This window comes from Muscardinus avellanarius (assembly GCF_963383645.1).
Source record: "Muscardinus avellanarius genome assembly, chromosome: 8".
NCBI lineage: Eukaryota > Metazoa > Chordata > Mammalia > Rodentia > Gliridae > Muscardinus > Muscardinus avellanarius.
In genome coordinates, this window is record NC_137794.1 from 111014261 (window position 1) to 111075208 (window position 60948).

At 47.0% G+C, this 60948-nt stretch overlaps 1 protein-coding gene across 1 annotated transcript; it reads right to left on the reverse strand.

Moving 5' to 3' along the window:
* Positions 1–22526: 22526 nt before the first annotated feature.
* SLC22A2 (solute carrier family 22 member 2) lies at positions 22527–54872 on the reverse strand (the record flags this gene model as incomplete). The annotated part of the gene is made up of 11 exons (XM_080700759.1): positions 22527–22593; positions 31336–31435; positions 35042–35154; positions 36296–36404; positions 37116–37330; positions 38987–39090; positions 40494–40608; positions 43771–43939; positions 45929–46083; positions 52493–52596; positions 54462–54872. 11 exons carry the CDS (start codon positions 54870–54872, stop codon positions 22527–22529), a joined length of 1662 nt encoding a protein of 553 aa, XP_080556885.1.
* Positions 54873–60948: the final 6076 nt, after the last annotated feature.

The following is a 60948-nucleotide window of genomic DNA, read 5'->3' on the forward strand; positions in this document are numbered from 1 at the left end:
TTAGGGACCTTTCTGTCCCCCTAGTATATCTAGGAGATTTGTCTTAGAGTGAGGCTGGGTCCTTGCTCTGTCTTGCTCCGGTCTGCTGACATTAAGTTCCAGGGGGATTGTGAGTGCATTTGCTTCTGGCTCCTTAACCTTCAGCTGCTGGGGCAGAATGAGACCCAGATTCCTCAACCCCAAGCCCGGACAGTGGGTGTGCTAGCCTTTTTTTTTTTTTTTCCTGCCTCTAACATAAACAGTTGCTCAGAGCCTCAGACCTGCTCAGAAGTTTAAAAATTTCAACCTCCCAGCAAAAGGCTAAAAGAAAAGCAGTCATACAGAGAAATTGTTTGGGAATTAATTGTACTTAATCAAGAAAAAAAAAGAGTGAATGGAATTATTCTGTGCCAGAATATTTCCATCTTATTGTGAACAAGAGAGTCAAGAGGTTCTCTGGCCCAGATATGGCTGGCAAAGGAAAACTACAGCAAACCTCAACTTTTCTGTTTTCCATGGATCTGTGCCCAGGAGGCTAACGCGGGCCCATGTGTGTGAATGTATGGTTGTAGCCCCCGTGAGCCTTGGACAGAGCCCTTATGCATCATCAAGAAACTACTTCAGAAAGCCATCATTCAGTAATTCTCAAAGAGATGTAGACTTCAGTGACAAAACAAACATGAGCAAACAAAAAAAAAATAAAAACGAAGCAGAGAAAAGATAATCAAGCATCAATACCATTTTAGGAGTTTAAGACAGAGGGAAAATTTTCATAGCTAATGTTTCCTTCTCAAAGAGCTCCCTTCACCCAAAGAAAGAAAGCCTTAGAAAATCCTCTAATTTTTATTCTCTCCAAGATTTGAGAAGACAATGAAGTCATGAAAAGGGATGAATTTGTTGATAACTATATTGCTTTTTTGAGGAGAAAAATCTGGAAAGGCGATGCAGAATTGATTGAATGTTACAGAACCCAAATTAGGGAGTTTGAAGATAGGCATGGGAAATTCTGCTAGAGTGTAGAGGAAAGAGGCCAAGATGATGCGAGAGAGGCCAGGGGAGAGTGGGCACCGCAGACACAGCGTGCCTGGGTGGAGGAGCGACCTGGAATTGAAGTTCCAGTTGTTTTCCTTCTGTGCCCCAGGCTCACCACGAGTCCCACAGAAGCTGACCAGAGCTGTACCAGGGGTAGAATCCCAGGGAAGCCGAGTGTGTGGGTCAAGGGAAAGAGCTGAGCCCACACGAGGTTGCCCCAGTCTGGTGACCTCTAGAGATATTCAACCAAGACCAATGGCCATCTACTTTAATCATACCAAAGTTATCCCACAAGCTTGGGAGCATCCTTGGATAATCCCCTAGAAACTAGAATATTCCATTAGTACCCTCTAGTTGACATAAAAATACCTTCTGGTTGAATTATTTCAATATGAAAAGTAAAACCACGTGGAACACTAGAATACCAAATAGGTCAATATTTATATCATTAGGTTTGGTCGAAACTTTAAGAAACCATAAAGGAAAACAAGTATGCATTCATTTACTTCAAAATAATGTAAATTTCTGTCTATAAAAAACTTAATAAAAATGGGGCTAATGACCAACTTCAAAAGAATGTGCTGATGCAAGGGCTAATGTTTTTAATATATAAGACTTTTAATTATTAATAAAGAAAATGCAATATCACACAAGAAAATGGGCAAAAGATAAAACTAGTCACTAAGTAATAGAAAGAAAATTAGCTATAGATATGAAAATGTATTCAACCTCCCTAAGAGAGAAATAGAGAAAAGACAACTGTGAAATATTGTATGTGTGTGGGGGGGGCGGGAGAGAGAGGAGATAGGAGAGAAAACAGAAGAGAGAAGAGAAAAAGGAGAGAGAAAAGAGAGGAGAGAGAAGAGAGGAGAAGAGAAGAGAAGAGGAAAGAACAGAGAGCAGCAGAGGAGCGAGAGTGTACACTGTGCAGAAGAAGAGGCCATGGACAGCCACCTTCTCTGGCCGTGTGTTGGTGGGTGTCATGAGCAGGCTACACCATTGACATAGACCAAAAATGTTTGCGTCTTTCCACAATGTCAGAATTCATTGAAGAACAAGTTCAGATCTGCGTCACTTTCATTAGACGTGAGTCACCAAGTACGCATGTTTCACTTGGTATCCACAGACAGGGCAATCGCGGGTTCTTTATTTCATTCCAATCTTAATTACCAATATCTATAGCACTCAAGCTGCACAATGAAAGGTAGGTTGTGGGATGGCTAAGAGGGGTAAAGGAGGCCACAGAGTTTCAGAAAACCAATTGAAGAACAAAGGCAGAGATCAAAAACAAGTGCAGAGGAGTCACTGGAGTGGGGATCAGACAAGAGCTGGATCCGTTCATCCAAAGAACGTGCTCAGGGTGCGGAGCTGTGCAGGGAGTGGAGCTTGTTCAAGGTGAGGCTTGGGTCGCAGGCAGTTTCCGACTGGGCCTGGTCAGTAGGAAGCTCAGGCGGCTGAAGGCCAGGGCCCGGGTTGTAGCTTGTTGCCTGTTGATCTCATGCATTTGCTGTGTGGTCTGTGAGAGGACGGGGTGGTGCGTGCCAATGAGCCACCGTCCTAGGCGCCCCCTACTTTCACGTGTTTCTGTTTCTGCATCATTCAGTGGCTCGGTGTGTCCGATAAGCTTATAGGCCTGGTTTCCCTGACATGGGTTTAATGTGTTCCTGCATCCACGTGGCTTTGATTTAATTCAATAGCTTCACTGGTGGTCATTTTATTAGCACTATTAATTGACTTATCGGTTTGTGCCTCGTGAGTACGCTGCACAGCTGGGATTTACTGTCTGGCAAGTTCTGTTATCCAACATCTGGTGGTTACGTGCCTGCCCCGACAATGCACCAAGTCATTCTGCCTTAGCACTTGCATTCAGAATAGAGTTCATGATGCACGGTTGCTTTATAAAATAGAGTAACAAGGCGGTACCATTTTATACAAGCTGGAGAAGTTCAGCCTGCTCTCCACAGTGGGATCAGTCAGTAACACACTTGAAGGATCATCTGATGCATGCAGCAGAAGTCTTGAAGCGTGCACAGCATAGCTAGAAAGAGAAAAGCCTCTCTGACGTGCACAGCACTCATATCCTGGATAGCTTCTCTCTACAAGTCAGCAATGGATTGCAACTGAAGACACAGAGTGCCTGAAGTGGGGGGGTGAGTGCCCTGCCCTCTCTCCTCTCCCCTCTCTCAGCTTCTCTTCTTTCCATCCCTTTCCTCATTCACACAGTACAGTGGTTTACCTTGTTTGTTCTGTTTAAGAACCCTGACTATTTGCTTACTGGGACCCCATTTAATTGGGGATACTTAGCTTTTATCAATCTCCCCTCTTCTGGGATGCTTTAGAAAGAAGCATTCCAGCCGGGTGTGGTGGCGCACGCTTGTAATCCCCGCGCTTGGGAGGCTGAGACAGGAGGATCGCACGGGTTCGAAGCCAACCTCAGCTGCTTAGTGAGGCTCTCAGCAACTTAGTGAGACCCTGTTTCCAAATAAAATATTTAAAAAAAGGTCTGGGAGTATAGAAAGCCTCTGGGTTCCACCCCCAGTACCACCAAAAAAAAAAAGAAAAAAAAAGAAAGAAGTGTTCCAGTAGTGAGAGTGGGCAGTGTTTCCTGGAGCCCAGTCTAAAGGAAGGGAGGGAAGAGTCTCTTCTTTGGAGTTAACTAGTCCCCTGGGTGTACTTCACTTTGAACATTGGTTCTCTTGTGCCTAGAATAGAGGAAATTTTTATTTAAAAATGTGTCTAAGCTGAGATTATGATGTGACAGTGTCTGACCTTGGGCATTTCCCAATTAGGAAAAACAGAAACAGCCATCCATGGCTTTGGGGCAACTCCCCGAAGGCGCAGTGGCCTGTCTCCTTTGAAGAGCCAGGCCTGGGCATTTCCCTGACCTCTCCTGCCTTATTCCCTCCAGCACTCTGACACTACACTACATCATGTTAATCTGAAAACAGCAGAAATGTGTTGTTCATAGCTCTGTAGGCTGGGAAGTCCAAGATCAAGTAGCCAGCAGATCTGGCTCCCAGCAGGCACGAGCTCTTTGGTGCATACATAGCTCCTTTGTTCTGTGTTTCCACAGGAGGGAAGGACACAAATGTTCTCTTTTACAAGGAATCTAATACCATTCATGAAGGCTCTCCCTCACTCTCAAAGGCCCACCATCTAGCACCACTGCCATCAAAGCTAGGTTTTAACACCTGAGTTTGAATGGTATACAGACATCCAGACCATAGCATCTTCTAACTCATCATGGCTGAAAGAGTACAGTTATCTCTTGCTGGTGATGAAACCCGTTTTAGTGCCTTTTGTATCTGTCCTTTGTAGTAAGGCCTCTAAGCAAAGAGCAATGGAGGTGGATAGTTTGCTGGAACACTGTCTTGCTTGGTTAAGTCTTCATGGGAAGACCCCACCCAGGGCATATGGGACATGTGGCTGTGGGGGACACTCTCCTGGTGGCAGTGACTTCTGAGACAAGCCGACAGCATGGTTATGTCCCATGGTTAGTGCTCAGAGACTAGATGTCTTTTGACATGAGTCATTGCAAAATGTATTTATACAAATCAATACTGTCAAACAAAATAAGAACAAGCATGTTTATGGCTTCTCTGAGACTGAATGGGAAACTGAAGAAAAAAATTGATGTATTAAAACATGTTTTGTTCATTGAAAGATGAATGAAAAAAGTATATCCTATCGATACAATGAAATATCATTCAGCCTCAAAAAATAGGGGAATTCTGACACATGCTATAGCATCAGTGAACCTCAAAGACATCATCTCATGAAATAAGCCAGCCACAAAACACTAATCCTTTGTATGTACACTTCTGCAAGGTCCCTACAGTGGTCAGAGTCACAGAGACACAGAGAGGGATGGTGCTTGCCAGAGACCAGGATTGGACAGGGAGAATGGAGAGCTGGTGTTTAGTGGGCACTGCCACGGCTTGTCTGGAATGTCCCCCAAAGCTAATGTGTTGAAAGCAGGATCCCCGACACAGCAAGGCTCAGAGGTGGAGGTGTTAGGAAAGATTAGAGTATAAAGGCTCTGATATCATCTCTCTGTCTCTCTCTCCCTCTCCCTCTCCCTGTTTCCTGGCTGTCATGAGCTGACCAGCTTTCCTCTTCTACATCCTTCCATGATGTTCTCTAGCTCCTCGGTCCCAGAACACTGGAGCCCCCAGTGAACCATGAATGGCGGTCTTTGAGACAGTGAGCCAGAATCAATCTTTTCTCCTTTACACTGTCTTTTCCAGGTATTTTGGCCACAGTGATGCAGTGCTGGCTAGTAGGCACAGAGTTTCAATACTACAAGATGAAGAGAGTTCTGGAGATGGATGAAAGGGGGTCATTGCACAACAGCGTGAATATGCTTGATAATACAAAACTACCCACTTAAAATGGCCAAGAGAGTCAATATTGGACTGCGTGTATTTTACATTTAGAAAAACGCGTGCGTTGAATTCACACTGTGTTCTGGTGAGTTTTCTCCATACAGGGTTCGGTAGTCTGAAATAACAAGCTGGGTTATATTTAACTTTGACCTGGTTAATTCCTGTCCCTCCTGCAGATCTCAGCAGAGACATTGTTACTCTAGGAAGTCCAGCGTGGCCCCTCCACCAGGTCAGACCTCTGTGACGTTTGCGCCTCCTCTGGGCTGCCATTGTTAATGCCTTCTCTGTGTCGATCCTTGCTCCAGGTGGGTGTGGTTGATCCACCGTTTTAAGCCAGAACCGTAAGTCATTGTTTAAAGTTTTCTTTCCTGCTGCAACTTGAATTGTATGATCCAGGAGCAGACTTCCTTGTAGCACAGTTTATTTTCATGCCCAGCACAGTGCTTGACATAATGGACACCTACTGAGCATCATAGATAAACACTGCTGCGAACATCGACGGAATGATTTGAATACTGTTTTCTTTCCCTTGAGCATAGTTATTGGCAGAGGTTTTTACAGAAGACCTAGTGATGGCACTGAGAGTAGCAGTTCTAAACACAAAAGCTCCTAAAGAGACGCATGATGGCTCCCATCAGCCTCCTTTGGTACCGCTTGACTCTCTAACCCATACTGCTAGTAGATTCTTATGTTCCGAGAGATTGGCCCTGCTCTGTTTCTTTTAGGTTTCCAAGGGCCTAAATACACAGGAAGTGGCCATTGATGTCCTTCCAGATATTTTCTTACAATATCCTTTCCTTTTCCAAGAAAGGAAAAGGCTCCAACCTTGGATTATGTGATAGCCACAGGTAGGTGGTCTTGATTTAGACTGATGTCTACCACATCTGGGGGTCGCCAAAGGTCTACTGGTCAAGGACGGCTTATGTTTTTTCTGCTGCCTCTTTCTTGCAACGGTTTCATCGTATCCTATTCTAATGGTGGCTTATCCCATGGCCAGACTAGCCCTGCAATCATCAAATATTTAATTTATCTTTTTGTAGCTTTAGTCCCAGAACCAGCTCTCAAAACACTTACTAGTTTAGCTCATCAAAGTTTGCCATTTAAAAGGTTGTTTGTGAATGCTTGCTTTTAAAGGGTCTCTAGGGTAGCAGAAATCGGCTTGCTGTCTTTTTTAATCCCAGTGACGTAGTTAGATTGCACATGTGGAAGCAATAGTTTCATTCCATTCTAAATACTAGAACTTGTCTTTTATCAAAATATATTGGAGATATACTATTCCAAGTCACATTTTTAAGCCAGCATTACCAGATTTTACTGTCATAATCTGGTTTGAATGAATAAAAACAAATAGTCCACATCATCAGCTTGCTTTCCAGTTTCTAAGAACTATTGGGTTATCGGGTCATCTGAATTAGCATAATTTCCTAACATGTCAAAAGAGCTTGACTCTAATAATCAAAGAAAACACAAGTAAACATCCATGTGTTTTCTTTTCCAGATAAAGATTTATGAAGTTACCAGGTTCATTTCTCTTCTTAAGTAAGAATTTGTAGAGTCTATCCTTGGTTACTAACTGGCTCATTTATGAAAACACTTTGTACTTTATTTTGTTTAGGAAAGTACATTTTCTTTCCACAAAATGGAATGGTAGCTACTTGTTACAATTATTGGACCAAATATGGTTAAAAAATACAATGACGTAGGTATTATAAAGTCTATTGCCTGAAAAATAAAACCCCAAGATTGAAAACCCTAAATGATGAATTATAAGGAAAAGAAAACTTTTTTTAAATTAATTAATTTATTTATTTTTATTCATTTATTTTTTTCCTTTTCTTTTTTTTATTAATTTATTTTTTAAATTGGTGCATTGTAGTCATATATCAATCACATTGGAGTACCAGACTTGAGAGGATATACAAGCACACATCATCCAATTAGCCCTCCTCCAGCCCCCATCCCATTCCCTCCCCCTCCCTCCATCCCACACTTCTTTGGTGATTTACTTTGATACATTTGTTTATGTACCTCCTGCGTTTTAAAGAGGCTCCGTCCTTCAGTATTACATACCCTCTGATTGGTCACATTAGTTGCTTCACTATAGGGCCCTTTCTATAGCTCAACCTCTTCCTGTTGCCCTTTTCCTCCTAGTTATTGCTGATTAAGAGAAGCGTCTGATTTATATTTTCTGCAATATTTCTCTGTGCATGCTGCGTTGCAAGTACCGATCCCACTCTTGATGGTCCCAGTAGTGGCCTGGCTACTCAGTGGACTGATCCACCCTCGCTGGCTCAAGCAGCGGCCTTGCCTCATGGGAGGCCCCAGTTCTGGTCTCGCTGGCCCCTGCACCGGTCTAACCCCTAAGCTGGCTTTGGTCCCAGCCTTGGAGGCCGCAGGAGTGAACTTGCCTCACGCCAGGCTCCAATGCTGGCCATTGGCCCCTGCACCGGTCTAACCACTTGGCAGGATTCCAATCCCGGCCTAGGAGGCCCCAGCACCGGCCTAGCCTCATGGCAGGCTCCAATGCCGGCCTCGTTGGCCCCAGCACCAGCCTAACCCCTCGGCAGGCTCCGATCCCGGCCTCGGAGGCCCCAGCATTGGTCATGCCTCAAGGCAGGCTCCGATGCCGGCCTCGCTGGCCCCAGCACCAGCCTAACCCCTCGGCAGGCTCTTATCCTGGCCTCAGAGGCCCCAGTACCGGCCTTGCCTCAAGGCAGGCTCCTATGCCGGCCTCACTGGCCCCAGCACCGGCCTAACCCCTCGGCAGGCTTCGATCCCGGCCTCGGAGGCCCCAGCACTGGTCATGCCTCATGGCAGGCTCCGATGCCGGCCTCGCTGGCCCCAGCACCGGCCTAACCCCTCGGCAGGCTCTTATCCTGGCCTCGGAGGCCCCAGTACCGGCCTTGCCTCAAGGCAGGTTCTGATGCCGGCCTCGCTGGCCCCAGCACCGGCCTAAACCCTCGGCAGGCTCCGATCCCAGATTTGGAGGCCCCAGGACTGGTCATACATCAAGGCAGGCTCCGATGCCGGCCTCGCTGGCTCTAGCACCGGCCTAACCCCTCGGCAGGCTCTTATCCTGGCCTCGGAGGCCCCAGCACTGGTCATGCCTCAAGGCAGGCTCCGATGCCGGCCTCGCTGGCCCCAGTACCGGCCTAACCCCTCGGCAGGCTCCGATCCCGGCCTCGGAGGCCCCAGCACTGGTCATGCCTCACGGCAGGCTCCGATGCCGGCCTCGCTGGCCCCAGCACCGGCCTAACCCCTCGGCAGGCTCTTATCCTGGCCTCGGGGGCCCCAGTACTGGCCTTGCCTCAAGGCAGGCTCCGATGCCGGCCTCACTGGCCCCAGCACCGGCCTAACTCCTCGGCAGGCTCTTATCCTGGCCTCGGAGGCCGCAGTACCGGCTTTGCCTCAAGGCAGGCTCCGATGCCGGCCTCACTGGCCCCAGCACTGGCCTAACCCCTCGGCAGGCTCTTATCCTGGCCTTGGAGGCCCCAGCACTGGTCATGCCTCAAGGCAGGCTCTGATGCCGGCCTCGCTGGCACCAGCACCGGCCTAACCCCTCGGCAGGCTCTTATCCTGGCCTCGGAGGCCCCAGTACCGGCCTTGCCTCAAGGCAGGCTCCGATGCCAGCCTCACTGGCCCCAGCACCGGCCTAACCCCTCGGCAGGCTCCAATCCCGGCCTCAGAGGCCCCAGCACTGGTCATGCCTCATGGCAGGCTCCGATGCCGGCCTCGCTGGCCCCAGCACCGGCCTAACCCCTCGGCAGGCTCTTATCCTGGCCTCGGAGGCCCCAGTACCGTCCTTGCCTCAAGGCAGGCTCCGATGCTGGCCTCACTGGCCCCAGCACCGGCCTAACCCCTCGGCAGGCTCTTATCCTGGCCTCAGAGGCCCCAGTACCGTCCTTGCCTCAAGGCAGGCTCCGATGCCGGCCTCACTGGCCCCAGCACCGGCCTAACCCCTCGGCAGGCTCCGATCCCGGCCTCGGAGGCCCCAGTACTGGTCATGCCTCAAGGCAGGCTCCGATGCCGGCCTCGCTGGCCCCAGCACCGGCCTAACCCCTCGGCAGGCTCTTATCCTGGCCTCGGAGGCCCCAGTACCGGCCTTGCCTCACGGCAGGCTCCGATGCCGGCCTCGCTGGCCCCAGCACCGGCCTAACCCCTCGGCAGGCTCTGATCCCGGCCTCGGAGGCCCCAGTACCGGCCTTGCCTCAAGGCAGGCTCCAATGCCGGCCTCACTGGCCCCAGCACCGGCCTAACCCCTCGGCAGGCTCTGATACCGGCCTCGGAGGCCCCAGCACTGGTCATGCCTCACGACAGGCTCTGATGCCGGCCTTGCTGGCCCCAGCACCGGCCTAACCCCTCGGCAGGCTCTTATCCAGGCCTCGGAGGCCCCAGTACCGGCCTTGCCTCACGGCAGGCTCCAATGCCGGCCTCACTGGCCCCAGCACCGGCCTAACCCCTCGGCAGGCTCTGATCCCGGCCTCGGAGGCCCCAGCACTGGTCATGCCTCAAGGCAGGCTCCGATGCCGGCCTCGCTGGCCCCAGCACCGGCCCAACCCCTCGGCAGGCTCTTATCCTGGCCTCGGAGGCCCCAGTACCGGCCTTGCCTCAAGGCAGGCTCCGATGCCGGCATCACTGGCCCCAGCACCGGCCTAACCCCTCGGCAGACTCCGATACCGGCCTCGGAGACCCCAGCACTGGTCATGCCTCACGGCAGGCTCCGATGCCGGCCTCGCTGGCCCCAGCACCGGCCTAACCCCTCGGCAGGCTCTTATCCTGGCCTTGGAGGCCCCAGTACCGGCCTTGCCTCACGGCAGGCTCCGATGCCGGCCTCACTGGCCCCAGCACCGGCCTAACCCCTCAGCAAGTTCCAGACCCGATCTCGGAGGCCCTAGCACAAGCCTTGCCTCATGGTAGGCTCCAATGCCGGCCTCGCTGGCCCCAGCATCGGTCTAACCCTCTGCAGGTTCCAATCCCGGCCACGGAGGCCTCAGTAGTGGCCTTGCCTCACAGCAAGCTCCGATGTTGGCCAATGGCCCTGGCGCCCGCCTAACCCCTCAGCAGGTTCCGATCACTGTCTCTGTGGTTATTATTTCAAAGGTTCCAGTTGTAATGTATCAGATCTCTGCCTCCCCCGAATATTGGCCACTTGCATTGCCACTGCCTCCACCGTTTCAAATCCTTACCAGGCTCTTTTTCCACTCTGAATGTTGTCCAGTGTTCCTAAGCATGCGTGATGGTAGCATTCGACATTTAGTGTAATTTCTCCAAAAAAATAAAGTTGGTAAGATCCGGTTTCTGCTCCTCCTGAATACAAGTCTCCACCACCATCGTGGAGAACTCTTTCAACACCGCATTTCTCCTTGGTCTCCGCTAAACTCTCTCCTTATATGTGATGTCTGAGATTCTTAACAATATAGAGAAATAGCAGTCCTCTTTCACGGCGAATTTTTCCATAAGTTCCAGTGCATTTAGATAAGTTTTGTCTGCATCTCCAGTGTCCTGGCATCCATAACGGCTTTCTTATCTTCTCTCCGATATTTTTCTTTATCTTTTTCTGTTCTGGGCCCGGTTTCTCCAGGGGTCTGGCGTGCTACTCGCAGTTCGGCCTGGGGCCCAGAGTCCCGTGACCCGGGCCCCATCTGGCGTGCCCCGCCCGCGACCCCCGCCCAGAACCCAGCGTCTTACTGGGCCCGGTTTCTCCAGGGGCCTGGCGTGCTACGCGCAGTTCGGCCGGAACAAAAGAAAACTTTTTTAAATGACGAAGATATTGCATTAAAAGCCAAGCCTTTTTCTTTTGTCTTGTGTTATATTTTTCTGAGCAGAGATATAAGACACACAAGAAGACTTCCGCTCCTGGAAGCATGGGACAGAGACATAGGAAAAGAACCATGAAATAAACTCTCAGCAAGAAAAAATAGAGTCAATGAGCAGAAAATAATGAGATCCGAAACAAAGAGAACGAGTATGAAGGAAGGCAAAAGTTGGCTCCCGGAAGAGATGAATAAAATAGGCAAATCCCCAGTGAGATTGAAAAAGAAGCAGAGAGAAGGCAGGATGAAGATCACAACTGAAAAGAAGGGCTGGGCGCTGCAGCAAACCCCTATAAGCCCATCACTTGGGTGGTTGAGACAGGAAGATCATAGATTCAAAGCCAGTGTGCAGTAACTTAGTGAAACCCCTTTTAAAATAAAAATAAAAATAAAATAAAATAAAGGAGGTAGAGAGAAGTAGAACAAGAAAGATGTAGAAAGCCCCCGTGTTCTGTCTCTAGTACTGCAACATGGCAACAATTATAATAACAAGTATTTTTTTTATATCACAGTCCAAATGGGGGCATAATTACAGATCTGAGTAAGGTTAAAAAATTAAGACTACACATAAGTTTATGCCAACACAGTAGGAAACTCAATGAAATGAACACATTCCTAGACAACTTAACTATCAAAAGTGGTTTAAGAAGTAGAAATTTTACTCAGCCATAAAGAAAAACACAATTATGTCATTTACAGGGAAATGAATGGAACTGGATGATATTATGCTAAGTGAGATTAGTCAGTCACAAAAAATAAGAAATCGGATGTTCTCCCTAATATGTGGAAGTTAGGGAGAAAATGGGTCATAGGAGGAACTCTGGACAAAGAAGAGGATACTGTTGATGAGCAAATAAGGCACCTAACTGAGGGGATGGGAGGGGGAAGGGAGAAATTCTCTAATGTACATGATGGACTTTAACAAACATAGAAATGTCAATCCCTAAGCCAAACATGAGGAGGGGGAGGGGATGGGGCGGGAATTGGGTAAGGGCTAACTGGGTGATGTGTGCATGTGTGTCTCCACCATCTTGTACCCCATTAAGATGCATGACTACAATGCACCAATAAAAAATTAAAAAGAAGAAATAGAAAGCCTAAAGCATGCTGTGGCAACGGAGTTAAATAAATGAGTGGATTTGTGTTTGGGAAAACCAGGAGCCAACACCAGTGCTATGAATTGGATATGACAAGCAGGTCCTCCAAAGGGTGCGGTGCTGTGCTTGGTCCCCAGCATGGTGATTTGCAGAGGTGGTACCTAGCAGAAGGGACCTAGTCGCTGCCCTCAGGAAGGTTACCCCGGTGTCATAGACGGAGTCAGTTCTCAAGAGCAGGTTGTTTTTCTGCATGGGCTGCTTCCCTTCTGCTTTTCCACTGTGTTGTGATGCGGCCTCCCTCTCTTGCCAGAACACTGATGTCCTGCTAGTTGGACCCTCCAGCCGTCAGCACTTAGAGCCAGATAAACCTCTTTACTTTGTACAGTTCCTGGTCTGAGGTATCTTATTAAAGCAAAATGGACTAAGACAACTATGTGAATGAATATGCAGGCAAGGTCACCAAACTTTGAGGAAGCTGAATTTTCAACCCTTTGCTAACATTTCCCTACAAAGCCTGCATTGTCTTACCTTTTTATCTGAGGCCTCTGAGAAGCCAATGCCAAGGTGAAATGAAAAGTGCCTGGGTTTTATTAGAGGAAACACCAATGACATAAAAAGGGGTGGAGCTGGGAAAGGCTGTCAGACAGTGGTGCCACAGGAGAGGTGGAAAAAAGCTGGGCAGCCCGGGCTTTCTAGGGGAGTTTGGCAAGAGCTTTGCAAGGTCAGCGGTCAGACGAATTGCTCAGGAATAGAGTGTCTGAGCATCCCTGCCAGCTTCGTCGTCGTCGTCCAGGAGCTGCTGTGGGAAGCGAGACCTTGGGCACACAGGACTGTGGGTCCCGGAGCCCAGCCACAGCCTTGGTCAGTGGCGTTCCTCATTGCTAAGAGCTGTGACGCCTCGGGGCAGCTGCGGCCCCAAACAGCTGTGGGCAGGGTGAGAAAGGGAACCTAGAAGTCATTTCCATTCATTAGCATATTGAAAAATTCTAAACAAATACTAGCAAACCAAAGTCGATGATCCATAAAAATGATAAAGGTGTAATCAAGTTAGCATCGCAGAAATTCAGGAGTAGAGTGACATTAGACCATCTATAAACGTAATTAGAGTAATCTAGCGTGGCATTAGACCATCTATAAACGTAATTAGAGTAATCTGCTCTTATCTGTGGGGGAAATCTTCTAGGGCCCCAGTGGATGCTTGAGTCAATGGATAGTTCCAAATCTCACATTTGTTTATTTTTTTTATGCATATATACTAATGCTAACTTTTAATATATAAATTAGGAACAATAAGAGGTTAACAATAAGTCGTAGCTCTTAGTATCTTCAGTATGGGATTTTTTTGAGAACTTTTATCTTTTCACTTAAAGGAAGTCTGTTATGGCTTCTGGTTGTCATGTCTGAATTTCTAGCCCAACTATTCTTGTGCTTTGGTGCTATTATTAATTAAATGAAGAGTCACCTGAATCCAAGCACTGTGATAATATAACATCTTGTCCGTAGCCTGCATGGCTACAAAGTCTAATAGACAGGTAGAGGAGATGATGTGGGTCAGTGGACAAGCTTACCTGCCTTGGCCCAGTTTTAAGCCCACCCACCAGAGGAGCACAGACTGCTTCGCTCTTGTTCCCCCCCCCCCCAAGTGCCCCATGCAAAGCCCCTTGTCTGTAAGGAAGGGGCTTCTGACTCTCATGGGCTCTTTCCCTGTTCAGTTCTCCACCCCAGGCTTTACTTCAAATAAAGCCTGTCCTGGTCTACCGAGCTATGTGTCTCTTTAAATCTATATTTTCTAGCGGGTGGGAGGGTGGGAAGTTTCAGCAACTGACTTAGAATGTCATACAGCTTTAAGTTTATAAGTTGCTTATTTCTGGAATTTTCCATCTAATATTTCCAGACTATGGTTTACCATAGGTGACTGGAACTGCAGATAAGGAGAATGACTGTAACCACATTAAGAGATCAAGTGAGGGAAACTCTTGGCAAATGAGGGGAAGATGGAATGTCTCAGCCTGACAGAGGGAATTGGTCAACACTCTATTGCAATTATTATTAGGGGAAGTGTCACAACTTTGGAATCAGGGATAAGGAGACAATGCTACTGGCCCTACAGCAGTGCCGATCTGCTGAAGGTCCTGGCCAGTGCAGAGGGAGAGAGATGGCATAACCTGGGGAAATCAGAAACGACACTATCATTATTCATAGATAACATGGTATGCTACTTTGAAAGTAAGAAAAATTCTACAAAATAGTAGAAATAATAAGACAAATACAACAAAGTCAAATGTATTTCTATGTACCTGTAACACCACCAACAAAGACAACATAATTTACAAGCATACCATTGAAAAGAGTAACAACAAAAATACCTAAAGATAAATCTAGGTGCCTAAAACAGATAATTTGCAACCTATAAAGAAAACCTATAATTTGCAACAATTATGAAGAAAATGATAGAATTTTACTAAATGATACTGGAGAGGATTAAATTCATGAATAGGAGTTCTGATATTCTAGGGCAGAAGTGAATGGGTGCCCTTCCTCTGGAAGAGAGAGATTTAGCCATGCCTCTGTCCTTAGCTCTGTCCAGCCCCTCAGCTGCTCCAGGGCTGGCCGCCCACCCTAGGTGAGGGTGGGTCTTTTTACTCAGCCTATTAGTTCAAATACCAGTCTCCTCTGGAAACACCTTCATACACATGTCCAGAGACAATACTTTGTCGGCTAAGTGTGCCTTAACTCAGCCAACACCTAAAATTAGCTATCACTTACTTAAATAAAACTGTCTTAAAATTAAATGAAACTACCTAGTTGTAGTGGAACACACCTGTAAAGCTGAGACAGAAGGATCCCAGGTTTGAGGTCAGTCTCAGTAACTTAGCAATACTTGTTTGTGTTTTTTTAAAGGCAGGGTAGGGGGAAGGGTGTATCTCAGAGGTAAAATGCCCCTAGCTTTAATGCCCAGTATTAAAACTATAGTACATTTCATTTAGAATACATACATATATACACATGCATGTTTGTGTGTGTATGATAATAAAAAGCAGTGATGTGCCGGGCGTGGTGGGCACGCTTGTAATCCTCACGTTTGGGAGGCAGAGACAGGAGGATCGCGCAGGTTCGAAGCCAGCCACGTGTGCTGGCTTCAGAGACCCTGTTTCCAAATAAAAAAGTATAAAAAAATAGGTCTGGGAGTGTAGCCCGGAGGTAGAAGGGCTTCCAGGAACCCCAGGACCACAAAAAAAAAAAAAAAAAAAGCAAGGATGTGATATAGACAAAGTCTGGGATCATTGTCTTTGGAGCGGTTAGAGATGTGGATTAAGTACAAACTAAGGAAAAAAATATTTAATGGTACCCAAGTGTCACATTCAGCTCTCTGTCTCTGTCTCTGTCTATTTTGTGGTGCTGGGGATTGAAATCAGGGCCTCACACATACTAGGTAATCATCCTCACTCTGAGCTGTATCCCTCACCTCTGATTCCTAAATACATTAAAAAAAAATATATATATATGCATTACAGAAAATTGAGATGATACTGAAATTATAAAGGAGAAAATGAAAAATTACCCCTACCTATGATTATTTATTCTATTTATTTTATAGCCATTTTGGATGAAAATGTTCCTGAAACATTTTTCCTGCTTTCTGAAAAGTCCTTTTAATGTACTCCCACCTTTTTTTGTGGTTTTCAGTTATTTTATGTACAAACGTTGCTCTATCATGCCAAGGTCCTGATGAGCCTGAGGCCTGTGGAGTTACCTCTGGTTCTTCCCCTCTAAGTGCCACACGCTGCTGAGCATATCTGCTTAGTTTCTGGTTTGTTTTCTGATACTGTTATGGAGTAATTCTCCCGGCCATTCCCATCTTGAGTTCCTCTCACCTCTTGACCCCTGCTAATCGTCATTTTTTCCTCCCTAGATCTCTTCTTATCTGCCACTTCTCCCCAGCACCACCTACTGGCCCTCCTTCACATCCTTGCCAGGCAAACCCTGCTGATTTTAGCATCCTATCTAAATGTCAGCGCCCCGGGCAGGACTCAGCGAGGACTCTGTGCGCCCCGGACTCACTTTTCTCTTCCCGGGGAGCTTTGATCGCAGTGCACACTCCATCACTCAGTCCCCTGCCTCTACCCATATCCAAATTCTCCATCTCAGCCTGCGTGCCTAGCACCATCCTGGTGTTATTATTCAGCTGCCGATGTTTACCAAGGAGGAAGATCAAGCCCAAGCCCGCCTGGTGCTGCCCAGCCCAGCCCACACACGGAGGCTGCAGTTGCAGTGTTGCAGTGGGAGTGTGTTGGGCTGGGATCCTGGCTCCTTAGGCTGAGCTCAGTGAGCCCAAAGAGAAACAGTCCCTGAACATGTGTTTTCTCGGTAGCCACTGACCTTTCTGGGGATGAGAGATGGCTTCAGGCGCATGCCAGCAAAATAGGAATTTGCGCTTTCTCAGGATTCTTCTTTATGGGGTACAAAGCTGGTGAACATTTTCGTCATCAACAGTTAAATTTCAGTGAGAGAGGGTTTGCATAGAAACCCTCAGGACGTGTAAATGGTGAAGCCTGGCTTTTGGAAGGGGGTTCTGGGCCTGGGCCTCTCTTGTGGCATCATAGCAGGTGCCTGGTACTGAGAGCTGCTACCTTTTAGGATCCTCGAGGCACACGAGTGCATCAGCTAACTGAAGCCACGGGGCTGCGGTGGTGACAACCAGTTTCCACAACACAGCTGGACTGGTTTACAAGATTAGTGTCCTAGGTCCCCCAAGTCACCTGGGACAGTCTCTAGATTCTAGGTCAAGAGACGATGAGAGGCAGGGGTGGGGAGAGGGGGGAGAATGGCTGGTGTCACGGGAATGGCTGGGCCTGGGAAGGGGGAGGGGAACCTGGGCAACCCCTCAGTTTTGCCAGGGCCCATCCTTGCAGGAGGGAAACGCTTTGGAAAAAGCTCTTGTTCTGGTTTGAAAGTAAACGTCCCTCTGACCTCATGGCCTGGAGGCAGCCATACTGGGGGCTGGTCCCCAGGGGTGTGGCCTGGGCACTATATATGTTCCCTGTCCCCACCTCTGTGATGTAGGGCAGCATCCCTACCCGCACCCAGCCTCTGAGTTCTCTGAAGATTTGAAATAAGGAAGTTTCCTATAATTGCCAAACTATTAAACCAGCTGAGATGCCCATCAACAGGTAAATGGATTACAAAAGTATGGTATACACACACACACACACACACACACACACACACACACACACACACACCAGAATTCTACTCAGCCATAAAGAAGAACACAGTTATGTCATTTGCTGGTAAATGGACAGAACTGGAGAACATTATGCAAAATGAGATTAGTCAGTCACAAAAAATGAAGGGAAGAAAACAGGAAAAAACCCGAGTTTAGAATGGTGGAGGCGCTGCCTTCTCTGTTTTTCTTCCTTCTTTATAGTCAGTGTTTCTTCCAGTCATGTTACTGGCTTGGAGGTTCCTGTGATCTCCGTCAGAAAAATCAGATAAAGACACGGCTGTCCAGAGAACAAGAGTTAGCCGGGCGTGGTGGCCCACGCTTGTCATCCCAGCACTCGGGAGGCGGAGACAGGAGGATTGCAGGTTGGAGGTCAGCCTCAGCTACTTAGTGAGGCCCTCTGCAACTTGGTGAGACCCTGTTTCAAAATAAAGAATAAAAAAAAAAAAAACAGGGCTGGGGGTGTAGCTCAGAGGTAGAAGGCCCCTAGGTTCCATCCCTAGTACTGCAGAGAGAGAGAGAGAGAGAGAGAGAGAGAGAGAGAGAGAGAGAGAGAGAGAGAAGAGTCTTTATTGGGACTTGGGACTTGTGCAGCAGAAAGGGGTTAAGAGCACTGATCTAGAGACCCTTAGACTGACTGTCTGAACAAAGAAGGGGGCTAGTTGTGTCCCCGTAAGGGCGGTGGGAGCGGACGGGGCTTAGGGATGCTGGATTCCAAAGGTGCTTTTCTGTTCCCTCCTTTATCCGGTTGTACAAGGACAGTCATGGCGACGGCATCTCGGCTTTAAGGGTACACATAGCCCTTCCTTCTTCCTTCCTTCCCTGTCCTTCCCTTTCTCCCTCCCTTCATTTCTTCCTCTCTCCATTTTCTTTCTTTCTTACCAGGAATTGAACCCAGGGGCATTCTGCCTTTGAGCTACAGCCCCAGCCCTTTTAATTTTGTTTTAAACAGGTTCTCTGTATGTTGCCGAGAGTCTCGCTAAGTTGGTGAGGCTGGCCTTGAACCTGTCTTGACCTCCCAAGTACTGACAGGTATTATAGGTGAACACTACCACATCGGGCTGGGGCACCTGGTTTCTGAGTCAATAAGGCTGTTTAAGAGTAAGCGAAAGGGTTGGTAGAAGCAGAAACCATGCTCTTACAGATAATAAGCCATGGATTAAGGTACTTGGACTGCATTTGTCTTTTCTGAGGGATGGGGTGTGGGGTGCTACTGTCTCATTCCTCCGTCAGAATTTTCACTCCTTTCATCTTAAGGGGGCTGTTTTTTTTTCCCATGGGGATCCCTGACCGTCCCTGTCATAGAAACAGAATTCTACCCAGGGTTTCTCGAGGTTTTTCCATAAAGGAGCAGGCAGAAAATATTAGAAGGTTTGTGGGACAGAGTCTCTGAAGCAACTTCTCAACTCTGTCACTGTGGCTTAAAAGTAGCTACAAATTACATAGTCTGGGTAGGGCCATGTGCCAATAAAACTTTATTTGAAAAACAGGCAGTGGGCTTGACTTGGCTGTAGTTTGCTGTGTCAATAGCCAGAGTTCTTAGCTGAGTCAATGGAGTCTGCAAATATGTGTGCACATTTATCTACATTTCTCTGCGGAGAGGAACTATAGTTTTCTTCAGATTTCAAAGGCACCATGATGACATTTTTGAGATGCATTGCTGCAGAGAGATGGTCTTTTCTGTACCCCATGTGGCATTTAAGTTTTTAACATAATGTACTTACTTATAAACATCTATTTTTTAAATTGTTCTTTGTGGTATTGGGAATTGAGCCAAGGAATGGCAGGTTGGTTATGTTGGCCTCTGTCAATGGATCAGGGGTCTGGTATATTCTGAGAGCTGTGGATACAGCCACAGGTTTGGGTTTCGTCTACCCTGTAATGCAGGTCAACCTGTGACATACTGTAGCCACCCTTGAGCAGTTGTCAGCAGCCTGCGGTTGGTTGCCCTGGTTGTGGCAAGTGACTCATTTTATAGGATGACAGGTTCAGAACTGGGCTGAGGACAATGACATAGAGTGGCAGTTCCAAGTTCTATACTGGTCCCATGTAGCCAGAATGATTGAACATTTTAATGGACTCTTAAAAGAGAAGCTGAAGCCGTTACCTGCCCCCAGTTGGAAGAGGTGGCGAGCACAAGGGCCCATGACAGTGTGGCTTTTAAATGAGCAGCCTCGCCACCCTGGGCCTCACCTTGAAGGTAACAGGAAGCTGTCATGAACCCTGGTTACAACCAGAGGCTAGAGGAGACCTCTTATTCCCTTCACCTAAACTCTTGGCCCCAGAGCAGCAAGATGTCTGGGACTGGCCCTGCAGGTGCAGGTTCCTCAGGGGCCATGTTTGAACTCCTGAAGCCATGGGGCCTGGGACAGAAGGCCCAGTTACAACTGGACTCTCATATAGCTGCCTGGTCCTTTCCAGTATGGGTGGCTGCAGGTGGAAGGCACAACTTTGAAAGGTAAGCAGGTCAGAAGACTACAGCCCTTGTATTCTGCGGAAGATGTTCCCAACCCCTGGCCTCCTACCCAGGTCACTTTTCCTGAAACAGCCATTTTTCTGGCCACTGTTCTCTTGCAAGACAAGCATGCCACCTACATCCTCCTTGGAGGGAAGGACTTAACCTATGATGGTCTTTCCCTCTTCCCTGTTCTACCATCCAAGTTAATAGCAGAGAATAACCTGCTTTCCTGGGCACACAACTCTGCAAGATGGCACAGCAGCTCTCATTGCTGGGTCTATACAAAGTTACCAGTGAGCGCAGTTAAAGTTCTCCATGGTGAATTGCTCTCGCTACCACAGACAACTGGTCTACCTTACAAACCTGGCACTACGGCAACCCAGAATGGGATGAACAACAGCATTAATAGAAGATCTGTTGTGCTGAGACTGTAGCAACACTCTCCCCTTCTTGGGCTATGCTCTAGGAAATGGATGGGGCTGGTTAAAAGGGGAACATGTAGAGTTTGTAAGCATAGCATCTTTTTTGTATAGAACAAGTGAGCCAGTCTGTGACCAGTTGAATGCTGGCTGGTTGCCCCAAGAACTATGTTAGAATACAACTCATCTAACAAATAGCAACCAGTGGCAGAAACTAATAGGGTGGAAAGTAATAGGGATCAAGCCTACTGATTTTCTCCCAGATGGCTATCTCTGGAAAGGTTGAGCACCTCGGGGAACCTGTCTCATGGTTGCAGGAATCCTGTCTCTGAGTGGTGCTCTGCACACAGAGGACATTGGTGTACAACATCTTGTACTTGAATGCAGGTAAGAGGCAATCCCCGCCCTTGGGCTATGAGCCTCATAGTGAGGGTGCCTACGTGTCCTAGCTTCTTATGTAACCACAGTGCTACCAGTAAGGGCAGATGAGAGCCCAACCTTTTGCTAAAGCATTGGTAGCATCATTACCACGGGCTGTGAAACTATGCCCCAGAACATGATGTCTAGTAGCTCTTTCACCAAGGCCCCATTTCCACAGCTCCTCCCACATGTCCCTCCCCACAATGGGCAGTGCTCAGTCAACCAGTCTTGTGCTGCCCCTCAGAGCAGCCACAAGGTTAGCCCTCAGTAGACCGCCCAGCTGTGTGTACAGATATGCAAGGGTCCAGTCTCTCGTGAGAACTAAGCAGACTGCCCAGAGCTCAGCCCATTTGCTGGAGTGTCCATCACTGGTCTCATGCTGAAACATTTCTGTGGCATGTTTTAAAGCCACAGGCACGCATGGATGTGACCACCCATGACAGGAGCCATCAGTATACCACACTTCCTTGGGTATAGGGGCTCTCCCTTCTTTAGGGATTTGGGGAATCTTCCATTTCCCTGAGCTCCAAGGGGGGCTATTCCTTGGAATTGTCTGGCCCCAACAAAGTATATTGCTGCTCAGACTATGGCACCTAGAAGGCTGTGCTCATTGCTCTAGGTATACACCCCACTTTGTCAGGCGGGTGATTGGGCTATCCCTGTTCAGGGAGTCTGAATCCAGGACCACAGCCAACCTTCAGTAGGGTAGGTGGTCTGTACCATCACTGACCCCTTACCTATCATGGGTTCACAAGCTAAGAGGGCAGCATACACAGCCTCTGCCCCTTTCCATAGCTGTGACCAAAACCCAGTTGGGGTTCACTACAACCCCAAAAGGTCCAGCTACCTCTGTCACTGTTTGACCATTCCCAGTTGAGGATGGGCTTGTATCTTGTCTATCACGGCTTTAGGTATCACCTTTGTATTTAGCTTTTAAACAAGTCTCTACAATATTACTTTGGTAAATCATTAATATAATGTTAAGACCTATGAATTTTGAGAAAATGTTTTTACGAGGCTGAAAAATGATCATTTATGATTTTAATGGTGCCAACAATGTTATTTATTGAACTTTTCTCAAGATCGTTTTTAGAAAGCTCACATCTGCAGCTATCCAGCATAAATACAGAAGGACTTAGTGATACTGAAGCTGTGTTCTGATTCTTTATTTTGAGGTTCCCTTCATATCTAACCCAGATAAATAATCAATGCATTTAAATATAACTTTACCCATAATACTGAGCAGCCCCATGTAAAGCTTTTGATATACATGGTAGACAACTTGATATTGCTTTGGGTATTTTATTTCTGTGAGAAAATAGACTCTCTTTTCCCAACTTTATTGTTTTTCCAGATCTTTTCTATTTGGTTTCCCTGGCCCACAATGTATATTTTGGTTTCATGTCATTGTGGGGAATCAAATTTAAAAAAATACAAAGATGGGGGGGGGGATTCCAGTAAACCAATGGCCATTGTGTGGGAACGCTGAGACGTGAGGGAGTGGGTGGGTGGGGCTGGGGTCCAGCCTCTGGTCCCCAGGTCTGTTTTCACAACACAGTGCAACAAGCCTCGGCTGCAGGTCTGCGCTGACAGAGCTGAGAGGGGAGCACGGCTGAGCTTCCTGGGTCTTGTGATGAGAGAAGGAAGCTCTGCTTTGGGCCTGAAAGCAAGACCATAGCAGCAGTCATGGTCTCTCTCCTTAGTTCAGAGGAGCATCTGACTTCTTCACTTGGAGGTAAATCATGTTTTCTTTATTTTTTCTTGATCTGAAATATGAAACAAAATTGGAGACAGGGGAAAAGAAATGATAAGGGGCTGAAAACCAAAATATAGTGGGTAATGAATGAATGATACAACCCTTTGAGACTAGTCTTACAGCATTATCTGGGTGGGGATTTCTCAGAAAGGGAATGGACAGAGCTTGGTGAATAAAAAATAGAATGGGATGTTCCTAACACTCCTCTAGAAAGGGGGTTGAGTATGTTCTTCTTCTTTTTTTTTTTTTAGAGTGTTCCAGCCTTCTCTGTAGTACAGAACATAGGTAAAGACTAAATTTAACTTTAAATCAGTTAAAGATGACGATTATAAAATCTAGACTCTGTTATCAGTTCTCAATTAGAATTTGATAAATTACTTTTACAAAGTTCATTTACTTTTCAACAGTCTGATGTGGGAAGAATGCCACAAAAACACTGGCTCACAGAGCAAGCGTTCTCAGCCACCTGGTCTCTCTGAACGCCAGGGTGTCACTGATGCTTCTCAGAAGAATGCTGCTTTGCGTGTTGTGTTGTTCCGAACTGTGCTGCTTATGCATGCTCCTCTTTGTAGCAATATCGAGCCAGGTGTGGTCTGTTCCAGGCCCTCAGCCTCTTGCAGAATACCCCCACCAGGCCAGGGTTAGTCCTGCCTCAGTTTCTCAAACAGTCCAATCTGAGACAGGGTTAGCAGAGGCTCACCAAAGAACCCAGTGGTTCAGGAATCCCCTCAGGTTCCAGGTGGAGGAACAGACAAATTTGCGGAGATCCCATAGTCTCTATGCCGACCATAATAGCAGAAGCAGCAGCAACAGCAGAAACAATAGCATCCTCATCAACAACAGTGCCACCACCAGGAATGACAGCAACAACAGTAGCACCAACAAGAGCTTCAGCCACAGTAGAAGCAAACATAGTAGCAGCAGTCACAATAACAACAGTAGCCATAGTACAAGCAGCAACAAAAGCAGCAGCATCAACAACAGCAACAGCAATAGAAAGAATGACAGCTGCAGCCGCAACAACTGCAGCTGCAGCAACAGCAGCAAGAATAGGAGCAGCAATACCGGCAACAACAGTAGAAGTAGCCACAGTGGTAGCAACAAAGACAGCAGCAACAACAATAGCTACAACAGCAGCCACAGAAGCAACAACAGTAGTTATAACAGCAATGGTAGTAATAACAGAAATAGCAATACCACGACCAGAAGCAGCAACAGCAGCAGCAATAGCATATGCAGCAATTGCAGCAACAGTAGTAGCAGCCACAATAGCAACAACAGCAGCAACGACAGCAGCAGCAATAGTAGAAGCAGCAACAATAGCAACAGCAATAGTAATAGCAGCAGAAGCAGCAATAGTAACAATAACAGCAGCAGGAGGCACAGCAGCGACAGCCACAATAGCAGCAACATTAGTGATAACAGTGGCAGCAACAACTATAGCAATGGCCACATTAGCAGCAGCAACAGTGGCAGCAACAACAGCAGCAGTAGCAGAAGCAGCAACAATAGTAACAGCAATAATCATAGCAGCAGAAGCAGCAATAGTAGCAGTAATGGCAGCAGCAGGCAGCGCAACAGCAACAGCAATAGCAGCAACATTAGTGATAACAGTGACAACATCAGCAGCCACCTTAGCAGCAACAACAGTAGCTACAACAGCAGCCACAGCAGCAAAAACAGTAGTTATAGCAGCAATGGTACTAATAACAGAAACAGCAATACCACCACTACCAGAAGAGGCAATAATACCAGCAACAGCAGCAGCAGCAGCTGCTGCAGCAATAGCATAAGCAGCAATCGCAGCAACAGTAGTAGCAGCCACAATAGCAGCAACAACAACAACAATGACAGCAACAGCAATAGTAGAAGCAGTAACAATAGCAGCAGCAATAATAATAGCACCAGAAGCAGCAATAGTAGCAGTAACAGCAGCAGCAGGCCCAGGAACAACAGCAACATTAGTGATAACAGTGGCAGCAACAACTACAGCAATGGCCACATTAGCAGCAGCAACAGTGGCAACAGCAACAGTGGCAACAACAGCAGCAGCAGTAGCAGAAGCAGCAACAACAGCAAAAGAGCAAAAGCAATAATCATAACAGCAGAAGCAGCAATAGTAGCAGTAAGGGCAGCAGCAGGCAGCGCAACAGCAACAGCAATAGCAGCAACATTAGTGATAACAGTGACAACATCAGCAGCCACCTTAGCAGCAACAACAGTAGCTACAACAGCAGCCACAGCAGCAACAACAGTAGTTATAGCAGCAATGGTACTAATAACAGAAACAACAATACAACCACTACCAGAAGAGGCAACAATACCAGTAACAACAACAGCAGCAGTAGCAGCAATAGCGTAAGCAGCAATTACAGCAACAGTAGTAATAGCCACAATAGCAGCAACAGCAGCAAATATGACAGCAACAGCAATAGTAGAAGCAGCAACAATAGCAACAGCAAAAATAATAACCGCAGAAGCAGCAATAGCAGCAATAACAACAGCAGAAGCATCCACAGCAGCAGCACCAACAGTAGCACCAGTAACAATAACAGCAGCAGTAGTAACAACCACAGAAACAGCAACAGAAGCCACAACAACAACATCAACAGTAGAAGCAGCAGCAGTATCAACAACAGTAGCCCCAGCAACAGTAGCAGCAATAGCAGTAACAACAACTACAATAGTAGCAACAACCATAAAACCAACAACAGCAACCAAAACCACAGCAGCAACTGTAGAAACAGCCATCGTAGCACCACCAACAGCAGTAACAATAGCAGCATCAGCAGCAGAAGCAGCAAGACCACCAGCAACAACAGAAGCAGTGGTGGCAGCAGCCATAGTAGCAACAACAGCAGTAGCAGCCATAGTAGCAACAGGAGGACCAACAGCAATAACAACAAAAATAGCAACAATCACAGGAACAGCAGCAACCACAGTCACACCAGTAACAACAACAATAGCAGTGATAGCATCAACAGTAACCCCAACAACAGCAGCAGCTGTTGCAGCAACAACAGTGACACCAACAATTGTAGCAAAAACCATAGCAGCAACTGTAGAGTCACAGTAGCACAACCAACAGCAACAACAGCAGCAGTAACAGCAGAAGCAGCCAAAGCAACAGTAGCAATAACCATAATACCAACAATAGCAAGAAAAACAACAGCATCAGTAGAAGTAGCAATAGCAGTAGCAGTAACAGTAGCAATAGCTACAACAATAGCAGCAGTAACAACCATATGACCGCCAGCAACAGAAATGGTAGAAGTAGCCATAGTAGCAACAATAGCAGGTATAGCACCAGCAGCAACAATAACAAAAGTGGTAGCAGCAGCAGCAGCAAAGGCAACAGAATCTACATTCGCAGCAATAACAGCCACAGAAGCATCCACAGCAGCAGTGCCAACAGCAGCAGCAATAACAATGACAATAGCAGTATCAACAACCAGAGCAACAGCAGTAGAAACCACAGTAGCAGCAGCAACAGCATCATCAGTGACAGTAGTTCCAGCAACAGCAGCAGCAATGTTAGTAGCAATAACAACCATAACACCAGCAACAGCAGCAAAACCACAGAATCAACTGCAGAAACAGCCATAGTTGCTGTAACAATAGCAGCTACGGCAGTAATAGTAGCATCAGCAGCAACAATAGCAGTAACAATAGTAGAAGGAGCCATAGTGACAACAACAGAAGCAATAGCAGCAGTATCAACAATAGCTACAGTAGCAAACAACAGCAGTGGTATCAGTAGCACCAGCTTCAGTAGCAGCAACAACAGCCACTGAAGCAACTGCACTAGCAGCTACAACTGCAGCAGCAGCCAGTCAGAGCAGTAACAACAGCAATAGCAAAAGCAGCAGCAAAACCAGCAGAAGCAACAGCATTATCAATATCAGCAGCAACAACAATAGCACAACAGCAAAATAAACAACAGCAGTGGTAACCACAACAGCAACTATAGCAGTAGCAGCAGTGGCAGCAGCAGCAACAACAGCAAGATCAACAGCATCAACTGCAGCATCAATACCAACAGCAACAACAGTAAAAGTCATAGCATCAACAGTAGCCCCCATGACATCAGTATCAACGACAGCAGCAGTGGCAGCAGCAACAGAAGTAACAGCAACAGCAGCAATAACAACAGCAACAAGAACAGCAATAACTACAGTGGCATCAACAGTGACAAGAACTATAGTGGTAAGAACAGCAGCAGCAACAGCACATCAACAAGAGCAGCAGCAGCAATAGCACCACCAGCGGCAGCACAGGAGCAACAACAGCAGATGAAATCGCAATAGCAAGAGTAATAACAGCAGCAGCAATAGCATCAGCAGCATCAGGAACAGCAAAAACAGCAGCAGTGGTGACAAGAGCACCAACAGCACACAGTCACGGCCAACAGTAGTAAGAACAGCAGCAATGGCATCAACATTAGCAGCAGGAGTTAGCAACAAGAGCAGTAGTAATAATAGTAGCAAGGGCATTAGCATCAACAACAGCAGCAATAGTAGCAGCAGCAGCAGCATCTCCAACAGCAACACCTGGCTGCATCAACAGCTATAACAATAACAATAGCACCAGCAGCAGCTGCTGCAACATCATCAACAACAGCAACAGCAGCAAACGCAACAGCAGCAGCCACCATTGACTGACGACAAGATAAATCCCACCATCACGGCTCAGGTGCTTTTACCACCTGGTCCCATGTGTGAGCCCAGCGTTCTGAGGCTGGGGAGAGTGCACGGGCCTTGGAATTGGAACTTGTGGTCATTGTAACCTTAACTTTGCCTCTTACTGACTGCATCTCTGGGCAAGTCCTTTAATCTCTCCCTGTCTGGGTTGTGTTCAGTTTCTCAGGGGGCTACTGATAATGCCTATTTCAAGCATTATTGTGAGAAATGAGGGAATATTTTGGAAAGCACTAGTTCAGAGCCCTTAGTGAATTTTAGCTATTGCTCTCCTCACTTTACAGAAAAGAAATAGGCTTAGGAGGTGAGCAACGGTGCACGTTTGTAAGTCATTCAGGATGCATTTTGGCTAGGATGGGCTCAGTGCCCTTGGGAACTGTACCCCTTAGGTGGTGGGCAAGGGGCTCCTGCCCTGCCCTGTTCTCTGTGTCTGGGACACTGCCTACGGTCTGCTCTTGTGCCAACTGAGGTCTGCTTTCCTGCTGTTGGGCATCCTGCCCCTACCCTCCCTCAGGGTGGAAACTTCCCCAGCTGCCTCAGCCCTCACCAATCCTGCTCTCCCTCTACAGTCCTCTAAGGCTCACACAGGCCTGTCTTTTGTCTGTGACCAGCGAACTTGGTTACATAATACAGAAAAAAGTAACATGCAAAAGTAACATGCAAGTCTTCCTAGGAGTCTTTAAAGAGGGAGTCATGAGAAAGAGTGTGTCAGGAGTGGTCTTTGGAAATATCTATTTAACCTGTTTTTTTTTTTTTTAACCATCCTGGTAAAACTTGCAAACTCTGAGAAGTGTAGGAGCGTGCACATATCCTGGGCGGCATTTTTCCCTCCCCAAACAACTCAGGACACATTTTACAATGTGATTTCCAAGGAATGGTCTCAGTGTATTTTTTGTTGTTTTATAGAACTGCCATGGAAGTTTCTATGAATAGCAGCAGTGGCTTTGGACATTTATTAAGTCCCAGGCACTTTACATGCACTGTTTTGTTTAATGGTCACAAAAATCTAATGACTGGGCACTGTTGGCCCCATTTCCAGATGAAGAGACTGAGGCTTTGAGGCACTGAGCCCCACAGACAAGACACGGGCTGTGTTCCTCACTCTCGTGCATGCCTGTCTGACCAGGAGCTCGCTGAGAAAAGCCCAGAAGGACTTCAACTAGAAATTATGTCAAAGGACTTGGCATTTATTCCATGACTATTTGAACGTCCCCATGCTGCGTGTCCAGGTACCTGCTTGTCTCTAGGGGTAGGACAACACAGAACATCATCTCTGTCCTTACGAGGAGTTTTCATGTGCACGGGGAGATGCACTGTTATGGGGGGGGAGCTGGTCTCAAGTAAAGGCTTAAAACCCAGATATTCATGAGCCAGGCAGGTAATAGAGCATTCTGGGTATAGGACGATAGGGAATGGTAGGGACTGTGGCCTACCGCAGACAGCACGCCCTTCAAAGAGCGGCACCATCACCGGCTTCCTACAAACTGTTGACAAGAAGTGAGGCCTGCTCAGCGTTACCAACTCTGATTTTCTAACAGGCCCTGAAAGCTCAATTTATGTGGAATTTCCCTTTGCAAAAAATATCGTGTGGGCAAGCAAAGTATTTGAAAACTTGACGTCTGCCTTGTGGGCTGCCAGTGCGACCGCCTGCGGAATTCAAACTCCTTCAGCTCTAAGGTCAAGTTCTAGGAAAAGCCACAGGCCGCGGCGATTCAGCGACAGTTTGCTCAAGTACTGGACGAGTTCCACGGGGGGGTTTTGTAGAATGGATGGCATTTAGTTCAGCGCGTGGCACCAACAGGCCCAAGATGGAGGGGACAAAAGAAATAAAAATGTCTTAGCAAACATAGAAACTAACATATGGGGAGGGTGTCATATAGGTTTCTCTCTCTCTTTTTTTTTTTTTTAACTTACCTTTTTAGTGGGTATATATGGCTTAGAACTCAGAAGTTACAAAAAGATATACATTGAAAATCTCCCTTCTGTCTGTATCCCATGGGTACCAAATTCCAGACAACCAATGTTTGGGTTTTTTGTACATAATTCAAGAGATAAAAGTAAATACATACGTTTGTGTGTGTGTGTGTGTGTGTGTGTGTGTGTGTGTGTGTGTGAACAGAGAGTAGTCTATTCATCTTTAGGGATACATTCCAAGACCCCCACTGGATGCCTGAAACTGCAGAAAGTACTGAACCCCAGATGTGCCATTTACCTATACCTATGACAAAGTTTAACTTACAACTTATAAATTAGGCACAATAAGAAATTAATTCTTGCCACACCTTTTAACAGCATCAGCACGTTATTTCTCTCTTTCCTTACTAAATGGAAAATTTTTACTGTTTTATTTAAGGCATTTTACAATTTCTCTTTGGCACATCCAAATTGCCGGAGCCACTGCTCTTGTACTTTGTAGCCATTATTTAGAAAAATAAGGGTTATCTGAACACCAGCAGTGTGATGCCTTAACAGCCCATCTGGTAACCAATGGGCTGATACGACATGGACACTGTGGACCGAGGAACGATTCACATAATGGTGCGAGGGTTTACCGGGAGAGGCACATTGCAGACTTTCTTCATAATACTCAGAACTGCATGCAATGTAAAATGTATGGATTTTTCATTTATGTAATTTTCCATTTATTATTTTCACACTCCAAAGGATGGTGGGGAACCTCAGATAATTGAAAACATAGATAAGGGAGGCATACTACAAATATAGATATATTTTATATTTCTATACTTTTGACATTTAATTTTAGTAATTATTCTTTTATTTTTATTTTTATATATTTCCACAAATATATGCACTTTTGTATGTTTTCTTTTCCATTAACAATACATCTTGGATGACTTTTCTTATCAGTGTATATAAAGTTTTTTTCTAAGTGGCTATATAGTATTTATTGAATGGCATATTATAATTTATTTAACTGGTCTCCCAACTGCTGGGCATATAGTTTGCTTCCAATCCTTAGTTACACAAAATATTCTTTAATGATCAATCCTATACATGTGCCATCCTGCACATGTAACTTCCTAGAAGAGCAGAATTGCTGGGTAAATGACATGCACGTCTGTCTTCAGGATACCATCTTTTTATGGATCATGATGGAGGTGTCAGCAATGTGGGAGGCTGGCTCTTCCTCCATGTTCCTTCCCTATACAGTGTGTTACAGATAATTTCATCTTTGGAATCCAGGTGACTATCAGTGTAGTGTTAATTTGTGCTTCTCTGATTACGAAGGAAAGTGAGTTTTCATATATAAGAGCAATTTTAATTTCTTTTCACTGATTAGATGCTCAAGTTCTTTGCCTATTTTTTTCTAGTGCGTAGTTGCTCTTGTGGATTTGTTAGAGCTCTTTATATGCTCAGGAAAATAGTCCTTTATAGAGTCCTGGATACTTTCTCTAAGTTTGCCATTTTATTTTTAGCTCATGATAGTTTTTCACCTTGAAAGTTAAGAATTGTTTTGTGAATGCAAACAGATTGGCCTTTCTTTTATGGGTCCCTAGATTATTAATAATAATAATTATTATTATTATATTATTATATTATATTATTTTATTATATATTATATATAATATACATAAATTTATATATAATATATAATTATATCATATATTATATATTATATATATAATATAATATAATATAATATAATATGCAATACATATTAATATATAATATATCATTGTATATTATTATATATTATATATTATTATTAATTATATATTATTATTATATATTATAATAATCCCATCATCATTATTATTATTGGTCATATTTAGAAAGACTTTCCTCATTAAGAAGGTATTGAGGTGCCTTCTATAGTGTATTATATTACACTATATTTATTACTACACTATACTATGGTGTGTTATTTTACTATGCTTCCTATATCATCATTATTTTATCATTTCTTTTGGTTTAGCTTGAATTTATCTCAAAGAAAGATATGAGGAATGGATTCAACCTGATTTTTCTAAGTGGCTACAGAGTTCCCCCCATACATTGCTTGAACAGTCCACGTAGGACTCTCAGCTCCCTACCTCTGCATGTTCTCGACTTCCTCGATGGTCTCGGGCAAAACCTTCCCTTTGGTCTCTGGTAGCAACAACACCAGGCCTCCAGCGACCAGGCCAATCACAGCTGAAAGGCAAGCAGATGCAATTCTCATTAAGAACCAGGAATGGCAGGCTCTGTAATTAGAGCTCCCCTATTTTTCCCCCTCTTTCTCTTTGGTGTTTTCCTATACTTATTTATAGAGTCCTTCACCATCTCTGACCGCCTTATTTTCCATCATAAATATTATGCCGATTTCAAACGCCATTGGATTACAATTCCTTTTAGGGAAATAAAATACTTAACATTTTGAGTCAAGTTTATTCTAAGCTAGAGCACATTGCCACACGATTAAGATACTTTGGATTTAAAAAATAACCCTGAAAAAAAACCCAAGTATTTGAAAAAGAACATAACCCTGCCAATAGAAAGACCCTTAGTGATGAAAATAAGTCAGAACACTTGAACCATTACTAGCCAATAAAAGTAATATGTCATGTATTACTTCATGAGAGTGTTAAAAATAGAGTGAGGCCACTGAGATAAGAAGAGGTGTTTGCTAAATTTCTGTTGCTCTTCTTTTTCTCTAGTTATAATTTTTAACAACAACCATGTTGATATTTTTGTTTTTTAAAATTCTGATTAAGGTTTTGGTCTTTTAAAATTGTATTCTATATGTTTTTTTTTTCTGTATAGAATGTTGGGAAGTGGAATGTGGGTTCTTTACAAATTTGGAGGTTTTGAAGTGCTGGATGATGGACTCAAAGTTAGCCCTGAAAATGGTGAAAATGCCTTGGCCAGGCCACTCAAGCCTGTGCTCAGCACTGAGCACTGGGCACCAATTCCAACTCCCTCACTGCTCTGAGAGTGCTGGGAAGTCCTACGATTGCCCTGACCCTGATTCCCCTCTGTCAAGTGGGTAGAATACCTACCTCACAGGCTTGTTCTGAGGCTAAAATTAGTTCACATTTGCCAAGCACTCAGAATCATGCCTGGCTCCTGGTATAAAGTATGGGCTCGGCTACTAAATAATCCACCCCCTAAATCCCTCAAACCTCCCAGAGTTCACTTGATTATTCCATTGTAATGAATGCAACAAGAAGTGCATCCAGTTGGCGTCTGACTCTCCTCCCAAGAGAGTGGATTATGATTGTTATGGTTCGGATATAGTCTGTACCCTGGAAAAGTTCGTGTATTGGCAATGAAAAAAATGTTCAGAGGTAAAGTAACTGAATCATGAGGTCCTAATCTCATCAGTGAATAAGTTCATTGATGAATTAATAATTTCAGTGGGTTTATTGGGTGGTACTATGGGCAGGCAGGGTGTGGCTGGAGGAGTTGGGTCACTGTGGGTGTGGCCTTAGGAATTGGAGATGTCCCTTGCTCTGCTTCCCACCTCCATGCTCTGAGCTCCACAACTGTGACCTGGCCTGACCTGGACTGAAGTCTCTGTAACCTCCAGAACTGTGAGCCTTCCAGAATCTTTTTTTATTCCAAGTTGTGCTGTCAAGAATCTAGACACAATGGCTGTGTCTGAATGAGGATGCTGACTGAAACACTGATGAATGATAGAGTCGTCAAATGATCACCCATTTAGCACCTTATATTTGCAAAGGCAAGCCTAATTAACCAGACACTCCTTACCTATTTTAGACGACTGTTTTATAGCTCTCTCAAGTCCACAATTAGCACACTAGTACTGCGTGTAGAACGGAGGGAAAGAGGTTAAAATGAAAAACCACTACTTAGGCTTCGTAGTAGTTACCAGACTAAAAGCTGGTGAAGAAAAAAGATAAAACTACTAGGCAAAGTAAAATGGAGATTGTTTTTGAGTTAATGTTGAATGTCAAATGCAGTCATAGGGGCTGCAGGGTGTGGCACAGTGGTGGAGTGCTTGTCTATCCTGTGGGAGGCCCTGAGTTGGATACTCAACACTGCACGAATACATTAAAATTTAAAATGGAAGGAAGGAAACAAGGAAGAAAACAAAAGGAAGGAAGGAAGGAAGAAATAAAAAGAACAAAAGGGAGGAAGAAAAGAAAGAAGGAAAAAAGAAAGGAAGGAAGGAAGGGAGGGAGGGAGAGAGGTCCTTGGGAGGCTGAGGCAGGAGAATCACTTGAACCCAGGAGTGTTGGAGCCTAGACAACATGGTAAAAACTGTCAAAAAGAGAGAGAGGGAGGGAGAGAAAGAAAGAAATATAGTTAGAGTCCCAGAGTCCCGTCTCTTCTCCTGGGGAAGGTAGCGCAGAAGCAAGGGTCAACCACAGTTGCCCTGGGGCTGGGCTTTGCATTGCTCTGTTGAATAGTGGTTAGAGAAACACAGAGCATCTGTTTGTTCCCCAGAAATGTCCTGCTGACCCCAGCCACCGACTGTCCACCTAGGGGAGCAGCTGAGGTTGAGGCATCTCGAGCCCAACCCCCAGAAGGAAGGAATCCAGAGGCTGCAGTGGGTGCTTGCTCCAGAGGAAAAGGGGTCCTGGGACAGGTCCCTCAGCTGTGTCGGGGGAGGGAGGGATCTGGGGACGTATCAGCAGTGCCAGCAGTGCTGGGGCAAATGATGGTTGTCTCCAGACAAAGAGCCTGAGTTCTACCCACTTTGTCCATCTTGCCATTATGTTTGGACTGTGGAGACTGCTTCAAGGGCAAGCTCTATCAGGGGTGTGGAACTTTGCTGACAGATCCACAGTAGAGGAAAATCCCCTCCTCACATATCTCTTGAGAAGAAGGGAGAGATGAGCCAGGTAAGGTGGGGGCCAGGTGCTGCAGGGGGTGTGATCCTGTGTGCCTCCGAGGGAACCTGTCCTCTCCTCCCCCAAAGTATGACAGCCCTGCAGGCCCTTGAGAAAGGTGGATATTCAAGTTATGGCAGTTCAGAGTGGGTCTGAAAAGAGTCTGAAGTGGGTGCACTGAGGTGTTCCAGTTCACCTGAGCAGGTGACTGCGTGCACAAATCTAAAACCCGATTCGCAGCTCAGGTGGCTGGGGACAGGCAGGGGAGCATCTGTCTCAAAGTCTAAAGCTGTGGGAAAAGGCACCGGGCAGCCGATGAGTAGAGGTGCCCAGGCTCACGTCCCCTCTAGATTTCGTGTTCAGCATCTGAGAGACTTGTCTTTTGACCGTCTACCCTGCAGGCAGGAAGGGGAGGGAAGGCCCAGGAAGAGCTCAGTGCCTATACATTCACATAGGGAAGGACAAACACTGTGCCAGGCCCACTCCTGAAGCCTAATTGCCCCAAGGAGTGGGGAGAGGGGTGCAACACCAACACCCAGATCCATTAAGATGCTACATTTTCTTAATTATGGCTTTTTTTGGTCTGAATTTTGAAAATTGTCATTTTTAAATTGCAAATTTTTAACTACATTTAAGTAATGAAGTGAAGGGACTGTATTTAGGTCTTCTGGGCACAGAGGAAGGGAGAGTTCATTCTTTGATTGACACTGGAAGAGGGGTAGAAGGAGGTGGAGCGCATGTAAGAGGAGCTGCGAGGAAGCTACGTTCCTTCTCTCTCTTTTCTCCAATTTAATACCTCGGAGGCAAGTGTCCCATACTTGAGTATCAGTAGTGACTTTTGGTACGACTGATACAATTAGCACCAACATTACTATTACTAGTTAGTAGTTCCTAGTGGCTACACTGCCTGTTATGAGGTGGAGCAGTGCAGGTCCCTGGAAAGACATCGATGGTGGCTCCTCACCGAACACCACCAGCGGGAGCTCCAGCCAGACCTCTGTAAGGCGGTAGACGAGGAAAGGCGTGAAGATGCCACCGATGTCACACATGGAGGAACAGATCATGACACCGAGATTCCTGAAACACAGAGATTGATTAGCTTCTTGGCCTATCACAGGACAGCAAGCATCTCCACCCAATCCCCAAACAAGTACTTCCCAAGCACAGTGTCCAAGGACCGGAAGACTTTGCTCCTTTGCTACTCCCTCCCTTCCTCTCTCCCTCCCTTTCTTCTTTTCTTTCTTCCTTCCATCTTTCCTTCCTCTTTTCCCTCCCTCCTTTTTTTCTTTTTTTCTTTCCTTTTCTTTTTGTTTTGTTGTGGTACTAGGGACTGAGCCAGCTAGGTGAATGCTTTACCACTGAGCTATATTTCCAATCTTATTTATTTAATTAATTTTATTTATATTTTGAGACAGGGTCTTGCCAAGTTGCCCAAGCTGGCCTGGAACTTGTGATCCTCCTGCCTCTGCTCCCTAGTATCTGGGATCACAGGTATGAGCCGCCACACCCAACTGCATGTATTATTTTCAATGTACAAAAATGCTATACGCACACAATTCCATTCATAGTCTGTAGCTCTTGTTTTACACAAACTTGCAGGCTGGGTTGGGAGCCATTTTCCTTCTCTTTCCATCACCTTCCTCCCTGAGCTGTCTCTAGGGACTGGTCTGTGCTGCCCATACTCCCTCCCCATCCCCTGGTCACCCCTCCTGCCTTGGCATCTCCCATCCTCACCAGGGCTGGACTTTACCCAGCCTGCAGGCGTGGGTGTGAGCTGTGGGCCCTGGTGGGTACCTGTGTACTCCCCTTACCTCGCACTGTGCTTTGGAAAACAGGGTGTCTCTGCTGGGAACATGGGGGCAGAGAAATCACAGCCCGATGGCTGGGAACAGGCTTTATTTAGGAATAAAACCTGGAAGGAGGCCTCTGATTGGGGAGAGAGCCCATGAGAGTCAGAAGCCTGCCTCCTTACAGGCTAGGGGCTTTTTATGGGGCAGAAAGTGGTGGTGGGAGTACAGGAGTAGTTTTGTAAACTGCTGGTTGGGTCTCGCGCCCAGGTCATCTTGGGGCAAGACAATGGTTAGGGAATGTCTCTCTTTCTTTGCTCCCTTGTTTTCAGTCCTACTCCAGCATGACCTCATGGCCAGACCTCACGGTCTCTGCCTGCACTGTGGTGTTCTAGCCAAAAACAAGGGCTCCACCCCCACTTCACACTCACCTAATGAACGTGGGGTACAGCTCAGCATTGACCAGGCAGACCATTTCATAGGCCATTGTGATCCCCATCCTACCCAAACACGCCACGGTGACTTTGAGCCATTGTAGATCTGTAGGGAAAAAACAATTATACACTGCACATGACATCTCCACCGAGGACTGAACCTAGAGCTATCCCCCAAGCCCTTTTATTATTTTATCAGGGTCTCACTAAGTTGCTAAGAGTCTTGCTATATTTCTGAGGCTGATCGTGAACCTGTGATTCTTCTGCCTCAGCCCCCAAGTACTTGGATTACAGGTGTGTATCAGTTCTTCTCCTTTTCTTCTTCTTCTTCTTCTTCTTCTTCTTCTTCTTCTTCTTCTTCTTCTTCTTCTTCTTCTTCTTCTTCTCCTCCTCCTCCTCCTCCTCCTCCTCCTCCTCCTCCTCCTCCTCCTCCTCCTCCTCCTCCTCCTCCTCCTTCTTCTTGTGGTACTGGGGTTCCTGGAAGCCCTTCTACCTCCGGGCTACACTTCCAGACCTATTTTATATTTTTTTAATTTGGAAACAGGGTCTCTTAAGCCAGCGCGGCTGGCTTCGAACTTGTAAGATCCTTCTGTCTCCGCCTCCCAAGCGCGGGGATTACAAGCGTGTGCCACCACACCCGGCTGTACTTATTCTTAAGGGCAGGTTAGCTCTATAGGCTTGCTCAGAAAGGTCCCAGATATTACCATTATCTTTCCAAATAGATCCAGATGATAAATTCCATGGTTTTCCTACCACAGGGCCACACAGTCCTCTCATAAGACCTTGGGGAGAAGACCCCAGCTTGGTTTGAACTTACCATTAGGGATAAACACTGAAGCTAGACAGGCCAACCCTGCCACAATATTTGATGCAGCCCAAGGATAACGGCGACCAACACGGTCGATGCTGAGGATGATGATGAAGGCTGCTGGGAACTCAACCAGGGCCGAGTAGAAGAAATCCAGGTAGATGTTGTCGCCTGCGAGGCCCATGTGCATGATGAGGCCCTGGTAGAGAACAGAGCTCGTGAACCTGAGCAAAGAGGAGAGCCACGGTCAAGCTGAGTCCCAGACACATACCACTAGCAGGAGAGATAGGTGACCTTTCCCCTCTGTTCCATGGCTTATACATTAGCTGATCCACTCGGGTAGCTGGCTGGGGCCCTAGAACACCATGGACTCAGAAGCAATCAGGATAGCATTACCTGGCCAATTAAATTAAAAGCCTACTTTGCCAGGTGTGGTGATGCATGCCTATAATCTCAGTACTTGGGAGGCTGAGACAGGAGGATTGCAGATTCTAGGCTAGACTCAGCAACTTAACGAGACCTTGTTTCAAAATTAAAAATAAGTAGGGCTGGGGGTATCGTTTAGGTATTCTGGATTCAGACTCCATTGCAAAAAAAAAACACCCAAAAAACAATAATCCTAACAAAACAATTTACCTATTAAGACTATATCAAACCAGGCATGGTGGTGCACATGTACAATTCAAGTACTTGGGATAGTGAGAACATGTGGTCCTTGGGAGGATCACAGTTTTAAGGCCAGTCTCAGCAAACCCTGTTTCTTTCTTAATCCTCCCTCCCTCCCTCCTTCTTTCTCTCCCTTCCTTTCTTTTCTCTCTCTCCCTTTCTTTCTTTCTTTCTTTCTTTCTTTTTTTTCCTTTCTTTTCTTTCTTTCTTCTTTTACTTTTCTTTCTAGGTGGGGGTGCAGCTTAGAGGTAGAGTGCCCCTGAGTTCAGTAGCAGGGTAGGGGGAACAAAACCCAGTTATGTCAAGTTATTAGTACTTGTGACTCATTTCTCTTTGTTACATTCTAAAGCTGTTGGGATCTAAAGAACTGACTTCATAAGTGAGGGAGACGGGAAGGGCACAGCCTCCCATGCTGATGGCTTCCTTTCTGGCCTGATGCAAGCACTGTTGACACTGTTTCCACTTTTGTTGACCTAAAACACTCCTGAGACGTAATGGAAAATCCGAGGATGCTCAAAAAGAGTCACGATTATTTGAAAAAGGAAATAAGGAGAAAGAGGCCAAATCTCAAAGCTGCGTTTTCCATGTGATGGCTCTGCTCTCAGCACGGTGACAAATCTCCGGTGGCTGCCATGGGAAGCAGTGTTCACTGTGCAGAAGCAGGCCTCCCCGGACGGGGATGTGGGCGAGCCGCCGGCAGCTCTGAGGACGAGCTGTGTGGATGAGCAGCACTGTGGAGCCCAGGGTACTGGATTTGGAAGCAGCAGATTATTCTTGTGCGTAGTTTAGTTTTTTTCTTCAGGTACATAAGAAAAAGCAAAGGCTCTTTCCTTTCCAGCCCTGGACCGCTGTAGAGATAACCTTACTCTTAATCTGTGCCAGCAGTTCTCAAGTTGAGCTATATGTTGGAGAATTTAAAAAATCCTGGCCACTGGGCAGTGCCCTAGACCAGTTAACCTGGTTTCTGGAGTTGAGGGTCTGTCTGCCTTGGCGTTTTGTCACCTTCCTGGTGATTGGCGTGTGCAGCCAACGTGAGGCCCACTCTGCCCCCGCTGAGGGCCAAGGCGACTTCAGCATCTGTCAGGAAATGTCGTGGGGGAAACCTCACAGCCGTGAGCCCAGGTCACACCAACCTCCCTCCCTTAACGTGGGTGATAGTGATGGAGTAAGCCTGGAGGGGTTTTAAAGAAAACAACAAAAACAAAATGTCTTACCAGTTGTACATCAGGATCAGGGTATGTTTTCTTATCTGAGGGGTTCTGACCAAGTCAAGAAAGGAAGGACTGACCTCTCCAGCGCCCTCGTCTGCTCTCAGGCTCTAAGAAGAGAAGGACGAGGGCGGCTTTGTGTATGAAGTGGTGGCCTCCAACCCCCACGGGGATAACGGCACTTTAAACCCGTCAGGTGCCCTGTCCTGTGCTCAGCCCTTCCCACACTTCATCTATCAAAGGATCTACGTTTTCACCCCACTTCACAGAGGAGGGAGCTGGAGGACGGAGAACTTACATAGCTCATGGCATGTGTTTAAAGTAACTTTTTTTTTGAGGTCCTAGGGATGGAACCCAGGGGCATTCTACCTCTGAGCAATCCCTCCAGCCCTATTTTTTATTCTTTATTTTGAAACAGGGTCTCACTGAGTTGCAAAGGGCCTCACTAAGTAGCTAAACCATGATCCTCCTGTCTCAGCCTCCCAAATGCTGGGGTTGCAAGCATGCACCAGCTCACCCGGCTCTTATCTTTTGTCTTGAAGCAGGATCTTGCTAAATTGCTGAGGCTGGCCTCAAGCCTGCAATCCTCCAATCTCAGCCTCCCAAGTATTGGGATTACAGGCGTGTGCCACCTCACCTGGCTAAATCTCAAATTCTTATAGGTTCTCCTTCAGAAATGATTTTCTCTTATTTCAACATGATATCCTAATATACTTCATTTTCTTCATTGTTTTCTTATATACTTTATTTTCTCTTTTCTAGGTCCTGTCAGGCAAAAAGGTTTGGTTCAAGATGATGAGATCTACTAAGGGCAGAACTCGCCTCCCTTGCCAGTCGGGTGTCTCCCATGGCAACCGGTGCACAGCCCCGAGACAGCCGGACATCCAACACGGCCAAGAGTGAGTCCCTGGGTTGTGGTTGTGGAGCCAGGGGGTTATTCTTGTTCATAAATTTGTTTTGTTTCCTCCTGGCACACGTGCACACACACACACACACACACACACACACACACACACACACTCACATGCCCTTTTCTTGCTAACACAGAACAGGTGGACACCTCAGTAACTTGGTTCAGTTTTAGAAGGCAAGGAATTGCTTAAAATGTTTTGAAACAATTTCCATCCTAAATGCTTAATATTTTAAGAGACTGATAGCATTCAAAGAACTGTTTCATGAACCTGGAAATCTGAGCCGGGCTGCTAGTCATGCAAGTTAAACAGGACAACGGATGAAGGGCCAAGTGGCCAGTGCAGCCTCCAGCTGCGCCAGAGAGAAGCTCTTCATGCAACTTTGAAGGGATTGCTGGTCCCCCTTGAGTTTGGTGCTTGAATCTGTTTTAAAGTGTTTTCCTAGGGAATCACAATCTTGGCATGAAATATTCTATTCCCGATAGGCAGCCAACATGCAAGGTGGCAGCGCGTCCCAGCTCCTTGTTTCAATCGCTAGAGCGCACGGTCTCCCCAACCCGCCCTTGTCTCTGAGCCGACTGGGTACCTGAGCCTTGGCTCACCTGAAGAGAGGCCGGCAGCGGCTTTCCATTTCTCTTTGCGATGTGCTTAATGATCTTCATGGCTTTCGCATGTTTGTTCTGGGAGATTAGCCACCTGGGAGACTCTGGTATGCACCTAGGGCACAATGTCAGTGGAGAGAAAATGTTGCTGGGCACCCCCTCCCCGATTCATGATGGGATGTCTGCGAGGCTGCAGTGAGCTTCAGCTGCGTCTGCAGAGGAGGTGAGGGTCGGACAGGGCTGAGGGTCTGCCCTCCCGCAGATGCTGACTTGGAACCAGCCTTGTCTGGAAGCCTTTGGGCTCCTCCCTCTTCACGGATTTCTCAAGAAGCAGAGGTGCAGCTGAATATCCTGCTTAGTCTGCAGCAAGGAGGGAAAGGCCTGCCAGGAGCACCTGGGCTTTGTAAAAGCCCAAGAACTGATAGAAGGGGTCAAGGAGCAAAGGTGAAAGTGCGAAAACCATCATGGGGAAAGCAAGTGTGTGTGTGTGTGTGTGTGTGTGTGTGTGTGTGTGTGTGTGTGTGAGAGAGAGAGAGAGAGAGAGAGAGAGAGAGAGAGAGAGGCAATTTTTCAAAGAATGAGATAAGCATTTGAGGTCAGATGGTGGCAAGCTCAAGGGCCAGGCTGCATGATTTGAGCTTGATCACGCGGGTCTCAGGGAGCCACTGTAAGTTCTTGAGCAGGACTCGATGCAGCAGACATGTCTGGGAGCTCTGAGCAGCAGATTGAGGAGGAGGAGAGGAGGAGGAGGAGGCGGAGGAGGAGGAAGAGGAAGAGGAGAAGGAAGAGAAAGAGAAAGAAAGAGGAGAAGGAGGGGAGGAGGAAGAGGAGGAGGAGGAGGAAGAGGAGGAGGGGGAGGAGGGGAGGAGGAAGAGGAAGAGGAAGAGGAGGAGGGGAGGAGGAGAGCAGCGAGAAGAAGCCTGAGAGGGCTGTGCTCCTGGTCCACATGCTGTAAAGGGAGCCAGCCCTGGTTGAGATCACTGCCCTGGGAGAGAGGTTGCTCTGAAAGGTGGGGACAGGACCTGGATGGATGTTTCTGTGGAAACCCCCCGGGAAGAGGAGTCCAGGCAAGTTCTGGGTTAAGACTTGGAGTCAGGACCAGGAGTGCAGCTGTTCAGGGAGCCAGCCCACAGCTCACGCCTTCACATTGCAGCCACCTGCTGTCCATGAGCATGTCCAGTTGCCTGCCCTGCGGGGAGCCGAGGGCCAGCTCAGCCAACTGTTGCCTGAGCCAAGGAGGTGGGGAGTCAGAAACCAGGTCCCAGAACATAGAAACCCTGACAGCCTAAGGTTGGAACCCTGGATGGGCTCAGAGCTTCCCCATATAAGACCGGAGCACAGAATAGAAATTAAAGATTTTTTTCTTTTTCTTTTCTTTCCTCTCTTTCTTTCTTTGAGAATCAGGAACACTGAGTAAAAATCACCGGAGTAGCCGGGTGTGGTGGCGCATGCTTGTAATCCCCGTGCTTGGGAGGCAGAGACAGGAGGATCGCACAGGTGTCTGGGAGTGTAGCCTGGAGGTAGAAGGGTTTCCAGGAACCCCAGTGCCACCAAAAAAAAAAAAAAAAAAAATCACAGGAGTAGAAATTCTGGCTCAAGCCCAAATGAGCTTCGGGTTCATGCTATAGAGAAGCAGCTTGCTCAGTAATAGGATAAGTTCATGTTCAAGCAAAGCTTAGATGGTCCTCCACTGGCTCTTCCCATGGGAACCCCAGCCTGGGCCAGGAAGCTGGACCACAGCCCCAGCACCACCTGACCTCACAGAGCTGCCTGTGTGCCATGCAGTCAAGTAACATAACAGCAAGTAAACAGTTGGTGCCAATAAATGGTGCTTGCAGAGGTTTACTGGCAGGGCCTGGGAAGGGAGCAGTGAAGGCCTGGGGTGGACTGACTGGAGCCCCCGGCCTGTGACTCCCAAGGCCACCTCTGTGCCATCAGCGGCCCCTCTCCGATGGCGCCACCTCACTCTCCTTTGGTCTCAGCTCCTTTGTCTTCGCTCAGCTTTCAAAGCTTGGTGGTTTCGTGGGTCCTGGCCTCAGCCCCTTCCTCTCATGGCTCCTGGATATCTGCACGTGGCATCCTTCCAGCATCTCAGATGTTCAAAGCCCGGCTCATAACTCTTCCTTCCAACCTGCTGTTCCTCTGGGTCCTTACTCTTTTGAAGGACTCCCCACCAGCGTGCAGACACAGGAGCTGGCACTCCGGGGCATCCGGGGCGCCTCCTCTCTCCAGACCACCAAGTGCAGCCTCCAGCCCCTGCCGTGTGGAGGTGAGCCTCTGGGAGGCAATTGGGTTTAGACGAGGCTTTGCGGGTGGGGCCCCTAGAATGGGATTCCTGTCCTTAGAGGAAGGGGAAGAGAGAGACCACGGCTGTCTTGCTCACTCTCTGCTGTGTGAGGTGATGGCACAGGGAAGGCAGCTGTCTGCAAGCTCGGAGCCGGCCAGGACTCTGCCAGCTTTGAGCTTGGACTCCCCAGCCCCACAGCCGTGGGAAGAAAGTCCCTGGTGTGCGGTAATGGCATCTTGAGCTAAGAGACAGAGGTTTACTGAGTTTTGGATGAGAAACAGGCTTTCTGGGAAGGGCTGAGATGTCCAATTCTTAGATAAGACAACTATGAGAAAAACAAGTGGATATATCCAGGAGAAAATAAATAAGTTTTCGCTGCATGGGAGAGAGATTTGGTCTGATAATCCTGCATTGCCCTGCTTTATCTTAATCTCACATTAGGAGTTTCTAATAGTTTGGGTCATTTTCCATGTGTTTCCATGGGTAGGGTTATCAAATATATCTTCTCTGCCTTGGTAACTGATTGATTGGTATGGTCTGCCTGGAGTGCCACGTTGGCCGTATTTGGGATAATGACTGAGGCTTGATTGGGGATGTCTGTCTTGGGCACGGGTATAAGGAGGTAGTGATCTGAGTGCTATACTCTGCCTTCTCCATCCTAAAGTTTCCACTGAGGAGGAATAGGACAGCAACAATAATATTGTGACCTCTTCAAGAGGTCTACACTACAGTCCAAACTGCACCATAGCTGCTGAAAGCTGAACACCAAATAAATAATGTGAAAGGTAAGGGCCAGATCACAAAATTCTTACTCTGAGTGAAAGAATATTTGATTTCCCGAGAGGGAGTGTCTGAGTTTTGTCTCTGAAATGTATCATTGGGCCTCATGCAAAACAGGCCCCGAAGGTGAAGAGAGCCTTAGAATTCAGAAGTAAGCTTAACAAAATAGATTATTTAAATGTATCTCCATTTGGTTCCAAATGGACTTACCAGTAATAGAGCAGGAAGCAGAAGTTGGGCAGAGTGACCGCGAGCTGCAGCCATCTCCAGTGCGGGAGAGCGTAGGCCACCCCCGTCAACACCAGCAGCCCCACGGTAAAGCACACTTGGTACAAAATCCCCACCGTTCGCCGATAGCTCAGCCCGACAAATTCCGTAACTGTGGAGAGAATCCAAATGGTGAATGCTCTCAGCATCACAGGCTGTCTAACCTATAAGGAAACTGGAATTCAAACCTCAAAACCATAGGCCAAATTCGAGGATTTCCTATACAGCTCTCTGAACAATCTTAAATGTCCGTTGGGGTTGATCTTGTTGTAATTATTGCTGTTGTCCTAATTCATAGAAATCATTTAATCCCGCATTGGATAAAGCTGAGTCCTGCCAACTTGATAAAAAGCGTTCTGCAACTGTATTTCAGATACATACAAAAATCTGAACTAGAATAATAAGGTGGTGATGACCTAAGAGCTGAATAAAGGAACCGGACGTTGGATCCAGATTGCAGATGATTTTTGTATCAATGAACAACTGAACATGGCCGGTTCCCTTTTGGGGTTAAGCATGTTCTTTGCAATCCTGCTTATTTGTGTAAATGGCTTGGAAACCCCCACCATGAGCGGTAATAAGTTAGGCTGGCTTACAATAACTTACGTGTAAATTTTCAGGAATTTCACAGACTGGTTTAAACCTATTGGTCTCTTGAAACCAGCCAGAGTGGGACTCTTCACACTTTGGAAAGTGGAAAATGCTACAAATCATGGCTTCTTACTCTCCAAGAGCCGACCTATCCGCACACGCTCACTGCACACAGTGTGACAAGTGACCTCTGCCTGTCCCCAGCTCCATCGTGACAGATACGAGGCCCTAAGGGAGAGCCGGTTTTGTATGCTGAATTTCCAGATGTCCCACAAGTCACAGTATTTGCCTTACATGTTTGGCAAATATGGTAACAACCTCAACTATTTTAAACCAAACAGAAATGTACCGTAAAATATTTCTATCAGTCACTGCAGATTATCCAAAGTGTTTTAAGACAGAATAAGCAAGATGACTCAGATGTTCAGTGACTACCAGCATCTGTCTCTCTAAGTGGTTGGGCCGTGGATGAAGTTGAAGGGAGAGGGGTAAAGGAGGTGGAGTAAGATGGTACATCAAAGACCGTCAGAGCCTGGAGAAGAAACTCATGGGAGGAGGCTAAGGTTAACTCTTGCTGACACTGGCATTTATACAAAGCCTATATATGTCTACAGATTGTGTGTTCTAGAAACCAAATTATCAGTTGAATAGCTGTATATATTAACTCCTTCACTGGCCAAACGCTCGTTAGATACCTGCCCCGGCAGGAATAGTAGGAAGAACCACCTTGTTTTCTTGTCACGGAATCTCTCAAATTGGCTTTACCCGGTGAAACCTCCTAAGCACACATGTTCTAGCTTCTAAGTATAATGACAGCCTTATTATTATTTTAATTTCAAAGTGCCCATTTTTATTTGTAGAGATGCTATCTGAAAGTAGTCTAAAGGTAAGTAATGATGAGATTATTTTCTAAGATTTAATTATGGTGGTGATTTTTTAATATTGCTAGAAATATGCCCGGCTATGAGAATTCAATTATACTCCATAGGCCTTGATCCTAACTCTGGCTACTAATGAATAGGATGTAAATTATATTCCTGATTCCACAAATGGCTTTTAGGGTAGCAGGTGTACCATGGGACTGGAATTCTCAGGTTCCTTGTGTGTAAATTGAGGATGACTGTGGCTTCCTAGAGTGGATGCATGCAAAGTAATGAAGTCCTTTGCACATCAAACATTTCTCTCATCATCTAGCCTTCTAGCTGAGTAGGCCTGGAAGGCCAGGTTTCCTCTTTATGTAACACTCCAGGCTAGAGAAATAATAAATTCCAAAAGGGTTATATAGAAATCTGGGTGGCAGGATCTTTACCCCTGTTTCTGCCTTTGTTTTCCTTTTATGGGAGGAATGCAGAATGAGTTGATGGATGATTAAAATATTCTTTTGCTACAGGATAAAAGTTCCTCAACACTGTCTTGAGGCTGGGTCTGTATACACCAGCCACCCCAGGCTCCCCTGGCATAGGCAGCTGAGGCCCTGTGCGCTCACAGCTGCCATCTCAAGCGTTCTTACTCAGAATGTAGCTTATCAACCAGCCAGATTTGCTGACCAGCCCTTGGATCAGGCGGAACAGCAGCGTCCACGTGTAGGTGGGGGCGACAGCCACGAGAACCCCCGATACAGCATTGATAAGGATTGTGACCAAGAGGCAGAGCTTGCGGCCAAATCTGCAGGGAGCAAAACAAAGGAGGGAATTGAATTAAATTTGATTCATGAAAGCTGTAGAAAATGTATGGAAGTTGTGAAAATAGAGTCAAAATCAGAGGTTCAGTCTAAATTACAGAGGTACGGGTTGATATCCAGTTCCATTTGGGATTTCTCATCAGTGTACTATGTATATATTTTAACCACAACAAGGCCCGCCTACCGCAGGGTGGAAGCACCTTCTCAGCCCCGCACTGTGGGGGGTGGTTCTGGGAAGGGGTTCAACCTTCCAGACCACCCAGAGCTGAATGCCCTACGGGTCTAGCTAGGTCTTATGTCATCCTGTGAGTTGGGGCCTCTACACTAACAATCTCAACCAACAGCCCACCCAGGAAAGTTTTTGCTTTGGGGAAAAACAAAATTCAGCGTCCAGTATTTACCCCCATCTGTTTTCAATGGCACTTTGGGATTTTGTGATTGTTGTGTGTTCATGGAAATTGTCTTTGGGCCATGCATGTTATCATTCCATCGTGCCTCTGTTACAGATCAGATGGTTTCCATACTTCTTATTTGAGAGACGGGTTTCATCAGTTTCAGGACCCAGAGAGTTGTCCCAGTGCACAGCATAGAGAAGAGAATTGACAACCTGGGTTTCATAATGGTCTTACCATTTACCATAGCATCAGGCAAGCTAGCCAAACTTACTCAGTTTCTTTACTTAGAAAAGACCTATTTGACCAGCTGAAAAGAGTGAGAAGATAGAGCTGAAGTTAAGCCCGTGGCCTTCCCGGCCTCCTAGCTTCTGTTGCCAGTGCTCACGCTGTGCACTGGAGATGGGTTGTCTTTAAGGATTCACGTGTGGAAACCTGGTCCCCAGTGTGACGCGTTGGGAGTGGTGAAACCCACGAGGCTAAGGTCGGAGGGGCACCACCTGCAGAGGGATTAAGGCAGTTCTCATGGAATCCTGAGTCAGTGTTCGTGAGAGCACACGTCGTTACACGCGTGGGCCGATCCATGAATCACTCACGCCCGGGCTTCCTGTCTTGTGTGCGATGGCTCCCTCTTACACATGCTTCCGCCACTGTGATGCCACCTAATCTGAAGGCCTCGCCAGAGCCGAGCCGACGCTGGTGCCGTGCCCCGGGACCTCCGGAGCCGTGAGCTCACTCAGCTTCTCTGTCAAGTTGCTCAGCATCAGGTGCTGCATCATCGGCACAGAAAATGGACTTGCTGGCTCTCAGGGAGGTGACCTGGGCCAGTCACAGTTCTATCATGTCCTTCTTGTTGCATTAAAAAAGACAGCTTCATTCACTGGTAGTGGCTACTTAAGTTTTTCATAAGCCGGGGGTGGTGACCTGGGCCAGTCACAGTTCTATCATGTCCTTCTTGTTGCATTAAAAAAGACAGCTTCATTCACTGGTAGTGGCTACTTAAGTTTTTCATAAGCCGGGGGTGGTGACCTGGGCCAGTCACAGTTCTATCATGTCCTTCTTGTTGCATTAAAAAAGACAGCTTCATTCACTGGTAGTGGCTACTTAAGTTTTTCATAAGCCGGGGGTGGTGGCGCACGCTTGTAATTCTGGTGTTTGGGAGGCTGAGACAGGAGGATCGCACAGGTTCGAAGCCAGCCTCAGCTACTTAGTGAGGCTCTCAGCAATTTAGTGAGACCCTGTTTCAAAATTAAAGTATAAAATAGGTCAAGGGTGTAGCCCGGAGGTAGAGACCCTTGGGTTCCATCCCCAGGACCACACACAAAAAAGAGTTTTTTTTTTTAATAGAAAACAGGTTATTACTGATTTGTATTTATGCACGTCCACCTGAATCAGTATTTTTTTTTGCCTTTGGGATTGCACTTTCCATAACTGCAGAAATTATATTTTGTAACTGCTGCTTGGTTAATGGGCAACTATGTTCTAGTGACTACTTCAGATACTGACTACTTCAAATAGTAACTAACCACTTGAAAATAATCCACTACATCCTTAATAATTATTTTAGAGGGTTAATGTTTTAACTCTGAAATTTAAAGTTCAAGCAATCTTACTAGTAGCAAACATCAGCCCTTCTTCAAACTGTCGGACCACATTATTTCTTCATTTTCCATGGCTCTCCACTGTAAAGATATAACTCCTTGGTCTTTAAAGCCTTCTCAAATCACATCTCACTTAGCTTTCAGCTTTTCTTCCCATATTCTCCTCCCTTAAACCTTTTCTTTACACTGAGTTTACACTCTGTCGGTGCTTGGTCAAGTGGTCATTCTCGAACATCCATGGATAACTCAGGAGCACAATAAAACACCACCCTGCTGATCTGTAGAGGGACAAAATCTTTAGGATAAGAGGAGAGGGACTATTTATCATTTGAGACTCACAGCGAGAAAACCCTATCCACCGTGTTGAGAAAATCCACTGGGGAATATATTCCAATTAAGCATAACCTAATTAACTAAATATAGTCTTTTAAAACACAGGCATAGCTAGAAGAAATTTTGAAGATCTGAGATAGTGGTTTGAGACCTCCCCTTCAACAGAATCATTAAATGTTTTCATAAACCCCCCATACAAAACAACAAAAAACAAAAAACAGGAGAGAAGGAGTCATGCCCAGCACTGCTAGCTAAGTAAATCTTTTTAGCTGCCTGCTTCTCAGGATGTAGACAGGGGCCAGCATCTTTTAGAGGCTGGCTAAAGATGCGGATTCTCAGGCCACCTAGGGCCACTGGACCAGAGCCTGATTTCTAGCATTCTCTGGTGATTTCTAGGCACATTAACGTCTGGGGAAGAACGCTTTGACTTCATTGCACCTCAGTTTCCTCCTCCATAAATTATAGATAATAAAATCTATTTTAAAATCTGTGGAGAGCCAGGTGTGGTGATAATCCCAGTACTTGGGAGGCTGAGAAAGGAGGATTACAGGTTTGAGACCAGCCTCGGTAACACAGAGAGACTCAGTACCCTAATGAGATGCTGTTTCAAAACAAAAAAATTTAAAAAGGGGCTGGGGGTGTATCTCATAGGTAGAAAGCTCATGGGTTTAATCCTCAGTAAATAACACACACACACACACACACACACACACACACACACACGCCAATGATAATTTCCCTAAAATGACTTGCACGTTGTATTTGGTGGAACATGTTTTGGAAGAACCCTCATGGCTGGACACACTTGACAGCACCCGCCTGGGACTTTGCTTTTGCATCTGCTTGGTTCCTTCAGGACATAGAGACCGCAGGGTGCTGGCCTCTGAGAACTGATTCGGTTGTTCAACACAGCCACCGTTAAATCAAATTTTACACACTTATTAAGTTACATTTTCTTTAAAGTGTAATAGACACATAAAACATATTGCTCCCTTATTGTCTGACTCCATTTGGCCATCTGCTTAGAGGGTATCTGCATGCATTGCACCTGTGTGGTGCGGTGGACGTCCTATGCATTGGGCATGTTTGTAGCCAGCCCCAGAGAGTCGATTGCTGACCATCTGGAAGCTGCTGCTGAATATTCACTTAATATTTCTTATCACTGGAGCAAAAGTCCCAGGATTGATGAGAGATTTTCTTTTTGGTATGTCAGTGGCACTGAAAATGCTTCCTTGAGAGGGTGGGTGAAGAAATAGATTAGACATCTTAGAAAAGATTTTTTTTTTTCAAATTCTCTAACATATTCCTTCCATTCTTTTGCAAAGCTGAGCCTTGAAAAACTGACTTGCTCTAAGACTTTTTTTTTTTTTCTGGTGGTATGGGGAATGGAACCCAAGGGCCTTCTACCTCTCATTAAGTTGCTGAGAGCCTCACTAAATATCTGAGGCTGGCTTCGAACCTGTGTGATCCTCCTGTCTCAGCCTCCCAAGCACTGGGATTACAAGCGTGTGCCACCATGCCCGGCTTAAGACTTATTTTTAGCATCCTTCCTTCTCATTTCCTTCCTTCCTTCCTTCCTTCCTTCCTTCCTTCCTCCCTCCCTCCCTTCCTTCCTTCCTTCCTTTATTACTTTCTCTCTCTCTCTCTCTCTCTCTCTCTCTCTTGAATATTGAATATTCTTCTTTTATGTGTGTGTGGTACTGGAGATTGAACCAGAGGCATTCTACCTTTGAGGTATACTCCCAGCTTGATTTTATTTCCTATTAGAAAACAGGGTCTCACTAGATTGATGAGAGTCTCACTACTTGCTGAGGCTGGCCTAGAACCTGCAATCCTCCTGTCTCAGCCTCCCAAGTACAGTGATTACAGGCATGCGCCACCACGCCCAGCTTCTTTTGAATACTTTTACTTATATCCTTTTAATCATGTCTTTTGGCTTTCTTAACCCTAATTAGCTATTAGGGCATATTTAAACTTATTTTCATAGATGACAATATATCTTATTTAATGATCATTTGATCTGTGGGTAAAATTAGATTTCCATGAGATTCTTGTCCCATTGTATAAATTCTGAAAGTTGTAGGCACGAAGTATGCGAAAGAGAAATTGCTTATTTTGTTGTGGTGGAACCTGTGGGGGTTGTCTATGGACAGCTTAAGAAAAAGGGGCAGGTACCCCGCCTTTGGGGAGGAGCAGTGGGCATTCAGCTGTCCAGAGATTTCCACCCTAGAAACAGAGGGTGAGGTCCTCTAAGGGACCAAGCCACTGAGGGGAATGCAGTCCAGGAATGCGCGGTCCCAGGGCTGCAGTCGGCCTCCTGCAGGTCGAGTGGGTGGGAATGATTAACTCATCTCTGCACCTGCTGGGGGAGGCCATGCCTCTGGTCCACCTGCTTCCCAGTGAGCTGGGTGTCGGAGTCTGCACCTCAAAACACTGAAGAGCTGCTGGGTGGGCCAGCAGCCCCGGGCAGCAGGGCTGGACCCTGGACCTCCCTCTTCAATGCGTCTGTCTCGACTGAATGGGCTGTCTCCAAACAGCTGTCCTCAGTTCTGGGGTAATAAAAATAAGAACGAACAGCCCTTCTCTTCACAGAGGAGCTGGCATTTGGACCCGCGCCTTCGCGTCCATGCTTCCCACTGCCACGCGGGCCCCAGGCCCTCGTAAAGGCATCTTTAATGCATCTACAAGCTTTAATCCAGCCTGAAAAATCGTATAATCGGAGAAGATACTCTCCTGAACATTGCCCACTAAACTCACAGGTCTGGTCTATTTCATAGATTGAGTTCGGAGGTCAAGGGAGGGTCATGGATACAGTGTATCATTTACTTCGGAGTCAAACCTATATTCCTATTTTATACACAGACATATTATGTATGTATATATTTCATATAATAATATCTAGTTATATGTCACTATCTCCCTAGGTGAGTGCTGATTAAAGAGAGTGATACTGTAGCCAGAAGCACTGACCTGTAATCCCCATACCTGGGAGACCGAGACAAGAGGATCGCACTTTTGAGGCCAGCCTTGGCAATTTAGTGAGACCCTGTTTCAAAAGAAAGAAGGCTGGAAGTATAGCTCAGAGCTAAAATGCCTGTGGATTTAACCCCATTTACCATCGAGTAAAATAAAATAATAAAATGGATGATACTGTCCAAAATGCGGAGTTCTGTGCCTGGCCCTGGAGAACAGTCAGCACCTCCTTGGTATTATGGGTTTTAGACAGTGGGCTGCTAGCCGCGCTATTTAAAGAGCTTATCAAGAATAAAGCAAATGACTCTTTTCCCTTTTGAAGACCAGTTGGTCATCAGCAGAGCAGAGACGCATACTACAAGAAATCTCAGCACAGACAGCGTGGGATTCCAAAATGATGGGTGAGTAAGAGGCACAGGGTAGACTGGTCGTGCATGTGCGTGTGGAGTCAGGGAGACCCAGACTCCCCTGCGGGCCCTTTGCGGTGAGAGGCCATCCCTTACCCGTCCCCAGGGACAGAGACTTGGTGGACCTGTGAACAGCTCTCTCGGTGCAGACAGATCCCACTCCACTTTCGTGAGATGAGCCACATCTTGGCTCCAAAGGTGTAGCCCCATCTGGCCCCGGGACCACGGTAAGGAATCGTGCGGTCTGACAGGAAGTGAGGAAGGCGCACAGCGGCCCTGCTGCTGTGGCTCCTGGCGTAGGAGAGGCCCCCGAGGGTGCCACCGACCTCATGGGCCCTGAGGCTCATGACCAGGTGGGGACTGCGGAGGCCACAGGATGAACTGAGAATCACGAGAGGGATTAAATCATTGGTTACTCTCCCTTCCAGCCCTAAATTGCTGCATAGCTTGCAAGAAAAAGGTACTGCCCAGTGTTGAAACATCCCTCTCAGAGCCCAGAAGATTTGAAAAAACAGACATGAGTCATGGATGTCAAATAGCACAGAGAAGAAATGTAAGATTGTCGACACAACCGACCCAGAGGCAGGAGGGAGCGAGCCGTCTGTGTGTTTGGGGAGAGTGCCCTGCGTGACATCCATGGGCGGGTGCTGTCTGTGGATATGAATTCCCACCACAGGCTTCACCTACCTGTCCGCTAGGTAGCCAATACCCAAAGCACCGATAAAAAACCCCACGTTCACTGCCGACTGAAAGAGGTCCAGCAGCCAGGAGTCGGCACACACGAGGTTAAACTGTTCAGATGTGAGACGTGTTCCGAGCAGGAGGGAAAGAAAACAGAACAAACCCGTTAGAATCCTGTAGATGCGCCGCCAGGGAGCTCGTTAAACACACCGCATGGCAAGGGCCCAAGTGTTTCTTGACCTTGTTGACTTTCTTTACACCACCAGGAGATTTGCCCCCAAATCCACTTAGCATTCCTCGCTGCGGTATGTCATCTGGCTATGCTGGCGTGGGGCTGCCGCGCTGAAAGTGAGCACTCCACTCAGAGGCAAACCCGTTTTCCCTTTTCTTTCTTATTTGAATACACAGAAGTGAACAGGTGTGCGGATGGGATTCATAAGCTGCCAGGGGGAAGCCAGGCCATCGGGCATCTCTTATCTGTCTGGTTAATAGAGGGATCTGGAGAGTCCGGTGACAGCTCTCATTTGGAGTAAGAGGCAGGTGGTGGGGTGAGCGGGTGCAGGAATCCAGAGGTCTGTGTTTTAGCGCTAACTCTGCTGTCGTGCACAACTTGGCTCCGGGCCTGTCTCCTCATCACTGCCCGGGGGATGAGATCAGCCTCCGGTGGAGTGTGTAGGAGTTGTATGGTGTGAAGTCTGCCAGCTGCCACCTGCAGGAAGTGTCTCACTCCACCTCCTTCAACTTAGGTCCCTCTATCTAACGTCCGTCCCGTCGGGATACATTCACACTACTTGTGAGTGTGGTCCTTGCAAACCAGGCTGGGCGCTGGCCTTCCCTGGGCTTGCAGGGTAATTTCCTTCCCCCATGCTGCAGTGCCCCAGCAATGGCTTCTTTGCTCTTATTGGAACCAGGCTTCAAATTTAGATTTTGCAATGACTGTGCTGTGTGTGTGTGTGTGTGTGTGTGTGTGTGTGTGTGTGAGTCTGGGGATGGAACTGAGGGGCACTCAGGCACTCAACCTCTGAGCTATACCCCTGCCCTATTTTTTATACTTTATTTTGAGGCAGGGTCTCACTAAGTTGCACAGGACCTCACTAAGTAGCTGAGGCTGTCTGTGAACCGCGATCCTCCAGTCTAAGGCTCCCGAATACTGGGATTACAAGTGTGCACCACCACGCCCAGCATGATTGTGCTTTTAAATACAAATAATTGTGCCATAGCATGATCTCCAGCGGAAATGGTTTTGTGTGGGCACTTTGAAAAAAATTAAAGAGAAAAAATAGCCACCAAAAAAAAAAAAAAAAAAAGCAGCCAGGCATAGTGGTATACACCTGCAATCCTAGTACTAGGAGGCCGAGACAGGAGGATTACAGGTTGGAGGACAGACGGAGTGACCTATTAAGATCTTGTTTCAAAATAAAAAATAAAAAGGGCTGAGACTATATCTGGGAGGTAGAATACACCTGTGTTCAATCCCCACAGCCAAAAAGTAAAAATTAAAATTAAAAGAGCAGAAGGAAGGAAGGAAGGAAGGAAGGAAGGAAACAAGGAAGGAAGGAAGGAAGGATAAAAGCACACCTATTGCACTCTTAGTCATGGTGCCATGAAGACGCCGTGCTTTCAGGTATCCCTCAGAAGGTGGCCGAGGAGAGGGAGCGGTGGACTTCCCGAAAGAGAGGAAGCTTGAGGAGATCCCCTTTCCTGCACCGCTCTGATGTATTGGTGCTTGTTTCTTACTGCTGAGACTTGCAGAAGCTAAATCATTATTGTCTGTATTTGAGGAAGTTTTCACTTCCCCACTCCCACTCCAGACAAAAGAGGAGCCGCATGTTTTCACCCGAGACACGAGGATCGTTTGAGATGCCCGAGTTCAAAGAGCATGCTGGGCACAGCTGTCAGAAGCAGGTCTTTTCTGGATGCTCCTCTAGAAAAGTTAAGATTTGCTGTTCACGTTCTGAGTCGCGAGCTCACTTACCTCCGTGACGATAGAGGAGCCGGGCGTGTCGTACACCCAGCCGTGCTGGCAGGGGCGCAGCGGCAGGCCGCTCCTGTTGGCAGCCAGGCTGGCCAGGGGGTCCACACAGGCGAGGGCGCTCTGGTTCCAGTCCACCTCGTACTGCATGCACTGGCGGAGGAAGTCCTCCCCCGCCGCCCCCTGGCCGGGCACTGTGTAGTTCAGCTCCTCTGCCAGGCTCCAGCCGCATCGCTGGCTCAGCTCGGCCACCCCGGGGCTGCGGCAGCGGTGGTCAGCAGGGAAGCCCAGAAACACGATGCCCACGTAGATGGGGGTGAAGGCAGCTGAGAACAGAGATAAAAGGAAAAAGGTTTGTTTCTGGAAAAGGTGGAATTCCCCTATATGCTCTAGAATGTCATCCACGGTCGGCATGGTTCCTGGAGGCCGGAGGTCTTTTTGTGTCCACTGCGCCGCCTAAATGTTGCTGAGAGCAGCCACGGACAGCTGAGCACAACTCTCGCTCAAGAGTCAAAGGTGAGTTAATTTACGTTAGAGAGGGAGCAGCCTTCAAGTCGGACTTCTTTGGTCAAGTCAACTTCAAACTGTGCATCTCTGCAGCGGAGGAAGGTCCTGCTGCTGCCCGGAAGTGCCCCGGGCAGGCTCCTGGGCTGCAGTGTTGTACCGATAGTAACATCATCCTCTAGGAGTGCGCTTCACATCAGCACCACAAACAATCCTTCCTCTGTCTCCCACAGGGAGAAATCCGAGTCCCTCCACACATCGCAGCCTGTTGATCTTTCTCTAGTGCAAGAAGTGTCCAGGAAATTAATATTTTCATATCTCACCCACAGGGCTGGCCTCGGAGTGCACACGCCTTGGGGGCACCCGGCGGCTCAGTGAGCGCCAGGCTCTCCGTCAACGCCCCGGTCCAGCTCAGAGTGCTCCGCAAGTTCTAACCGCTGGGCTCCGCAGATGAGTGCTTGCTCTTGGGAGGCATGCTGTGGCCGCTCGCTGGGATTTCCCCCAGATTTCGAAATTCTTCCTTTTCAAAGTATTTATGCCGACCTGGCATTTTTGCCTCCCAACCCTGAAGTGTCCTTCCCCTTCGTGCATTTGCGAGGAGAGACTGGCCTGTCCGCTAGCGCAAGTGCAGGTGGGGGTCTTGTCGTGCAGTTGTCTGTTTTGTTCTAGATATTTCTGGCTGTGGTCAAGGATGTCTCTTTAGGATGGCCAGACAGAAGGGTCGTCTGGGCTTTATGATGTTTCCCAGCAGAGGAGGCGGCCTGCTGAAACATCTACAAATTAGAACACCACAAGGTTAATCTAGCTTGCTCCATCCTCCTCAACCTCCATGGAGTGGTCAGTGACTGTGAGAGCGTCGTCCGTAGGCAGTGACCCATGGCTGTTTTTCCCTTCTTTGCACTTCTGGTTGGAACTAGTGGAGAAGAGGTCCACTGACCCCTCCAACCGTCTTGCCAGGCTCAGAGGTGCTCTGCTATGTCTGGGCTGCTGAAGCCCGAGGCCACATCCTCAGTGAATGGGTTCAGAGTAGTGTAGGGACGGCCTCAGCAGCAGCCAGAATCCAGGATGAACGAGCCAGGGAGCTGAGGCCATGTCTCTGCCGTCAGGTCTTCTGTTACTCACCGGAAGGCCGTGGGAGTGGGCGAGTTAAAAAATGACTATGGTTGTCAGCCCTCCCTCCTCTTCCAGGGGCCAGAGATGGTCCTGGCTGCCTCTCATTAAGGAATTTAGGAACTCTTGCACCTAGATTTGACTCATGGACACGGTCCATGTCCAGACACCCGGTCTTGAGGCTCCAGGTGAGAGGCAAGGAGAGCCGCATGTGCCAAGGGTGATGTTGAATTTTATTAGGAGTTACTTGCAGGAAACCATCAGATAAGGCCAGGTCAAGACCATAGATCACTTACAGTGAGTTCTCAAAACCCCACAACAATTAGTTTCCGTGGTCATTTGACACTTTTCCATAAGGCTCTGAGGCTCTGACATGGGAGCTGGGAGCGCAGCCCAAAGTTGTGTTAAAATTAATCCTGTGAAGGGACAGAGAGTAACTAGAAGGGGCCGAGCCATGGGGGAGGGGGAGAGACCAGGGAGCTGAGTCAGCACTTGCGATTTCAATCACAATGACATCCTAGGTCCTTGTCCTTCACTTATGAGACATTTACATATTCAAAAGAATGACCAGAGGGTAATCTGACCCAACGCTAAGAGATGTTTAATCCATGTAATCTGATAATTTATTGTAATTAATGTCGGAAGTATTTCTCAATCTTTTGCCAGATTCCTTTGCAATGTAAATAAACATTGTCCCCAGATCATAATCTTCTGTGCAGCACTGCGGAAGGCCAGCTGAGCCCAAACTTTCTGGGCTCCCCCACAAAGAGGACAGGGGCAGTTGAGGTGAGAAGTTAGAAGGAAGTTGCATCCTTTATTTCTTTCAGACTCTCTAAATTGTTTTTGGAAGTCCTGTATTATTTCTACAGTTACATTCCTGATTTGACCTTCTTGAGATATCTGTGATTCTGTGTTGTCAGGCTTTGTTTTGTGGGGTTTTGAGAACTCACTGCTTTTTTGTTATTCCTCCTTGTCATGGTTTCAGAAGTTTGTATTTGTTGCTTTTGATAGATTTCTTTGTCTCTAGGTGTCAGCTGGTATATCCAAGGGCAAGCTGTATTGTGCTCAACAGTGAAGGTTGAGTGAGGAGGGAAGTGAAGTCATAAATGGAAGAATAGAGTAAAGCCTCAGATAGGATCAAACAGAATGAGAGTATGAGTTTGGTTAGGTGGTATAGAGATCAGAGACAGTGAAAACGTAGTATTATTCTACATGGTGCGTCCAGGGTCCTGCTCGTGGCCCCTCTCTGCGGAGCCCAGGGCTCTGCCCAACCCTGCCCAGCCTATACTGTGAAACCCAGCACACCCACTCCTTTCTCTTGAAAAGTGAGAAGTGGTTACTAATCGCAGTAACCACTGTAGAGTATTTAGTATAGTGATATGAAGTGGATTTAATACAAGACAAAGAAGAGAGAAGAAGAGAGGAAAAAAGAAAAAAAGAAAAGGGATAGAGAGAAGAGAGTAGGTATGTACAAGGGAAGACACTTGGCAGAGGGTTTGGGAAGAGGGTTAAAAAACAGGCATACATACACACACAACACAAAACAAAACAAGAACAAAACACCAAAATAACCCCAACAACAAATTAATGCAACTCTACAAATAACTATTCAATAGACAGGGCCTCTGCAGTCTCTCTCTGTGCAGATACTGAGTGCCATCGGCACCTTTCCTGCTACAAGCCTGGTTCTCTGAGTCTTTCTCAGTCTATGCAGATGGCCAGTATCAATGGGTCTGGGTCTAGTGTTAAGTGCAGGTCACCCTCTACGCTTTCCACAGATTTGGAGTCTCAGTCTTTCCCTGCCTCTGAGACCAAACTCAATGTAAGATTCTCTGTTCTCCACAGCTAGGGCTCCACTGGTCTGACTTCTCCCTGTTCGCCACAATTGGGTGGTCTGTGGTGATCCTGGAGATCCTACTCGTTGGGTCTAGTGTTAAGTATAGGTTTCCCACAACACTTTCCTGTGATCAGAGCATGAGTCTGTCTGAGCCTCTGCTATGTCCAACAGCAGACTCCATCCCTACCTTCTTCAGGTTGAACTGCAAAGTCTCATACCCAGGTAGTTTATTGCAGCTGTGTTGAGTCTCTGAGGGCACTGAGCTGGGTGTTCTCCTATGGGAACCATGGCTTCACTTACAGTGGTACTGAGTGCCACTCCAGATCTCTGGAGGGTGTGGTAAGCTCAGCCACCACTGCTGCAAGTTGTAGACTCTACCCCCTCCTTTGCCAGGTTGAACTGCAGGTCTCAGACCCAGGACATTTATTGCAACTGCATGAGTCCCTGGGGATGCAGCGCTGGGTGTTCTCTTGCAGGGACCATGGCTTTGCTTATGGTGTTGGATGTTGTTGTGCACTGGTCTGAATCTCTGGAGGGCTTGGTGAACTCAGCTGCAGCTGCTGCAAGTTGTAGCTGATGTTCACACAGGAGGAACTGATGAATTACAATCCCAATGTTTTGCAGCTGCTCACTTCAGGTCCTTGGATGTTTTCCTGATTGTCCCTGGAATCAGGTGCAGTGAGGCAAGATGGTGTTGCTGTGGTGCCCGCTGGTACGAGGCAGGCAGGTTTCTTTTCTGGTGTTGAGCTCTGCTCTGGATCCCTGGAGGACATGGTGAGCTTGGCTGCTAGTGCCAGAAGTTGTAGCTGGGGTTTGCACAGGAAGAACTGGTGGCTCACAACCCCAGTGGTTCGCAGCCGCTCACTTCAGGTCCTTGGCTGTTTTCCTGTTTGTCTCTGGAGTCAGGTGCTGTGAGGCAAGACGGTGCCGCTGCAGTGCCTGCTGCCACAAGGTGGGCAGGTTTCTTTTCTGCTCTCTGGTCAGTCTTCTAATCTTTTACCCTGCCCCTTGTACCTATTGTTTTATTCCTCTACTCATAGTGTTTTCTAGCTTTATAGAATGATTTAACGGGCAGGTGAAGAAGAACAACTCACAAAGGAGATTGCACCTTTCTGAGTTTTAGGTTCCCCTTCTTCTTCTCTCCTGGAGCTCCTCGGGTCTCTTCTCTAGAGACATCTCTTCTCCTATGACACCATAAAATATCTCATAGGTGAAAGGTTCTGGGTTTGATCCCTAGTGCTGGCTGGGTTGGGGGAGGGAGTATAGGTTTTAGGCAAATGAGCACTTTATTTTCTTGGTTCCATTTTACCTATAAGATGACGGTTCTATGCTGAGTCCCTTTCCTCCAGGAAATCAGAATTAGACTGGCACCAAGATAAGAAGGCATCTGCAGGGAGGAGGAGATGGAGGTCAGCTCCCTTGTGCTTGGTCCAAGCACCCTCTCTCTGGGTAGCAAACCTTCTATTCTTGGCCCCCAAGCCAAGCCAAGGAGCTCTAAGACACAAAAAGAGTAGATCCTGTGCTGTAAAAGTTGTGAGCCTAATACAAACCACAAACCACAAGATGACCAGCAAACTTTGCAAAGTAAAATAACTCTAAGCAGTTATTATTTAAGACTCAGAAGGTACTGGGGAGACTGAGACAGGAGGATTGGAGATTTGAGGGAGGCCAGAAGTGCACAGTAACTTAGTGAGACACTGTTTAAAAATGAAAAAGACTAAAATATAGGACTGGAGGTGTAGCTTGGAGGTAAAGTGCCCCTGGGTTTTATCTCCAATACCAAAACAAACAAACAAACAAACAAACAAACAAACAGGGCCAAACCTGTTTGCATCTTTCCACATTGCCAGTTTACTGAATGACAGTAGAACCAGAGACATCACTTCCATCGGTTGCTCTTCACTGAGTACTTACTGGCCATCTGGCAGTCATCCCAGGTGAGCGATCCTGAGTTCTTTTATTCCAACCTTGATTTCTAATATTTATAATACTTAAACCATGAATCCCCCTTTGCACAACGATATGTAGAGGTTATGGAAAGGTAAGAGATGGATAAGGTGTCGGCAGAGGTTCAGAAGGTGTTGCCTGGAGAGGGCAGAGAGCAGGCACAGATGCAGAGTTACCGTAGGTGGCCAGGTAAGAGTTTTAACAGTTCCGCAGAGGTGCCAAGGAGAGGGTCTGGGTGGGTGGCAGTTTCAGAGTCTCAGCTTGAGGTGTCAGCTCAGAGTGGGCAGGCTCACATTGTCCTCAGGGAGGAGAAACTGCGCTGAGAAGAAACACAGGAACAGAGAATAGGAGGTCTGTCACTCGGTGACGTTCCTGGGCAAGGCTCGGGATGTCTGACCAGGTGGTGAGGTCAGGTTCCAACCTGGGGGGATGTCCCTTTCTTTATGGACCTAAGGTGAGGGGCCACGTCTGGGGAGACGGCTAATAACAAGTCTGGTGTTCCCGAAATGCTTTGAGATGTCCACATGTCCAGGCACTCCTGATTTCCTTTGATAAACTTGGCATAAGAAGTTATGTATGAGTTGGGTGTGGTGGCGCACGCTTGTAATCCCAGCATTTGGGAGGCTGAGACAGGAGCATCCTGGTTCGTGGCCAGCCTCAGCTACTTAGTGAGAACTTGTTTCAAAATAAAGAATAAAAAAAATAGGGCTGGAGGTGTAACCTGGAGGTAGAATGCCCCTGGGTTCCATCCCCAGTACTGCAAAAAGAAGGAGGAGGAGGAGGAGGAGGAGGAGGAGGAGGAGGAGGAGGAGGAGGAGGAGGAGGAGAAGGAGGAGGAGGAGTTATGTACAAGTGTGTGTCTGTGGTCATGCTGTACAGGTGGGGGTGGGGACTGGACCAAGCAAGGCTTGGAGTCCTTCTACTCACTCCCAGGACAACATGGGTAACTCATGGCAAGCTACTGCTTTACAAAATGGACTCTCAGAGTGAGGCATAACTGCTGTCTCCATCTGACGTCACTCGAGCAGGGCACAGCCTGCTTCCCACATCCTCTATGTATGACTAAGTTCAAGGATTTCGTTCACTTTTTCA